This window comes from Plutella xylostella, chromosome 31 (genome assembly GCF_932276165.1).
Source record: "Plutella xylostella chromosome 31, ilPluXylo3.1, whole genome shotgun sequence".
In the NCBI taxonomy this organism is placed as follows: Eukaryota; Metazoa; Arthropoda; class Insecta; order Lepidoptera; family Plutellidae; genus Plutella; species Plutella xylostella.
In genome coordinates, this window is record NC_064011.1 from 5,326,447 (window position 1) to 5,387,394 (window position 60,948).

General features: G+C 36.5%; 1 protein-coding gene across 1 annotated transcript; it reads left to right on the forward strand.

Annotated features, from left to right (window-relative positions):
- The first annotated feature begins 36,354 nt into the window (after positions 1-36,354).
- LOC119693328 (mucin-2) lies at positions 36,355-60,437 on the forward strand. Its single transcript, XM_048632191.1, has 8 exons — positions 36,355-36,625; positions 36,812-37,033; positions 43,552-43,673; positions 44,404-44,421; positions 47,596-47,795; positions 48,193-48,434; positions 53,869-57,440; positions 59,238-60,437. Exons 1-8 carry the CDS (start codon positions 36,355-36,357, stop codon positions 60,435-60,437), a joined length of 5,847 nt encoding a protein of 1,948 aa, XP_048488148.1.
- Positions 60,438-60,948: the final 511 nt, after the last annotated feature.

The window sequence follows — 60,948 nt, forward strand, 5'->3', positions numbered from 1 at the left end:
TAGTCCCCGTTCCATCGTGACCCACCTTTTGTAGCTCGTCAAGCAGCGGTAAAGATGTAAAAAAGTTGTCAAAGTAAAAACTGTAGCTTCCTTGCGGCAGCTTTGATATCAGATCCAGGACAACTGAGGCACCAACACCTACCTCAGGATGAGTATTTCCTGTACTAGCTCCCTGATAAAGCTCACCATAAATCAAATATCCAAGTCGTGTACAAATTGACCAATTTTTATATCCAAATCTTATTGGTTTTCCATGGATATGCTGCTTTGTGCCATGTTTTCCATAAAAGGGAATCATAGATTCGTCAATGCTCAAATTTTTATCTCCTGGATAGTACTTTACCCATCTTGCATTGAGCAGTTTCCATAGAGGGCGCACTTTAGCAAACTTATCATTAGGATCTAGATTATTATTATCGGCAGCATGGAAAAACTGCAACAAATCTTCGAATCGATTTCTTGACATAAGAGCTGCCACTGTTGGAAAACTGCAGTCAACTCTATGTTCAAAATACATTCGGTATCTCGAAACACTGTTATACCCCGACAGTAATAAAATGGCAATAAAATGTTTGATTTCCGTTGTAGTGACCCGAAATGCATGTTTGCCCTTCTCAATCGCATTTTTTTCAGTTTCTGAGCGCAGTAATTCGATCACCTCTTCATCAAAAAAAAGTTAAAAAAACTGAACTGGGTTTTCCAGGTTTTCCAGGAAATCTGGTTCACGGTACTCCTTCTCAGCTTTTTCTCGAATATCTACAAACTTCCACTTTCTTGCGACTTCAACACGTCTTCTTTTTGGCGGGGGCGTGGCTGAGGGCGGGGGCGGGAGCGGGGGCTGGGCCTGTGTCACCATATACCCCATCCACACGCTCGGCGAACAATGGCAAACAGCAAACAGCAAACAGCAAACACTGACGTGTGGATGGGTGTTTGTCGTTGTTTGCCTGTTTGTGTTTGTGTTCGCCAGTGTTCGGCATCGGTGTCGGTTTTTCTTGCCAGATCAAAGGATGTTCGGCAAACAGTTCGCTACGTATCCACACGTCTGGCAGCGGTCAGTATGCGCGCTAGCATTGCGGGAGGCGGACGTATCAACTTGCTACACTTGTAGGGATATTTTTTTTTTTTTTTATGTATGTTCACCGATTACTCCGCCGTTTATAAACCGATTTTGAAAATTCTTTTTTTGTTGTATTGGGTTGAGCTCCCAGGTGGTTCCATTTTTTTTTCAGAATTTTATCTCACCCCTAAGGGTGGGTAAAGGGGTAAAAACAGGGTATGAATTTACATTTTGGACACATATTAACCGATTCTAATGAAATTAAGAACATAAATATAGTTCTTATAACAAAAAATATGATGGTGACCTTGAGCTGATCTGATGATGGAAACGTAAGGCAGTCAAGGGAACTCCTCAACGGTATATAGCAACTACCTCGTGTTTAGGCTTGAATGATTTGTATTGATTAGTAGGACTTTTTGGTATCATTTGCATCTTACTTTTGATTAAAAATTATTGCAAATAAACTAAAAACTATAAAATAAAATAATAATTAAAAAGAAGAAGTCAGTTTTTTTTTAAATTATTATTATTATCCCACCATCGTCTTTGCTTTCTTCTTATTTTCCTTTTTTCTTTCTCTTGCTTTAATTTATATAATAAAAATATGTCAAGCTGAAAGTAATAGCTCGACGTCCGCCGTGTTTGCCGGTTCGGAATGTTATGAGCGTTCGCCGAGCATGTGGATGGCTGTTTGTGTTCGATGATTGTGGTTGGTGTTTGGGACTTTGTTTGCTGTTTGCCGTGTTTGTGACAAACAGCAAGCGTATGGATGGGGCTATAGACGAGCAAATGGGCTGTGGAGGCTGCGTCACTGACGATGTGGAAGTTGTTGGTTCCACTTGAACTTCATTTTCAACGAGCTCCTTCACTATGCTAGACTCAGATTGAGACGATCTGGTGATCCGGAGTTCAGCTTCTGCCAGTAACTGATTTCTAGATAAGTTATTTATGCTTAGAAACTCTTCGTCACCGCTGTCTTCGTCACTATTTTGCCATTTGTCAGGTGGCGTGATGAAAATATCAGCCGCAAAAAAGTCATCATCTTCTTCCAACTGTGACATTATCTCATTCACATTCAATCTGCAATAAAATATTACAATAATTACGAGGCAATACAGATACACAAAAAATCCTAAGTATAAAGATTACGCCTTGTATGTTCCTACTGTTCCAATAATGGAACGGTACATAAAAGTTACACCAACCCACATATTTTCATATTTTTTTCTAAATATGTATTATGACATGATAGAACAATATTTTAGCATGTGTATAAAACCTAAATTATCACAAGTATAATGTAAACATCATAATTACTTACGTTTTTCTGTTTGCCATAATTTTCACTTAAAACTTCAAAATAAATCTATGTTTTACCGCGTTTTCAACCGCGCGAAGTGAGATGTCAATTATTCAAATGACAGCTAGAAATGACAGTAATACCAACTTAAAAACATAAATTTAAAGATGCGTTCAGAAATTCGAGAAAAAAATTCACAAAGTTACCGTTCCAAAAATGGAACACTGGGAGGATACGGGTTAATCTTAAAATAGCATTATCCTTGTCCGCTTTCTGCTGTTTATGGAGATGATCGCGGTTACGCTTGCATCGAAGGAGTCCGGGAGAGATCCATTACTCTTATTAGAGTTACTGGAGTCTCTAGGACGTTTGGCTCATCATAAAAGTCTCAGGTGAGTGTAGTTGAGTACTTACTTCCTTCTCTAAATTTATTAGGTCACTTTCCGATTAAGATGGAGCTTCCTGATGAGTTGATTTAGACCCAGTTCAGATGACAAGCGCTTAACGCGCGTTTTGATGACGCGCGTTTACAACTACATACATTTTATTCAGGCTGTACACATGCTAACGCGCCTCGCGTGGAATAAAATGTATGTAGTTGTAAACGCGCGTTATCAAAACGCGCGTTGAGCGCTTGTCATGTGAACTGGGTCTTTAGGTGAGTGATACGTAATTGCTGGTCTCATAGCGTGCCAAACAAAAAGTGGGAAATTATTATTAACAGTGCCACAGACGCTGCACTGTAGCGCAGTTGCAATTTATTGATCTGCTATGTCGACAGGCGCTAATACCAGTTTGTATACGTGGGGTAGTGCGCGAATTTAACCAACAAAATATTAATCACAATATTCACAATAAGATTGATATAAAAACACTTAATCGTGCACTATCTTGAGTTCGAGGCACTTATTTGGTTGAAGTTAAGTACACTGGTTTATAGTTTTCGTTAGATTTAGTTATCAGTAGGTAATTGTAAACAGTGTTTTTAACATTAAAATGTAGCAGCAAAAACAAACACGTCCGACTCGATTTGTCGCTTCGCGGGGGGGGGGGATAATGATATTAGTATTCATTAATCTACTGAACTTATCTACAACCTATTAATAATGTTATTGCTCATACAGAACCAATACGGCCGCGACCGCCGCGACTGCCGCGACCGCCGCGACGGCCGCGCCCTAAACCAACGCGCCCCCCCGCCAGGCCCACTCGGCGACCCCAATCGACCACTCTTCGTTCCCAAAAGACCAGGACGACGCCTGGTCGACGCAGCACGACGCCTGGTCGACGCAGCACGAAAGGGGGCAAGGGCAAAGGCAAAGGCAAAGGCAAAGGGAAACGCAAACGGCGACAGCGCCGACGCAGTGAGAAATAGCTTTTATTTTAACGCCATTTGATATTCTTGAAAAGTGTAAAATATCTTTATTTAAATGTTGACGCCACACTAACGAGAAATGCCATCTTGCTTGAAACCAAGTTCAATTAAAGTAAATTGAACGGCGTTTTCATTTTCTTTTGCCAAATAAATGAATGCTCATTAATTTGGCAAAAGAAAATGAAAACGCCGTTTTATGCATAGAACAATGCGGACTCGGGTTATGCTTTGTTTTTGTATGTGACACATCATTCTGTTTCGTATATCGTTACCTAATCTATGCTTCGAGAAGACAGTGCAAGCCTCTTGTAGACTGACAGTACGGTTCTATAAACGCAGGTTTTAGAATAACTGCAATACCTGCCTTAGAAGCCTACTGTTTTATTTACAGAGCGACGCCGCTGTTACAGACACATGGAGTGTATGAAATTTGGTATCACGAGCTACTTAATGGAAGTAATAAGTACACCAGATAAAAATGGTAAGTCGAATACCTCGGTCAAATAAATAAATAAAATAAATATGTGGGGACATCTAACACACATCCATCCGAACCCAAGCTAGGCAGAGCCTGTGTTATGGGTATCGGACAGCTGATATATCTACACAAATATATAGATAGATAGAAGTTAAATATAAATATCAACACCCAAGACCCGAGTACAAATATCTGTCTTTAAACAAATATCCGCCCCAGCCGGGAATCGAACCCTATCGAATGCTATTAAAATAGGAAAATAACCTGTTAGAGTAAGGGACCGTCTCCAGAGGCGAGGATTCGAGGAAATCGCGACGATACTATGGTCCGTCGTGCCACGTATTTCTATTATATGTTCATAGAAGGTCTCCACACGGCGATATTACCGTGAGTGGTTGACACGTGAATCTCTAGCCTATGAAGGAGGCCATAATAAAGATAGGGCTACATAACAATAGGCCTGTGTTTCGTGTTTTCAGGTTATCTGAGTATCCTTAGCCACTACCTTCATTTTAACATTCTTTCTTGAGGTATCAACATTCCTCAAGGGACCAAATTCTTTTATTCTTCATGTGTTTAAATAATAATGATTTGAAATACTATAAAAAAAAGATTTTATGGGGATTTGCAGACGAGGAGGTCAAAGGAGTAACTGTAGCAGGTTTATGGAATAGTGGTAAGTTTCTATTATACATTATCGTACCTTTGCTATACTTATCTTTGTTAAATGAATGGCCTATTTGTGTGTGTTTTCTGTTATGAAATTATTAATCAAGACCTAACATATTTATTTAGTTATGGAAAGTTGTATGCAAGGTAAGTAGAATATATAAATAAATATAAATATAATTATTTGGGGACATCTCACACACGGCCATCCGACCCTAAAATAGGCAGAGCCTGTTATATGGGTATCGGACAGCTGATACATTTACACAAATACATAGATACTTAGATACATATTAAATATAAATTTATATCAACACCCAAGACCCGAGAACTCATAAACAAATATCTGCCCCAGCCGGGAATCGAACCCGCGACCTTCGGCGTAGCAGTCAGGGCCACTAACCACTACATCATTCGATCGTCTGAATATTTTGGTTATAGGTTTTATTTTATTACCTTTATTCAGGAAATATAAAGTTACTTAATATGTTCATTCAGTTATAAGTTTAATGAACAATTCAATTGTTATTTCAGTCGTTTTAGAACAACCGGATAAGTATGTTAAATTATTCCTTAAAATACGTCTATTAATTACTTTGCTTTCAAATATAAATGATATATGAATTTTTTACAGTGGAACTGGTAAGAAACTGACTTTCGTAATGCATTCGATGCAGTAGTTTTTCATATTTTCCTCGGGGTGCTGCGATCTTTTAACTTATCTCCAACGGTAATTGACTGGTTCCGTAGTTACTTGCACGGACGCCGGCAAACAGTTCATATTGAGGAGTTTGAGGACTCTGACTCACAGTGGTGCAATACCAGGGCTGGTGTCCCACAAGGTGGCGTGCTATCGCCCCTTCTTTTTTGCATTGAGATGTTGGGCACTCCAAAATTATTATTTTAAAGGATTTTATTTTAATTTATGTATTCCGACACATAACGCGTACTTTTACGTTCGAGTGCAACCGGCACTGCCGCGAAGAGGCAGGCCGGCCGTCGCGGTCGCCATGAGATGTTGGGCGCTTGGAGTAGTGAAATGAATAACGCGTCGTGTCTTAACTGTATAGAACTCTCTTTATTCAGTAAAATAGAAACATATTTATATGAAGATTCTGGAATGCGCTATGACTCAAAATTTCTTCTCTCTGAGCATATAGACCACATTGCTAACAAAGCATATAGGAATCTCGGGTTTGTACTGCGGTCTTGCAAACCATTTACTAACATAGGAGCTATCAAATCGGTTTATTACGCATATGTACGCAGTACTTTGGAATATGCTAGCACCATATGGTCTCCACATTATACCATCTACAAAGAACGGCTTGAAAAGGTACAGAAAGTCTTCATAAATCACCTTAACTTTCGTCTACGTAACTCCGCTAATTCCTACAAGGATGGTTGCCGTATCAATAACGTAAATACCTTAGAGGAACGACGTACGTTGCTTGACATGTGCTTCCTGCACGACCTCGTCCACGGGCGCGTGGACTGCGCGGAGCTGGTGGGCGGCGTGGCGTACTGCACGCCGCGCCGCCGCACGCGACACACGCCGCTGCTGCAGGTGCCATTCCACCATACCAACTACGCTACCAATGAACCCATCACACGTCTTACACGAACTTATAATAAAACATTTAGCAATATCGACATATTCCTTCATACCAAATTCTCATTCAAATCCAGGATTCTTAATCAGTTGATCGAAAAGCAGTAAGATAAATTATGCCAATTGAACTAGTAAGTACTGCTTATAAATAAGTAGGTAAATTATGTAGTATTAATTGTATATATATGCAAGTATGTGCGTATGTGTGTATGTAGGTATATATGCATATACATATCACAATTATGAATAATAGTATAATAAAAATAAATATGTGTAGTGTAGTAATAAATTGTGATTATTTATATATAATAATTATCTTATACCTAACTATGTATTATATTATATTACATCTTTACATTATAATATTTATAACTTATAATCTCTTTATTCTTCTCATGTGTGCTTTTTATATGTATTTCGAAACAATAAGTTGAATTATGTAGGTATAGCTTTTCAGTTATGCTCATATTTAAATTTAAGATTTTAAATTTGAAATAAAATAAAATTGTTAAATTGCACAGTGTGCACCTTTGTTACTATGCTGTTTATGAAGGAAAATTTGTAATTGGCCTTACTAAATAACGATGTAATAGTTTATAAGACTTTTGTATACGCTGTAAATTTTCTTAATAAATAAATAAATAAATAAATAAATGACGTAGACATGTCAATAGAGTCTAGTTTGGCTATCTATTAAATAGAAGGTATGCGACTTGTGACGTATGTTGTTTAGAGATAGTATTACAAATATTTATGGAATGCATCGTAATACGTCACATGCTACATGCTACATGCATATTCATTGAATACTTTTGACAATGAATTTTACTTCTTGACTATCATCTTCGATCCTTATGTAACCAGTTACCTACTTTAAATCCAAACAAATATTTAATTTATATTTGATTTCATTATTTCTGCAGTCTCAGACGAAGAATGTTGTCCATGCGACGCAAACGGTGCAAATAATAGTAAGTGAGAAGTCAATCATTACCAGCTAAATATTTTAGTCCTCGGTTAGACAATGGATGCTTTTGAAATAGATTGAGAGTCTAAGTAAGAACATAATACGTTTTACAGATGCAACTGAGGCTATTGAAGACTCAGATAAAATTGATGAAATAAACGACCAAAAAGAAAAAATTAAATGTGAGTAGGTATATAATTATTATATAATCTGAATTATACCGTCGTATCTCTACAAAATAAGGCAAAGTACTAATATAAAATCACTTTAATCATCATAGTAAGTTTTTTATCTCATTTCAGTGGCTCCAGGTAAGTAATTTTATATACTTAGGGCCACTTGCACCAACATATTGAATCTAGATTTAGTGTAAGATCTCGATTAAGAGTGTCAAATTTTATACGGACTGACGTTTCTTAAATCGAGATTTGACACTAAATCAAGATTTAATATGTTTTTGCAAGTGCCCCTACTGTTAAAAAAACTCTGGTAACGCTGATTTAAAAATGTTATTGATTTTTTTTGTTAATTCATTTATTTCAGTTAAAAGTCCTATAGGAGCTGGTAATAAGTGTTTTATTTACTCAACATAATATTTCAAATGAATACTTCATCGGTTTCTCGATTAACTACTAAGTAAAAAAAAGTTGTTTTACCGTTGCCGCTGTAATTTAAATAACATTATGTAGGCACTTTTCTAAACTTAGTAAACAGTAAACTTACTCTGGCAACAGTGGCAAAGGCGCATGTATACACAATGCTGTTGCGTAACATGCAATGTCACACGCAATAAAATAATAATATAATATATAAAATACAGTTATCCATAGTAAGTAAGTCACGTGACCGACAAAGTTTCTATACCTAGATACCTAAGCCAATTTTTGTTCGTGAATTTCCAAAAGTCGTAGAAAAAAAGGTGTACAGAACAAAAGTTGATCCCTTGAGTCATCCACTTTGCCTGAGTATACCACTTTTGCTACAACCAGTATATATACATTATATATAATATACATTGTATAATTATGTTGCGTAACACCAGTGTGTGTCAGCCTTACGGATGGTACGCGTGTTGCGTCGATATTTACGAGTATGAAAACATTACATATTACGTTAGTCTATGTTCGGAAAGTAACCGAACACCTTGTAAAATAGCATAAGTAGTAAGCACATACACTTAGATCGCCGCCTGCGCGCGACGCCTTTCTTTATACATCAGTGTGTCATCAACCATCACCGCGATCACTCATTAAATCAGTCTTTAAGTGCAAATCAATCTTTTATTTAACTATCATTAGAGTGTTTTGGCAGCAGCCCGAACAGTCTATACCTGACTTAAATCTGTGTTACAATTTCGCAGTGTTAGATCCACTAGCTGAATGTAAGCATTTTTTTTCCTTTTTGTACAGTAAAATAAATAATTATACTGGTAACATCGTACATTGGCATATATTTTTCTTCTTCTACTTAAATTTTTTAAAATAACAACTTATAGGTCGAAGTTGGAGTATTATTTTTCACTGACACTCCATCTCGTTCTTATATTGTTAATCTATGGCACCATATGATGCAACAAGATAGAGTCGTGGTTCGCGATAAACGCTGTGAAACTTAGTTTTTCTTAACTAGAGTGACCCCTTATCGCGATCTTTCCCTAAAATACTATATACAGGGTGATTGGTAAGTCGATGTATTCCTTTAAATGGGTTATAGTCGAAGGCATTTCCAGTCGATTGAACCCCATATGGCATTATCCGAAAGTCAACCATTTCTGAGTTATTTAAGTTTTAAGTTTTTTTTATAATTTTACCAAAATTTATGATTAACAGCCTAATATTTAAAAAACTAACCATTTTATTAATACTTTTTTGATTGTTTTGCATCAGTGACATCTTAGTCAACTAATTATTATCATTAAATGCGCAATATTCAACTTAATTTAGACACAGTGCTTCAAAATAATTGAAACATTAAGAAAATGTTTCAAAAGGTGAAAACAAAAATGCTTAATTAAAAAAGAATTTTATCTGAAAAAAAATCAGGCACTACAGCTTAAAAACATAGTCAGTTTACAAGCTTTAAAATGACATATTCCAATCTAAAATCAATTAAGGTATGACCAAGATATAGCCAAAACTACTGCATAAGCGGGATAACTCTCAGTAGCGAACTGAAAAACTTTTGTTCCAATTTAAAGGTAAAAAGTCTTATAAATGGACTTTGTAGAGCTCCGAACCGTTTACTAAAAATTATTGCTCTCCTATATCGCGGTTCCTCAAAGTCAGTCAGTATATACAGGATACTGAATGGGACTCAGACTGCCTCTGCGGTCTAGTGGTAGAAGTTTCGCTTCACGACCCAGAGGTCTCGGGTTCGATTCCCGGGTGGGACCATCAATTTGTGTTTCTAAATTGTGGTTCTAAGTTAAGTTAGGACATAGAAGGCTGATCACCTGATGTCCGAAACAGTGAAACGATCCATGCTGTCGGATGGGCATGTAAAGCAGTCGGCCCTGCGCCTAGCTCTCTCCAGTCGTGTCGGTCAATCCGTTCCATTAGGCTATGAGAGTGATGGAACAGAGAGTGCTCATGTGTACTGCGCACACACTTGGGCACTATAATCTACTCCTGCGTAGATGGCTGATCTCAATTGAGATTGACCGCCGTGGTCGAAATTCGGCTAGGAGGACATTATACTGCAATGATATCTAGTAACAAGAGTAACATTTTGCAGTTTTAGTGCCGGGATATGGAGCAGGTAAACCTTATTAATAATTATAATACTTATTAAGAGTGCTCATTATGGTGTGTTGTTCCTTTTGGGCCGGTTTTTTGATCCGTGGTCAACTTTTTGGTCAAGTCACGTGTCAAGCATGACAGCTGCTTACGTTTTTTGGGTTTTTAACTATTTACAATCTCAGACCAACTAAAAATAGACTCGCAATCGCCGTGTCCACTATTCTCCTTCGCACTCAAACCGTAGATGTTGCCGACAAAAAAATAAAACCTAAATATAATGTTACTGGCTACCTTTGATTAAAATGGAATCTAGGAAGAAAAATCCCAAGTACGTACAACAAGTATTCCATAAAGGCTTATTTAATGCTGCCAATCCTCCATCAACCTCGCATGGAAGTGCAATACTCAGTCCAGGTGACTTACCCTCTTGTGATACAGCCGGAGCAAAACCCCCTGCCAGCTCAGACTCTTATTCACTAGACAGTACCACCACAGAAATAGAAGATAACTTTAGCCATCCGAGTCAGTCGAATCCCGAATGGCAAAGGGTTCCCATGATGAGATCCAATAAGCGTCGCAGGACCTCCACCTCGCCGCCTGTTGACGTCAGCCCACAAATGTCAAATAGATTTGATGGCTTGCCCACGGACACACCTGAGCCATCAGAGTCAGTAAAGAAAACGTACAAACCGCCACCTTTTATTCTGTATGGGATTGAGGATGTAAACAAACTGGCCAAAACCATTGAAGAAAAACTAAATCCTACAGATTATAGCTTCAAGATTATTACAAAAAATCAACTAAGAGTCAACTGTGTAAACACTGAATCCTACAAAATTCTAGTCTCCCTGATTAGAGAAAAGGGCCTAATTGGTCATACGAGTACCTTCACCCACAAAGATGAAAAATGCTGCAGGATTGTGATTAAAAACCTTCACCATACAACTCCACATGAAGAGATTATTAAGGAAATAGCAAAATCTGGAAACTTAGTAGTTGGAGAAGTGATAAATGCCCGTTATGGTCCGGAAAAAAAGCCAACTTCGACTTTCTTTGTTAAGTTAGAACCAGGACCTAACAACAAAAAAGCTAAAGATATTAAGTACATATTTCATACTGCAGTAATCATTGAAGACCCCAAAAAACGCCAAACCGTTGTCCAGTGCACTCGCTGCCAACAATACGGTCATACAACAAACAATTGCACCAGACCCTTCCGGTGTGTGAAATGTGCCCTCCCACACAAAACAAGTGACTGTCCTAAGAAGGATCGTAACAGCCCTGCTAAATGCGCCCTTTGTCTTGGCAGTCATCCAGCCAACTACAAAGGCTGCAATGTGTACCAGGAATTAAAGAAACGCAAACTAGAAAAAACTAGAAATCCATTTGTTGCTAAAGCCAACAATAAAACTGAAACTCAGAATAATGAAACCAAGGAAAAAGCTACGGCTGGTCCAAGGACTTTCAGTAGACAATCCAGCACAGAAAAGCCACTATCTTATGCAGATATGCTGAAAAACCACCCCTAAGCCAACCCTCAACACCCCTTAATTGAACAGCTCCTTTACAAACAATCTGAGAAAATTGACTTACTCCTTCAACAAATAAGTTCCCTCATGGGGCTTATAGTATCTCTTGTTGACAAAATCTCAAAGTGACTGGTTTAAAGATTGCTACCTGGAACATAAATGGACTACCTCCAAACAAACACGAACTGTCTCTTCTAATAGAATGTCACAAGCTAGATGTTATTTTAATATCGGAAACACACTTTACAGAAAGGAGTCACGTTACCATTCCAGGCTTCGCAATCTACTCTACAAACCACCCGTACGGGACCGCTCATGGTGGAACCGCAATATTAATCAAAACCTGCATAAAACATCATGAAGAACATGCATTCAGGACTGATCATATTCAAGCTACCACAGTAACTGTCGAGAGTAAGGACGGCAGCTTCTCCATCTCATCGGTATACTGCCCGCCCAAACACAAAATCAAAGATCATCAATTCAGTCAATACTTCTCTTCTCTGGGCAATCGCTTCTTGGTGGGTGGCGATTGGAATTCCAAACATACCGACTGGGGCTCACGTCTTGTCACTACGAGAGGCCGAGAACTAAAGAAGTCCATAGAAGAAAACCATCTTCTTCCAATGTCTACTGACGAACCAACACACTGGCCGACTGATCGCAACAAACAACCTGACCTAATAGACTTCTTCGTGATAAAAGGTATTTCACAATATTACTTTGATATTAAATCGTGCCCAGACAGCTCTTCCGGTCACACTCCAGTCATAGTAACCATGAGCTCTACCTTTATCAATTGTGAAGACTCACACTATTTGCATAATCATAAGACCGACTGGGACGCATTTCGTGAATACATAGACAAAAATATCGAGCTTAAAATTCCTCTCAAATCAGAAGAGGACATCGAGATAGCTACCAAGTACGTAACATGTCTCATTCAAGAAGCTGCTTGGAAAAACACCCCCGAATTGAATGATGTTAAAAGAGAGCGCTTCAACCTTAATGCAGATCTAAGAGAGAAAATAGCGGAGAAAAGAAAGCTGCGAAGAATATGGCACACAAGTAGGCATCCGGATGATAAGAAAACACTCAACAAATCTTGTCTCCAGTTGAAGATGGACATAGCCTCTCTAAAGAACAAAACTTTTCAAAGCTTCGTTGAATCGTTGACTCCAGATAAATCATCAGAATATTCCCTGTGGAAAGCAACGAGGCACCTAAATCAGCCGATGAACTGCAAGCCTCCTCTGAAAAAGACCGATGGTGAATGGGCTAGATCCAGTCAGGAAAAATCGGAAGCTTTTGCTCTACACTTGGCTGATGTCTTCAGCCCTAATGCAGCTGCTGACGGCATTGATGAAAGCTTTATCGAATCTTTACTCGCCCAAGACCTTAAAGATGACTCATCGATAAAACTTGCGACACCACGGGAAGTGTAGTCTCAAATAAGATACCTAAAAACTCACTCGGCTCCTGGCTTCGATCTAATAACGCCAAAAATTCTAAAAGAACTTCCCAAAAAGGCAATCGTTTTCATAACTATATTAATTAACGCAATTCTAAGGATGTCTTACTTCCCCCAACACTGGAAAGTTTCCCAGATCTTAATGATCTACAAACCCGGAAAGCCAGCCAATCTGGTAACATCTTATCGGCCAATAAGTTTGCTGCCCATCATCTCAAAGATTTGTGAGAGGATAATCCTACGCAGATTGTCTCCTGCTCTAACCGAGAATAAAGTAATTCCAGACCATCAATTTGGATTTCAGTCAAGGCACGCTAGTATAGAGCAGGTTCACCGAGTTTGTGGAAAAATCAGAAATGCGCTCGAAAACAAAGAATATTGCTCAGCAGCATTTTTAGACATCCAACAGGCATTTGATAGAGTCTGGCACAAAGGGCTACTATTCAAGGTCAAGAAATATCTTCCTCACGCATTCTTCGGGCTGATCCAATCTTACCTGTGTGATCGAGTTTTTCACGTAAAAGAGAACAGTTCCATGTCAAGATTTTAGATAGAAATGCAGGCGTGCCTCAAGGGTCTGTTCTTGGACCTATGCTCTACTCCCTGTATACATGCGACCTTCCAAAAACTAACTATACTCTGACTGCAACCTACGCTGACGACACTGCGATTTTGGCTAATAATTCAGACCCCTCCATGGCCTCGTTTCTACTGTAATCTGAACTGGACCAAATAAGCAAATGGTTAAGCGTATGGCGAATAAAATCTAGTGCCTCAAAATCAATCCACATCGAAATTTTGCTATCATAATAACAAAAACAAAACTTGAGTTTATCGTCGGTTGATAGGAAAAACACACTAAGGCTTATTATTATATATTAGCACAAATCTAGATATTTTATTTATTATTACACACACACATTGTAACATGACAGGAACACAAAACCCAAATCGCTACAATAATAATTTAACATATAGCACTCACTTTCATACTTCTCTCTAGCATCCCCTTACATACATTAATCAGCGAACTCATTCTATCCACAAATACATCACATTCTGGTGCTTCGGCGAGCAGCGAGCCGAGCAAGTAGTACTATTTGGGTATTTTATGTTTACTTGTTTTTATTTTTTATATAATTTTAAATGTACATGTTAATACTAACACTCACGCCTTGTACTAATGTACTCCCTTGCGGGGTAGGCAGAGGTGCATTGCTGCACCCACTTTTTCGCCAGAGTGTTATGTTAGTCCCAATGTAATAGGGGGTGGGTCTATTGCCATTTTACGGGCACATCCAAGACCCGTGAACAAATATCTGCCCCAGCCGGGAATCGAACCCGGGACCTTCGGCTCAGTAGTCAGGGTCACTAACCTCTACGCCATTTGGTAGTCAAGCTTAGAATAGAATAGAATACATAATATACGTATAATAGTTGAATGGTTGCCATTTTTGACCAATGGTTGAGTTTGACTACGGATCAAAAAACGGGAGGTATGTTATTTCGTTGCTTCAGTCAAGGAGAGGTTGTTGAAGTTTGATTCACCGCATCTCCATTTATTTTATCTAATTGTTTAATAACTGAATTAACTTGAAAAACCTACAGTCAATTTGATAAGGTCAGGTGGGGTAAGAGGGACGCTGGGGGAAGAGAGACAGTGGCTAATAAAACGAAAACTATAATGCGCAGGTCTATGGTCACTAGATCGATGAAACAGTATAAGGCGTAGTTAAAATTTTCTTGGATTGATGGCGCTGGAACACGGCAACTAAGCGAGTTAAAGAGAAAAAAAAATCAGTCGACAAGCTAAAAAAACTACCTACTACCTTGCGCGTTCCTTGTTTAAGTTATTTTTAATATCAAAAACGGTTGTTGTTGCGGTTGATTGCTATGGTAAGTGTAACTATTACGTTTAATCTATATTTTCTACCTATTAAATTGTCTGTAACATGTGTTTTTAGTGCTTTTTCGATGTCAATAAAAACATAGCCTTCAAAATGGCAAGGTGGGAAAGAGGAACGGCTTTACCAGGTTAAGAGAAACATAAAATATGTTCCTCTTTCCCAGTTCCAGAGGTAACAAACATTTTTAAAATCCGCTAAAATATAACACGATCCGTAAATAACCATGATTTGCTTATCTATTTATTTGTTACAGAAAAAGCAAAATGCCTAGAGCTTACGTAAGAAAGACCGATAGCAGTTCTTTACTATTAGCCAAGACTGAATGCAAAGAAAAAGAGACTTATTTTTATGCTTATTTTTATATACCTAAGATATACTGATTTTGAAATTCGTTAAGTATAGTTTACATTTCACTACGAATGTTATTGTTTGTAACAGTATTTTAGTTGTGATACATTGTTGCTTGTTATTACCCGTATAGACCAAAGCGATAAAAGTACAAAAGTGTGAAGAGTTTATGTTTTGTTTCTTTTGAGTTGATTTTTTTAATGATAATTAAAGAAATTTATTAATACCTTATCTGTTTTTAGATTAACATTCATTTAGTTATTAGCACAAAAAGTTTAGCACCCCTGACCTTACCTATATGATCCTCTTACCCCAAATTACGATTTTGTTTGCTGTCATCTCAATAAAGACGTTATTTTAAACGGTGTTAGGTTCAATACCTTCTACTCATTTTTTTTTCAAATATGCTATAATAAACACATAAAAATATGAGTTATTACTTAAAAGTATCGGCGTTCCTCTTACCCCAAATCTCGGGAAAGAGGAACGTTTTTAAGACCTAGCTTTGTTGCTAAATTGTTCCGTAATTACACAAAAAATCTAGTTCTGTGTCAAAAAAAATTAAAGTATATTTTTTTTTAAAACGAAGATTTATTTCTATTAATATCGAAATTAATGCATAATTTTGGTAGCTGTAGGTCAAAATATGCATTTTTCAGTAAAGTATGTTTCTCTTACCCCACCTGACCTTACTCTACATTTTGAAATAACGCTTTTTAATAGAAGTTTTTTAAACTTTATTTTACACAATGTTTCAATCGCAAAATACCTTATAAGTATTTGTTTTTATAGGGAAACTGAGTAAGTACCCTTTCACGAATAAGTAAAATAGTTTTTTTAATCTCAGATACTAAATTGACAGATTCAGAACGGTTCATCAACAGTCGATTGTCCCGCGATTAAGTAACGTATTATCGTTCTATTGGAGGGGAAATATTATTGCGACTATTGATGAACCGTCCAGAATCTGTCAATTTAGTATCTGAGATTAAAAAACAGACTAGCGACGACGTCGAGTCGAGCGGGACTCAGTGATCGTAACTGAGGTTAAGCAACAACTGGCACGATCAGTCATTGGATGGGTGACCAATTTCAAAAAGTTCTTTTCTAGACGCTTCCGTGCTTCGGAGGGCACGTTAAGCCGTGGATCCCGGTTGCTGCATCGGCAGCAGTCATTAAGCCTAGTCAGAGGCCTTCGGGCGGCTTGAAAACATCTGACAGTCGGGTTGCCCACTTACCCGACAACTCTCTCAGCACATAGCTTGTGTTGGGGTCCAGTAACCCGCACTAGGCCAGCGTGGTGGACTAGGCCTAAAACCCTTCCTTCATTGAAAGGAGACCCGTGCCCCAGCAGTGGGGACGTGATGGGTCGTGATATGATGTGATGTAATGTGATGTGACGTCGTTTGAACATGTAAGTACAGCATGGTTGTATAATTCGCGGTCGTATGGTGACCGCGTAAGTAATGACCAATTTTCTAGACTAGACTTACAACGCACTCTTTCATTTCAGTTTATGGACTTAGTAAGTTATAATCAACATCTTTCAGGCGTCTGTAGAGTAAATTAATTGAAAAAAAGAGTTTATCTTTAATAGACAGTTTATCTAGCCTAGCATGTTAAACTATAAAGAAATAAAAACTTTCCAATATTAGTGTAGAATTAATTTATAAAAGAGATCTTTACCTACGAAATAAAAATTATAATTACTCGGTTCGTCTTCGAAAAATAAATTATTCATATTTTTTTTACTATGGCTTATTCAGTAATTTTAAATACTTACAAGCAGTAAGTCGCCTTTTTCATTTCAGTAAAGGGTGCCCGTAAGTTTATCAATTATTGGTCTTTTTTGGTGGTATATAGATACCTACATTTACTTTCATGTAAGAAATATATTATTTAAATAAATTATTGGTATCGATTCTGAAGGGCACATTCTAATTTTAACGCTGTCAAAAAACGCTTACAATCTCTCTAAATTTATTTGGCATTCTGAAGGCACTGTTTATCTCCAAAATTAGAGACGTCACTTTAAATTTTGAATCTGACAGCGTTAAAACTATTCAACTTAGGTTAGATGGTTGAATTGGTATTCTGAAGGTGCCATTTTTAGCGCTGTCAACTTAAAATTAGCCACTTTCTTCCTAAATTTAAAAAGGGTCTGAACAGGTGCCTGTTAAAATTATACTAAAATTTCTAAAAGTAAAACCGTGAGATATATGGGAAATTGTTGTTGTAGGTGCATAAATATGGATTTAACTTAGAGCTGATGTGTTGCTTTAGCATGTAAAGTTAATTGCAACGACGCTAACTTATTGTTTTTTGAGAAACTACGATGTGAAAGTGACTCTGTTTTGTCATATTATTTCTAATATTTTGACAGAAAAATATGTAATGTAGGCATGATCCGGGTTGCTTAAAAACAACTTAAGTTACTGTTTTAGATCTAATAATTAATCAACACACCTACCGATCTACTTCAGGAATTACTCTAGCCCTCACTCTGTCCTCGGCTGTCCTCTTCCAAACAAACCAGCTCTACAGACTACAAGAAAAATACCTGTGTACCTATCCAGCTCACTACTTAGCCCTTTCAACTTGTAAGAATATTTTACTCAAAGTGGTCCTTACATAACTCAAAATATTTAACTGCGTTTACTTACCTATTTTATTACAGTAAAAAACAAGTACTTGCCTATGTTTTCTGAAAAATATGCCTGACTTTACGAAACTAATACTTACGAGGTATACTATTACTCTTTATGAAAGAAGAAAGAAGTTTTGTAGACGTAAAACTTTATTTGGGTGAATAAAATAGCACACACGACACACACTAGTTGTGTTTTTTATAACACCAATAATACACAATTGCTTGATTTCATTTCTGTATTTTATTTCCATTATTCTTCTTCTTCGTAGGTAGGTAGGTGGTCTGATGGCCATTGTAGTATTGTTGTCCTGTATCCAGTATTTCATATTTGGCTTATGGGTAGGGTTGCCAACATTTTTTCACCAAATTATAGTATATTTCAAAATAAGTTATAAAAAATATACTATATTTTTCTTTAGTGTCCACTAAAGAAAAATATAGTACATTTTTTGAAAATCGAATAAAACACTAATTTGTTACTCAGTTATTTTTATTTTTGTAAAAATTGTACTTTTTTGCATCTTTTAAAAGTTTTTTTATCTAATATAAACGTATTAAATGCTTTTTTTTAAAGTTTATGTTGCTTTGTCTCACACACACACACGCACTCACGCCTTGTACTAATGTACTCCCTTGCGGGGTAGGCAGAGGTGCATTGCTGCACCCACTTTTCGCCAGAGTGTTATGTTAGTCCCAATACTCCCAATGTAATAGGGGGCGGGCCTATTGCCATTTTACGGGCACATCCAAGACCTGAGAACAAATATCTGTGTTTAAACAAATATCTGCCCCAGCCGGGAATCGAACCCGGGACCATCGGCTCAGTAGTCAGGGTCACTAACCACTACGCCATTCGGTCGTCATTGCTCTGTCTCACTGTGTTGTTTTATCTGCAATGAGTAAAGAAACAAAGCAAGCACACCAATATTCATGCAATTGAACTATCAAACAACAAACATAAAACAAAGAAGAAAAATTAAGTCACCTGTCCAATACCACTTTTTCCAATAGAAATTGTAATGTTATATAATGTGCATTTTGCGTTAAAAATATTTTCAGAGTCTTTTCTAATCCAAGCGTAAGATTTTTCCCATTCGGGTTTGTATTTTTGTAACCGTTTTTCAGTTTTCCGCTTTTTAGTAGGCGTTACTGCACCTTTACTGTCACTACTACTGTTATTATTTTACTTCTGTTATATTATCAAAACACTAAATAAAAAACTTGAAACTCAAAACAAAACAAAACAACGGCGCGCAACGTGAAAACTTTTTCACAGAAAAAAGGAAGAACTTTGACATTGTCAGTTTGACTTTGACGTTTGACGCTTCACGTTCGGATACATGTATAGTGCCACAAACTTATCTGTTCCGGTGAGAGCAAACTAAATTGGTCCATATAATCTATGTCAATATGAAATTCATTGAGTAAGTAATGAGGTATGGACCAATTTAGTTCGCTCTCACCGGAACAGATAAGTTTGTGGCACTATACAGCCCGCCCGCCTGCATCTTGCGCCGCGCCACGCGCGCACGCGCCCCGTCTCGCAGGTTTTGAGCGCGAATTTTGAATTCATAATAGTTGAATTGTTTGGATAATTACCTCGCGCATCGTTTTATTACTGTGAAAAGTGTACCTACTGAAATATAGTATTTTTGCGTACTATATTTTAGTTCAACAGTATATAGTACGAAGAGCCAAAATATAGTACAATACTATATAATATAGTACGGTTGGCAACCCTACTTATGGGTGTGGTTGATATTTCATTTTCTTTATTTTTGTCACTGAAAAATAAAGTAAGTAGGTATGATGTATGGATAGTTGACAGAATTAAGCTTATCCTTATAAGTAGGTACTCATTTTCACAAAACTTTGGAGTTTAGAAATGAAAGGGCTAGAACACAAACTTTAGTAAATAACTGATGCCTGATTACTGATAAAACATTAAAATATTTCCATTTTACGTAACTCTCTAAACTAATACGTAAACTTCAACACGCAAGCTTACCTTATCTATTTTCCAATTGCATATTGCAAACACAAACATAATAATAGATGTTTGTTTTGTATTGTAAAGAATTAACAAAAATACTTTAAAAAAATAGCGGCAAACTTTTCGGCGGAAAATTGAAAATGGCGGCGCGATGGCTGGTGCGCCGCGCCGCCGCGCCGGTGCGCCTCGCGCGCATGCGCCATAGAGATGTACCAAGTACAATGTTCCTTGCTTCCGACCTATGCTTTAATGAAAAAATAATCGATGATGGATCGATTCCCGAGTAGGCACTTTTATTTTAATCATATTCGTTTTTGGTAAATATATTAGTACTGATAGGGTTTGTGCTTTTGTAAGTAAGTATTCAATACTTTTCATATTTTTGTATGAATATCTTCCCTTATACATTTGCTTATATTACGTATCATCAAGTAATAAACATTTAAGTAGTTACCTAAGTAAGTTTAATTATCGTGGAAAACATTAAGATGTAGAACGTAGCAACTAGGTACAGTATACTTTCCGTAAAAGCTATAGTTAAAAATAAAAATCATTCGAGTTCAATAATCGATTATATTCGATTACTATCACTATTTCATAAACTTACCTCATCTCTACTCTGTTATATTTTTTTAAATCACATGGAAAAGTCCATAGAACATCATAGAAGCAATATGAATATTTTTTCTAGTCAGAGTTACCAGTTGCAATAATGAATTATGAATATGTTACATAAATAATTGAAATTATCACGAAAACCAATATAAATGCCTGGTATTTCATCCTTTTCAGTATTTTCAACTACTATTTATGATAATTAAATGTATTTGGAGTACTTAAAGGATAAAAAAATTAATCGATATTTTCGATTGTAATATACTTACCTACATGGCCACACTCATTTTAAAGACGTCAAACCAGCCTTCTAAATTTAGTTGGCCGCTAAAATCGTTGCCTTCAGAATAGCAAAAATTAGCGCTGTCAGTTAAATTTAGAGATTTTAGCTAATTTTAAAATTAGGAAGTGCGCCCTTCAGAATCGGTACCATTGTATATGTATTTATGAGTAGATTGATTAACTTATTACTCATTGGGCCTCTTGGGACATTATCAATATTTAATAAACTTAATAAATATTTTTGTACCATTTTCTAGAATCGAGTAAGTATTTACTTAAGTATTAGGTAACCGATTTGTAGGAAACGTTTAACTGATGTAAATCTACAATATTTTAAAGATAAAATATAAAATACTCTTTATTACACACAAAAACATTTTGTGAAACTGTTTCAGTTTCACAAACATAGAACAGAAACGGAATAGAACAATCGGCGGCCTTATTACTAAAAGTAATCTCTTCCAGACAATAACATAGGTGATACCAGCGCTGTGGCCTTATTGTCCACAGCACATGCTGAGCTGGGCCTTTTTGCCGCTCTAGACAGCAACCTTACTTTGTTTTATTTGTTTTTGATTGTATAATTCAGTCTGTTTACGAGGGATGGGAAATGTGAGGGGGATATTGAAAGAAGAGTGAAAGCGGGAAATAAAGTAAATGGGGCCTTGCACTCTTTCATGAGGAGTCAAAACGTGTCCCTACACTAATGTATGGAAGTGAAAGCTGGGTTTGGGAGAAAAAGAATGAAAGTACTGTTGGGAGGGTAAATGCTGTTGAGATGCGCTTTCTAAGAAGTATGTGTGGACTGAAACTGAATGATAGGATAAGGAATAGTGTTATAAGAGATCGAGTTGGAGTAAAAGAAGACGTAGTGACCAAAATTGAAAAGGGAATGTTGAGATGGTTTGGTCACATTGAAAGGATGGATGAAAGAAGACTGACGAAAGAAATTTATTGTGCGGAGATGTATGGTTGTGTCGGTAGAGGACGTCCTATGCGAAAGAATGTCGACCATCTCAAGAAGAGCCAAATTAGGAGTTTCCGAAACCGACGTGCGTATATGAAGAGACTTATGAATGTGGAGGAAGCGAAAGAAGTATGTCAGGATCGTGGCACGTGGAGATCCATAGTCTCTGCCTACCCCTCTGGGAGACAGGCGTGAGCATATGTATGTATGTATGTATAATTCTGTATTTTATTAGTGTTTTTTTTTTCTGTTTTTTGTTGTTGTCAGTGTGTCAAATCAATGTTTCTTTCTTTTCTTTCTTACAAATAAACGATTGCTATTTCAGCACCCGTGCCCCCCCCCGCCGAGGGCACGCCCCCCCCTGCTGAGCCCCCAACCGAAGTGATAGTTGAGGCCAGTCTTCTTATGCCACCCCAATTCGGTACGACCTTTTGGCTTTTGGCGTTTTTTTACAGCTAGGTATGCTTTATTATGCCCCAGTTTCATCATACTCGGTTAGATCATAACCAGGGATTCGTTGTTGACTTTTGACACATCTGTCAAGAATTTGTTGACTTTTGACACATCTGTCAAGAATTTCCTCTACGAAAATGTTGCAACGGGTACAAAATGCCTGTATACGTTACTGTCTCACTGTACCACCTAGAACACACGTAACACCTTTCATAAATAAAGCAGGGATCTTGAAGATTGAGGCCAGAATGAAGTTACATCTTTCCGTTCTACTGTTTGGTGTCGTAAAAACGCATAAACCAGCGTACCTCTTCACTGAGCTTTCCTGGCGCAACTCGCTGCGTCGGTGTACAGCACCTTTGTTAACTCCCCCTTACCGTACAACAAAATTTCGAGGCTGTTTCAAGTATATGGCGACCAAATGCTGGAACAATATACCCCCTCCCATCAGAGATCTTATCAATAAACACACTTTTAAACTGCGCTTCCGACTTTACTTGATAGCTGTACAAAAGCAGGCTGCGTAGCTTACGTTCTAGCATTCTCTTCGCCATATACTTTTTCTAGGTGTCACCCAGCAAATTAACTACCACATCACTTGCTATCATTTTCACACATATCACTTAAACTCACATCACAATATATTCGTTTACACATACTACATAGCATACACCCATAATCATTTAACACAATTTATTGTTACATATTATTATATACATACATTCATAACATAATATATAAATATCTATTTTATTTTAGTATAAATATAATTATAACGTACCACAACACACTTTTACATATTTACTACACACATATTTATGTTTAGTTGAGGCTCCACTCCCACTCACTAAAATTGGTCCTGGCAGAATACCAGCGCTGTGATTATTTAATTATAATCATAGTATTATGCTGAGTCAGAACCCCTTTTGCTAACATGATAAATACACATGTTGCTTTTCTATCTGCATGTCTTTTAATAGTGTTTTGTGTTTATGTAATCTTAAACTTTATGTTAAAAATCTTGCTGTGTAACCTGTGTATATGTTGTGTTAAGTAAATAAATAATTTATCTATCTATCTATCTATCTATCAAAAATGTGAAAAGTGTTAGTTAAATACCGTTGTTTTTCGTTTGTATAAGTATAGGTTTTAAGGAAAAGTATGTGAGCCACGATGATTTATTAGCAAGTAACTTCATATAGACTGAATTTGATGTTTCAAAATAAGTAAATGTCTAGTATGGCCGCACAAGAAAGCTAGGCACAAATAGATGAGTAGGTAAATGGTACATAATCACAACACAAGATATGATATACCTAATATATACCCTGATTACACCTCAAATTCAAATGGTTTAATCGACGTAAAATTTTACAATTAGGTATTTGTCGATAGTCATCTACCACCATTTCACAAAGGCCCCGTCATTGAGAAGGAAAGAAATGGCGAAAGAAACTCCTCGAGCATCTTTTCAACTTTTTCCTTATATATCTATTACAATTTTTACTTATATCTAGTACCTACAATTTTACTTAAGTACCTATATCCATTTCATTTTTTCAATAGCCTTAGCTGAGGTGGACAAGACCACGCGATTTTGTCGTTTAAATAATCATACCGAGTAGAGTGGCGAGACAACTGTATAGGTATATATGTGGGGACATATTATGTGTATGTGTGGGGACATCTCACACACGGCCATCCGACCCCAAGCTAGGCAGAGCCTGTGTTATGGGTATCGGAAAGCTGATATATCTACACAAATACTTAAAATGCTGAAAACATTAATTGGCTTTTTTTTTACTTTTTACTATATTTATAATTAATGTGTTAGCTGTAAGTTTTCTTAAATAAATAAATACATAGATATATATATATCCTCCTAGCCGTATTCGGCCATGGCGACTGCGTTCAAACTCCGTGTTTTATAGTTGCTGAGGGTTCCGCTGGTATACATAGATAGATACATATTAAATATAAATATCAACACCCAAGACCCGAGTAGGTACAAATATCTGTCTTTAAACAAATATCTGCTCCAGCCGGGAATCGAACCCGGGACCTTCGGCATAGCAGTCAGGGCCACTAACTACTACGCCATTCGACCGTCGAACACTTGTTCAATAGGGAATATGCATAAATTTTTTTTTATTACTTTTATTAGATAGTTTTACATCACTTTATTATAGTAAAAAAAATTCAACGCCAAAATAAGTAATTTAAGGTATTTTAAAGAAAGTTAAAAAATTACAACCATCACGACCACTTTGAAATTCCCGTCAGGATGGCGGGCTGGTGTGACGTCATAAACTTTTAATTTCACGGCTCAGAATAATGAGTCCCGTCGGTCGGCATAGATTTTTTACCTAATCAAGTAATCACAGAGTACTTTTGTATTTTCAACAAACCGATGTTGTCATGGTAACAAAAGAAAAAGGAAGTGTATAAAGTGTGATCAGTGGCTGTTTTGTAATGGTAATAAAGTGTGACCAGTGGCTGTTTTGTAATGGGAGCTCGTAAATAGCTACTAGTAGCTGTTTTGTAATGGGAGCTCGTAAATAGCTACTAGTAGCTATTTTGAAATGGGAGCGCGCAAACCAGAGGACCTTTGTACACAATATTACGCTATTATGGCAATATGAATATAAATTAATATTTGTATTGTATGTAAGTACTTACTGTAACTTTGGTTCTCAGTAAGAGAGACTAGGGTTAGTGGGTCATTCTATTCTATTATCTGTGGGGGTGTAAGAACCTGCACCTGGCTCTCTTGAATGGAACCATTGTGCATATCTCATAGGTATCTAAACCCCCTTCCTAAGCTTGGACCATTTCCCACCACGCTGGTCCACTGCGGATTGATGGGTTCACATATCTAAATGTGCTTAATCTAAATATTGAGGTTTCCTCACGATGTTTTCTTTCACATGCTACATGATTATCCCCGAATTTAATTCTACAAAATAACAACGTATAACATACATATTATCTTTTATTTATAATAAAAACTACTATTACTAATCAGTGTAATCATATCACAATCTATCATATATCTCTATGGCTGTTTATGCCTTATTACAATTGAACAACTAGTGGCAGCCCATACACTACCAACAAAAAATATAAAAAGTCCTAAACTTTGCAAACAAACAAGCATATCAAACAAGAAGTGGAGAGGTTATAGGAGGCTAGGATCTATTGGAAGAATCCATCGTATCTGATCACAACGAGCATCACTCGGTGACATTAACATTTCTTTGTTTACACTTGACATTTATTTAACTTCCGCCGTAAACGCAAAGAAGTTATTATTCTGAGATTGATATATAAAGAATTTTGACGTCACATCCGCCCTAAGAAAATGGGTGACTAATCTCTGAAGTTAGAATTTACCGAAGTTTTTTTGTACTTTTCAACTGCATTTACTTGCTCAAAAATAAATTATAATCAAAAATATTGATGGAGGCGTAGTTATGAAATAACAAAGTTTATTATAAATAATATTTGACCTTTATTTGAACCACTTGCATATTCCCTATTGCTAGCCGTTCATTGGTCGAGGATCGGCCAAGGATACTGTCTCGCCACTCTACTCGGTAGGTGTAATCAGGGTATTAAGTGCTAAATAGTATAAAGCTGCGTACAGACCGACCCAACGAACGCCTACGAACGGGTTTCGTTGACCTTCGTTGCTGCAATCTGTATGAATGATAAAAAATATCCATCGTTGGGATAACCGTTGGCGTTCGTTGGGCGTTCGTTGCTTGGCCCGGTCTGTACGCAGCTTTAGTTCACTCGTTTTACTACCAGCATTCGTATGGGAACCTCCTTTAACATAAAACACTGCTTTATTTCAGGAAGAAGATGTAGGAAACAACTTGGCTGCGTTCAAGAAACTATTCTGAACTACGTATTAGACGTTTTGACTGCCCCGATAGATAATAATAGTAAGTCAAACATGCGAAGTCTACTAACTGCCAGTTTCTATAACTCTATTTATCCATAACTGGTAGTTAGTTACTTTCATACGATTTTGACAGATTGTTACTTTTGATTATATCAAAATCGTATGAAAGTAGTAACCAGTTATGGATAGATAGAGATATAGAAACAGGCAGTTAGTCGTTTTTCATACATAGCTATCCAATATATATTATGTACTAGCTGTTCCCGCGAGCTTCGCTTCGCCTTAAAAAGTTTTCCCGTGGGATTTCCGGGATAAAAAGTAGCCTATGTTCTTTCTCAGGGTCTAGACCATATGTATACCAAATTTCATTCAAATCCGTTCAGTAGTTTTGGCGTGAAAGAGTAACAGACAGACAGACAGACAGACAGACACAGTTACTTTCGCATTTATAATATTAGTTAGGATAGGTAGGTAAGTAGTTATTAAGTGTAACAGTCATTTGTGATTCGCCGACGGCGGAAAAACACACGATATAATTATATTCTCATTTCTATTCTTGGACCAACAGAGCGCCTATCTCAGCTATTGCAACACCCAGGCTTGCTGCTCCAGTTTACTCGGGAGCTAGGCTGGCTGAGCTGAAATCAAGGGGATATGTACAAAGGTTCCACTCGAGAGAGCCACGTACAGGAACTTCGCCCCTCTCGGAATAGAATAGAATAGAATATATTCTCATTCTATTCATGATTTGTTAAGTGGTTTGGGTTTTGTGAAAGGGATAGTACGAAAATTAATGTTATAAACAAAGATGGGTTTTTGCAGACAACGGCACTAACGACACAGCGGTGCTGAATCTAGAAAATATATGGGATAATAGTAAGTACCTATCTCCAACCTATCCTAACCTATACTAAGTAAGTACTTATGTTTATTTTCGTTACCTTAACTATTTTGGCTATATTACAAAAGACAAAGAATGTTTGTAGTTAGTGACTCATAGCAGCTACCTCGCTGTGAAACATTAATTTCAGCTTGTAAAACATTAGAAATTAAAATAAATATAACGTAATAAAAGTATTAATCGAGGCCTAACATGGTTATATTTAAGTAGTTTTTAGTTCTTCCATCTTTTTTTTTTTGCACACCTTTGTACTAGTTTTCCTTTACCTCCTGTAGGTTGGCTGGTAGAAAATGCTCTTAGCATTAAGCCCACCCTTTTGTACATGTATTTTTAATATTTGTGCAATAAGAATTAAATAAATAAATAACTATTTTATTTAGTTACGAGAGAATGTGGTTATGGTAAGTGCAAGTACAATAATTTACATACATTTACTGACAATATTTTACACGTATTAAAGTTGAAATAACCAGAAATTGAGCATAGAATGCAGCTCTGTGGTTGGCTAGTGTAACGTAGCGTTACGAAACGCCTCAATCTTAGCACCTTATTACCTATACCTATTCTAACTTATAATAAATAAAACCTAAAACCTAATTTTAATAAACCTAATAAATAAACATACTTTAATTAAGTAATCTAGTTCTATTACGATAAGTGATAATAAAAGTGTAGGTTCTAAAGTACGTTGTCACCGACAAACCGTTTCCAATTTATAAGTAGCGAATATATTCGTCCACTCGCGACGTCATCCTTTGTTCACCTTAGATCTAGCGATAAGCGATCGGCCGACTACGGGAGGGGCGCATTGATTTGCACGGCGATCAGTCTCTGCTCACCGCTCTGGCAACTAGCCGCTCATATAATTCTCATACTTGTCTGCGAGTACCTAAATCGACAAACCTAGACTTTAATAATTCTTATTGTACTAATAAAGTGTTTATACGTTGTTCCCACCTGGGAACAACTACCGGACCGATTAAATCGGCCAACCTAGTTCCGGACCACGGAAGACTCACCCTGGGCGACTGTCCCGGGCTTCCCCTCCCGCTACCTGAGTAGCTGACCTCGTCGGATCCCTCGACCCCGACGTGGACCTGGACCTGTACCTGGACCTGGAACTGGACCTGCACTTCGACAGGAAGCCAAGGAGAGTGTGGTATTTCTGGACCGAACCAGTGCGCGTGTGACACCCTTGACCTTGGCCTAACCGAGGACCTAACTTAACTACCTACCTAGGTACCTAAAATAAATCCTTGTTTTAAACTTATGTTCGTCCTTTTTATTTCCTCACCTGTAGGATTTATTTAGGCGACACTAGATAAAGAATATGCGTAGTCAAAAAAAATCGCCAAAAAAATATTCTAGTATTTAAAAAAAATTAAAACCAGAAGGTATATAACTTATATGTATAATAAGCAGCGGCGGTGGCGGTCTTATTTATTTATCTCAAAGAGTAAAGTAATAAATGATTTATCTTCACGACAACTGGTTGAGCTGGTGGAAGGATATTTTCGATCAAGTAGGTACTTTAGGATTGCTTACAAATGAAACAAAGTTTAATAAAATATTATATTTCAGGAAATCCTGAAGTTGCAGAAAGATCACCTAAGTACGTACCTTCTACTTCTACGGTGTTATTCATAAAAAAACCTTGAAGTAGGTTTACTGAACTCAATAGCTACGGAGCACTTTAAGCCTATTTGAGGTTTCATAAAAATCTCTATTCATAATCGTTCCCTAAACCTTCAATAACTATAGTGATGCTAATAGATTTCACAGACCAAACATTTTGACATTTACCCTATTAAGTTGCCGGTCTGACGAAACCATAAACAAAAATAGCGAAAACTTTCATTCATTTATCAATCTCTATTATCTATGTTAGCCACGGCGCGGCACTTAAAAAAGTTTACGTTGGCTTAAAGACGCAGTGGCCAAGCCAAAACCCACAAAAAAATAATTAAATTTTTACGTTACCATGGCAACTTATTTTCAGCAAATATTAACTCACAACAAATGTCAAATCTTCAATAAAGCAGAACAGCTGTTGACCGGCCGCCATGTTTTTGTACAATTGGAGGTTTACGGAAGGTGTATAGTAGGGTCCAGCCAACTTTAGCATATCAAGGTTTTACGAATCAGTTGGAGAGTTCTTTAGCGCTATTGATCGTTTATGAATAAAGTTTTTTTGAAATTTGCTTATAGCAGGCCTATAGGTCTCCCGTAACTTTTTATGAATAAGACCGCTAGACTACACTCACGAGGTCACACGCAAAAAGTTCCACTTACAAAATGTTGACACTAAATTTAATGAACCCATTTTATAAAATATTTATTTTCATTTAGAATTAGATAAATTAATACATTATACTAAGTATCACAAAAATTTACAGCGAAACAGGTAATTGTGTGGTTATAATAACATTAATGGCATTAATAACTAAGCTGTATATGTATAGCGTAAGGGGTATAAAATGAAAGGGACCGTCCACGTATATCGGTATCGCACGTATCGGACCAAACGGATAGTCATATAGGTACCTACTTTCTATTATATTCTCTGTGGGGGTGTAAGTACCTGCACCTGGCTCTCTCAAATGGAACCGTTGTGCATATCCCCAAGGTCTAAACTGCCTTCCTAAGCTTGGACCATTTCCCACCACGCTGGTCCACTGCGGGTTGGTGGGTTATTATGTCCAATTCATGTGCATTTAGAATATGCGTCAGCCTATGTAAAATACATGCCAATACAACAACAAAGGTATCTTTTGCCTAGTTTCACCATAGTCTGTTTAGATCATTAACACCCCTGTTACATTGTAATTTCATCAATTATACGTCATCTCCATATTAAATTCTTGACAGATGTTTCAAAAGTCAACAATCCCTTGTTATGATCTAACAGTGTATGATGCAACTGGGGCCAGTATTGTTATTAAAATCATAATATATGTTATAGATACCCTAAACTTTAATAAAATCATTTATACATTTATTAAGATTTTCTTTGATAATGATGATAGTAAATTATAGTTTATTATATCAGGTATTATTAGTATTATATTATATATAATGTTTATATATGTAGGTATATTAAAATAAACACCCACTCACGCCTTGTACTAATGTACTCCCTTGCGGGGTAGGCAGAGGTGCATTGATGCACCCACTTTTCGCCAGAGTGTATGTTAGTCCCAATGTAATAGGGGCGGGCCTATTGCCATTATATATATATAGGTATATATTTTTTAATAGTTATTATTTATAAGTAAGTATGTAGGTATATCTCTGTGTCTTGATTTTAATATTTATAAACTTCTCTCCTCTCAGCCTAACGCACTTCCAATCACTTTCTCGACATCACCAAAGGTTAACTGGTAGACAATGCTACTAGCATTAGGTTCGTCTTTGTAAATATTTTTTTATGTGCTATAAATAATTTATAATAATAAAATAAATGTGATTCACAGATTCGTCTACGGAAGAGTGTTGTTCTTGCGAGGAACAAGAAGATAACGATTACGGTAGGCATCCGGTTGAATCTCCTTTTTGATTGCATCACTAGGTCGTTCATTGAATCGCGCTATTCAATTGTATTACTAACGGACAACTCGTCAAGTCATTGAATTTAACGTTCGACTTCTTGTCTTGACTGAACGTCATTCAGCGAAGTCTTTGAATGGAATATAGTATAGCCGACTTTGTAATGTCTGGTTAGGGTGAACATGACCAGACAAAAGTCAACAAAAAGACTATGTTACAAAGTTCATAATGTGACAAATTAACTAAACAATAAAATTCAACGTACCTTGATATTGCTGTTCATATCAATACAGGTTGCGTGATCAATGCTGTTGAGACAACTATCTCCGTCGCTATCTGACAACTAAATTTGGTTTCACAGACGACGAAAGAGGAGTCACAGACGGAGAAGAGAAGGAAGAAGAAGATGATCAAATCATCACGACCGAATACGTCCCCACTACTGAGATATGGGTCTCCAACCAACGAAGGAAGGGTTTTAGCCCTAGTCCTAGAAGAAGAAGACTGGGTTGACTCTGTCTGCATAGGTCTAATAAAATTTAAACAATATAATATATTCAAAATACAGTTTATGTTTTCATTTATGCAACAAACCAATAATGACGACCGAATGGCGTAGTGGTTAGTGACCCTGACTACTGAGCCGATGGTCCCGGGTTCGATTCCCGGCTGGGGCAGATATTTGTTTAAACACAGATATTTGTTCTCGGGTCTTGGATGTGCCCGTAAAATGGCAATAGGCTCGCCCCCTATTACATTGGGACTAACATAACACTCTGGCGAAAAGTGGGTGCAGCAATGCACCTCTGCCTACCCCGCAAGGGAGTACAAGGCGTGAGTGCGTGTGTGTATTTACTTATTTAATACAAAATGCTTGGGGTTTCTCTGATGGATCGTATCAGAAATGAGGTTATCCGTCGGAGGAATAAGGTTACCGACATCGCTGTCAAAATATGCAAGCTGACGTGGCAGTGGGCTGGTCATATCTGCCGAAGAACCGATAACCGTTGGGGAAGACGAGTTCTCGAGTGGAGACCACGAACAGGCAAACGCAGCGTGGGACGCCCTTCTGCCCGCTGGACTGATGGCCTTAGGCGGGTAGCCGGTAGTGGTTGGATGAGGAAGGCCGAGGACCGAATGTTGTGGCGCTCCTTGGGAGAGGCCTATGTCCAGCAGTGGATGATTATTGGCTGATGATGATGATGATGAGTAATTTGATGCTATGTCAATGGAAATTTTTCATTGCTTGTGATTGTACATAGGTCCTAAAATTTTAATTTACACAAAATATAGTTCTTTAATTAGGGACATATTTTATTCTTAGTTAGCAGGTACAATTACTAAGGGTCTGTTTCACAATATCTGGTTAGTGGCTACCTGACGGATAAAATACATGCTGTCACTCTCTGTTATTATTTTTTAGACAGTGACAGCATGTATTTTATCCGACAGGTAGCGACTAACCAGACATTGTGGAACAGGGGCTAAGTGTCATACCTAATCAGAATTTAGTTCGGGTATTGCGCCCGATAAGGTTTCTTTGGAATTGTTATCGTAAGTTTCCGAAGATGGTCTGTTGATAAAAAATACAATTTGAAACTATGTCATCACGACCCATCACGTCCCCACTGCTGGGGCACGGGTCTCCTTCCAATGAAGGAAGGATAGGTATTTATTAAAATATTAGAAGGTAATTAACTATACGTTGCAAAAATCAAGTAGGAACTCACGTGGAAGCTATTAAGATAATAATCATATACCTACACAATTATATAATTATGTATTAAATTTAATGGTCCGCTCGTATGTATTTGTCACTAGTTGTCGATAGGTAATTCGATATGTGGTTTGACGGAATTTAAGGTACTTACCTGACGGGCTATCACGCGGCGCAATTAAGACGTGACAAAAGTTATGCATCACGCTTACTCACATCGCGCAGCCCCAAGAGCGAGCGCGACGGAGAACTTTTGTCACGTCTGAATTGGGAAGTATTTTGAGCAACTGGCCATTGTTGAACTATAAATACTGAAATTACTACGATTTCTTACTTGTTCTTGTCAAAAAATCGACTATGAATGGCAACATTGGCAACACTGCAACTGAAATGAGGAAATGGGAGATTTTCGTTGACAGTTTAAAAGTTCCAAAATCGTCCGATAGATGGCATCCGGCTTGTCGTTTTTTTAAGAGCTGCATTCTTCTGAGGGGACGGAATATGTCATAAATGGTACAAAGCTGTCTTAAACTAGTTAACACTTAATATTATGCATTTTATAACAGCTAGTTAACTTTAGCTGGTTGAATTAACATCCATTGGTTTTTTTTAAAGGACAGGAATCCATGCCGGCTAGAAAAAAATGCAGTGCTGTTGAGTATGAAGTTTTTAACGCCATGGTGGAAAATCTCCCATTGAAATAAAAAAGAAGCAACTTGTCAGGGCATCGAGTGTGAGTTATTTTACCGTGCGAGAAGTTGTGAGTAAACGTGAATTTGTATAATACACGCCACCTAGCGGTAAGTAGCTGTACTAGCTCCGCGCCATACAAATTCGCGTTAACAATCGTTTTTAAGAATAACCTATACTTGGTCCTCAGACAAAGAAGAAGTTCTTCGTCAGTAGCCATGGATAGTGCAACTAAACTTAGAACATTGAACAATCTTTCTACTATACCAACTCCTGACTTTTCCGAATTCAACTTTAGCCATTTTACTGATTGTGACATTGAGAGAAGTATACTTGCCATCACTTCTAACGCTGTCGGTAGTGACAGCATAAGTCGGAACATGGTACTCCCTATCCTGGACATAATCCTTCCCATCATATCCCACATATTAAATTTTTCCATATCCTCTAATACGTTCCCATCCTCTTGGAAAGACGCCCAAGTAACTCCTTTGCCCAAAAAATCCAACCCATCCTTTTCAGACTATCGCCCTATCTCCATACTTCCTTTCCTTTCCAAAGTCCTCGAACGTCTCGTCCATCACCAGCTGAACAGGTTCTTAGTGCAGAATAATCTCATGAATCCTTACCAATCTGGATTCCGCCCAGGACACAGCACGGTAACGGCATTAGTAAAAATCACGGACGACGTTCGCCAGGGTATGGAGAACGGAGAGCTGACTGTGCTGTCGCTACTTGACTTCAGCAATGCTTTCAACACAGTGGATTTCGATATCCTCTTGGGGGTATTACGTTCTCTTAATGTATCTCCAACGGTAATTGACTGGTTTCATACTTACTTGCACGGACGCCGGCAGCGAATCCGTATTGAAGAGTCCTACTCTGTTTGGTGTAGTACTACGGCTGGTGTCCCGCAAGGTGGCGTGTTGTCTCCTCTTCTCTTCGCAATGTTCATAAATAGTATATCAACATCTCTTCTTCCTACCACCTTTATGCAGATGATCTACAAATTTATAACCATGCTCCAATTTCCGACCTCCCAGTTGCCATACATAAAACCAACACTGACTTGGATTATATACTGGCGTGGAGTCAAAATCACGGTTTGAAAGTCAATCCAACCAAAACACAAGTCATTATATTAGGCAGCCCCAGATTCAGCTCATTTGTTGACTACAATGCCCTCCCTCCAATAGTTTTTGATGGTGTCCACATACCTTGGAGTAAACAGGTGAAAAACTTGGGGGTCTACATGGACAATGCTATGACCTGGAAGACGCAGCTTGATGAGGTCAGTCGGAAGGTGTTCGCTTCTGCAGGATCACTCCGCAGACTGCGAAATTTCTTGCCCACAGCCACCAAAATTGTGCTTTCTCAATCCCTACTTCTTCCTATTCTAGATTATGCCGACTCATGTTATCCCGATCTTACCGAAGAGCAACTTAACAAACTTGAGCGCCTCCAGAAAGTCTGTATACGGTTTATATTTGGTTTACGCAAGTATGACCATGTTTCAGAGTATCGCGCTAAGCTCAAGTGGCTCCCCATTCGCCTTCGCCGGAATACTCACATTCTTTCACTTCTTTACTCAATACTGTTTAACCCAGCGTACCCCGATTATCTCAAAGAGCGATTTCACTTTCGACATGAATCCCACAGCCGGGGATTACGTTCTTCAGAGAACCTACGGCTGAATATTCCACCTCATACCACAAAATTCTTTAGTGACTCTTTCACCATACAAGCAATCACCCTATGGAACGATCTCCCACTTAGTATACGGAAAGCACCGTCATTGGCCTCATTCAAAAGGATGTTAAAAGACCATTTCCTCGGCTCTTGATTGAAGATCACTATATCCTCTTTAATATGCTTATTATTATATATAAGTAACATGGTATGTAGTTTATTATATATTAATATATATTTTAATATATTATTTATTATGATGCTAGGTATATAAATTATGTATGTAAATATATTGTAGGTAGTATGTTTTGATATATTAAATATTTATGGTATATTCTTTATTCCTGCTACACTTTACCCTTTACATCTAAATATCCTTCCACCCAAAGGTTGTCTGGAAGAAATCGCTTTTAGCGATAAGACCGCCATTTGTACATATGTGTTAGATTAAGTTTTGTATTGTTGTCCATATTTTTGTGTGCAAATAAAGAATATCTTATCTTATCTTATCTTCCACTCTCAAAATTCCGACACCAAACGACCTAAATTTGAATAAAATATTGCCGTTTTTAGTTGGTAATATCCTCATGCTCTGTTAAATGTACTAAAATTTTGTAGAAGACGCCATTAAGCTAGCCTTTTCCGTTTAGAAGTAATTTGGTGCTTTTCTCAGCTCAGATTAGTGACGGAACGTCAAAAACGTAAACAAGGCTTTTGTGTACCTCTTATTCAATTAAATAGAAAATACCAATTTAAATTCATCGTTTAGCAACAAAACTATTGTGAAAACATCCAACTAACCGGCGCAACGGGATTCCAGACATTCGTAACTGGTGAGCTCGCCTGTATCATCACTATTTATCACAAATATTTCAACTTGAAATCAATCTAAACGGTTAAATTTTTGAAACACATACGTATTTTTGAAAATTATAACCAATTAACGACCAAAATTCGGCGCATGCGCAAGCACAACAACTCTGACATTGACATTTGAGAAAGCAGAAGAATGACATTCACAGAGTAATTTGTTATGACAAGTCGTTTCAAGTGTTGCCATATCAAAAAAACTTGTATGATTGCGTTCCATTACACGAAAATACTGCAAGATGCCTCCTAACATCTATTGTTGTGCGGGATGCCAGAGTAATTGTCGAAGAAACGACTATTTAAAGTGCGTTACCTGTAAACAAATATTATGCCTAGAAAATGAATGCTCAGGCGTACCAAGGAAACGATACCAAATCATGGAAACAGGGAAGAAAGCGACCTGGAAATGTATAAAATGTAGTAAAAAATCAAGTACTCCATTACCAAAAAAGCCTACACCAACGGCTACTATAATTGATAGTAAGTCAAAGATGCAGTCAAATAAAACCGGAAATTCTTCTACATACAATGATATTAATAATCTATCAACAATATGCACAAACGTCACACCTTTGGAAGAACCATCCCCTATTAAAAAAACTACTCACTCTCCTACGATGATCAACCAAAACATCACACAGCGGAGGAAAGAAATCGTGGTGAATATTCCGACAAACAATTCTTTTGAGTCACTATCAGAAGGTCTGGACTCTGAAAGTGAAGTAGATTACAGTGCACCTAATTCTGACACACCTAATAAAAATAGTACGAGTAACTTACCCCGAAGTAGTAGCAGTTCAGAGATCCGCAATGCTAAGATGACAAATGAACTAGAGCATGTCAAAGAAAAAATTACAAATTTAGAAATGCAGCTAAAGTCAGCTGAAAGTGAGATAGAAGCCATGTTAACGGAAAATTATTGTTTAAAAAATGAATTAACAAAATATAAGAAGAAGGTTGACCAGTTAACAAAATTATGTCTTACACCGAACGCTAACATCAAAAAAATAAAAAAACAGAAGAAGAGTAATAATATAAACAACAAAACTATGCCTAACCTACTTTTTGAATCAGAGACAGATGAACCAGAATCAGAATCACCACAGGAACAAATCAAACAGTCAGCGACCTTAGGAGAAGAACCAAGACTTCTAGGTCACAAAAATGTAAACGGCACTAAAATGAAGACTGAGAATATAGCACCTTCCGTCGATAAAGACATGAAACCTAAACAGCTGGAATCACAGAAAGAACAGAAAAACAAAGTTGTTATAATTGGTGATGAGCAAATTGCCGGTATAACTCCTAATCTAATGGCCCTTCGAAAAAAACACTGGAATGATCGTTTTAAATGTATTTCTTTTGTAAAGCCAAATGCAGAATCATCTAGTATACTTTCAGAAAGTGATTTCTTTGCCACTTTGGAACATGATCTAGGAATTGATGATAGGGTAATAATAAGTGTAGGCGCAAACGATAAAAGCAGTTCTAAACTAATAGATGAACTATCGACTGCACTACCTAAGCTACACAAAACCAAAGTTTTCCTACTAGAAATACTTAAATCTAGATACCTAAATAATAACATCGTAAATTCGAAATTTGAAATAATATGTAACAATAATCCGCATGTAAAATTCGTAAGATTTAATTCAAATCAGTCAATAAACAAGCATACTATATGCAATAAAATAAACATAGAAATTGACTCTCTAGAGTACGAAAACAAATTTATAAAAAACATTAAAGAACGAATATCAGAACAAACAAAAAAAAATATGATACACAAAAAAGGAACGATACCGTGGTTTTTTCAAAAATATCAGAATAGTAAAAGAATAAGTCAGCATCAGGACAAAAAAGGTACGATACCGTGGTTTTTTAAGAAAAAATTAAATAATAAAATAATAAGCGAAACAAATAAATTGCCAGAAATGCATCAAGAGTCAATATTTTTTCGTGCCCAATACAGATAACGAAAATAAACTTACTATTTATCATCAAAACATAGCCAGTGCAATAAGTAAGCAAGATGAATTAAATGTACTTATTGAAGATTTGGCCGATTGCAATGTGGAGTTGGACGTAATATGTCTAAGTGAAACTTTTATAAAATCAGGAGAAGAATTTAATTTTCGTTTGAAAAACTTCCAAAAAGCCGCCTTTTATTCTCGTAAATCAGAAAAAAGAGGGGGAACAGCTATACTTGTCAAAAATTCACTAAGATACAAAGAAATAGATATACCAAAAGAGCTAAAGATAAACCTGATATTTGAGAGCTGTGGCATTGAGTTGACTGACTATAATATAGTTATTATCTGTATATATAGGACACCAACGTCAAACCCTCAAACCTTTCTGGATACTTTAGAAAAACTACTACACTACTTTACTGAAAGATCAAGGAAAAGGTTAATTCTTTGTGGAGATTGGAATATCAACACACTAGTAGTAAATAAAAACTCTCAAGAATTAATTAGTCTACTGAATAACTACCATTTAAAAATTCATATAAACGAACCTACTAGGAAAAAAGCCTGCCTCGATTTGTTTGCCAGTAACGTCCAAAAAGTGGCTGGTTTTGTAAAAAAAACCGGACTGTCTGATCATAACACAGGACAATTCCTTAGTTTTCCCCTAAAAAGAAATCGAGATATTTGTTATTGGTTCGAAAATAAACGCGATTTCAGTCAACAAAATATGGTAAAATTTCAAGATGCCATGAAGTCATTGACCTTTTCTGAAGTTTAAGCCTTTAATTCATTTCAGGAATTGGTCATGCTCTTCTTTGAACTATGTTTTCCAATAATTAAAATAAAAATATAAAATAGAAACAAACGTATTAACTGGATATCTAATGGTATTAAGATAAGTTGTAAGACCAAACGAAACTATTATTATAAATATCAAAGTACACAAACAAAAAAAGCCTACTTGAAAAAAAAGTTCAAAGATTATAGCCGAATTCTGAAACAAACAATAAAATGCGCACAAAAAAAATGCAATAATGAATTTATTGCAAAGGCAACGAACAAGTGCAAAGCATCATGGGACATTATAAATAGTAACAATATTCTAAATAATAATATGAAAAGTGACATTAAAAAAGTAACACATGGAACTATAACTTATAATAATCCTCATGACATTTGTACAATATTTAATAATTTTTTTATAGATACAATTGAAAATAATATAAATATAGACAATAATAATTTCCAGAATAAATATGAATTTAAATCAAATTATAATACAATATTTTTGAATCCAATTAGTGAAGATAAGATGATTAAAATAATTGCTCAACTGAAGAATACAAATGCAGTAGGGTATGATAGTATATGTACAAAAATTGTTAAGTTGTGCCGCCATGAATTAGTCGCACCCCTTACTTTTATAATGAATCTATCATTATTGCAGGGTATCTTTCCACAAAATCTAAAAAAAACCATTGTCAAACCAAAACACAAATCAGGAGATGAAACAGACTTAAATAAATATCGCCCAGTAGCACTTATTCCAATCATGTCAAAAATTCTCGAAAAAGTAATGTATGAAAAATTAAATTCATTTATTAATAAATATCAAATTTTGTCCCCCCAGCAGTTTGGATTTCGGAAAAAATTCTCAACCACTTTTGCCTGTTTTTCTTTAGTTAAAGAAATAATGGAAAGCCTTAATAGAAGTCAACCTATCGCGGGACTTTTTCTGGATATGAGTAAGGCTTTCGATTTTGTATCTCACCAAAAACTTCTTCAAAAACTATATAAGTATGGAATTAGGGGTAACGCATATAAATGGATAGAGAGTTACTTATCAGATAGAGTACAATGCGTTGAAATTAATAACACGGAAAATAATATAAGAAAATCTTTCAGATCAGAATATAGAGAAATAAAACATGGTGTGCCCCAAGGAAGCATTCTTGGACCCCTGCTATTTCTTCTATATATTAATGATCTACCTTTAAATATTGAACATACAAGCATACTGTACGCTGATGATACTACAGTAGCAATTGAGTGCACTAACAAGGAAACTTTTCACATCGAAATAAACAAGGTCCTAAAACAAGTCATTAGATGGTTAGAATATAATAATTTAAATGTAAATATAAATAAAACACAATTAATTCAATTTAGTACTTATAATGCAAGAATCGAACCATTAAAAATTAAATACAAAAACGAAACTCTAGAAGAAGTAAAATCTACAAAATTTTTAGGTATAATCTTTGATAAGAACTGTAGTTGGAAGGAGCACATACAAATGGTATGTACTAAAATAGACAAATTTTTATATGCATTGAAAAATATTAGGCAAACAGTTTCAAAGAAGGCCGCCCTTAGTGCTTATCATGGCTATATAGGCTCAGTACTTCGATACGGAATCATTATATGGGGAAACTCAGTAGACGTAGACCGCACTTTTAAAGCACAAAAGAAGTGTATTAGATCGTTGTGCTTGGCTAACTATAGGGATTCCTGTAAACCATTATTTAAGAAGCTAAATATTTTGCCACTTCCATGTATTTACATCCAAGAGATCTGTATATTTGTTAAACAGCACCCGGAAATATTTAAAACAAAAAAGGAAATGAACAGTCGTACTGGTGAACGATATAAACATAAATTATACTTTCCTACCTCTAAATTAGAATTGTATAAAAACAATGTGTACTGTATGTGCATACGAGTGTATAATAAGTTGCCTGATGAATTTAAAACTTTAAAAATAGAAATATTCAAAAGTAAAGTAGAAAAATATTTAATGTCCAATTGTTTTTACTCAATTAATGAATTTTTTAATGAATAATTAATGATTTGATATTTTTGTATATATTATTCTTGTCATAATTACCTACTGTAATAGTTTTTTTAATAGATTAAGATAATTATTGTAAATATTTGTACGCCCATAGGGCTGAATTTGATGGATCCAACTATGTATATAACACCGTTTCATGTACCCAAATTCTAGAACAAATAAATGATTTTACTTACTTTACTTTTACTTCAGTGGAACCTTTTCATTGCCCGTGAGTGTACATTGCCCCCAACATGCTTACACGCACATGATGATTGTTTTTTATACAAACTGAGATAAAATTATCACATTTTCTTACATGGTGCCACTGAAATAAATAAAATTTATTCTTGATGTTAAAGAAACATTCGTAATACAGGTGCATTTTCATTAGTTGATATGGCCTGCACAGTGCTGAAGATCTCTGTATTGTTTATTTATTTATTTTTATTTTGTTTTAAATATAGTTAAATAGAATTGAACCGATATAAATTAATATACTCTATAAATTTTATTATACTAATTAATTTTAATTATGATTTATTGTGATGTAATTTTAATTTTTAATTTGATTGACATTGCATGTACTATGGATCTTGTTATCTGAAAATAAATGTATTATTATTATTACATGTTTTCTTATATTTTCACTCCTTTTGGAGGTTTATTCCCTATCTCACGGGCGTAAGCCAAGTGAGGAGGGCCTAATTTTGGGATGAAATGACGGATGTTGTGAGGAATTTTCTGGTGATGCGGCATGTGTTTAATATGGTGGCTTTTTGTAGGGTGTAAATAATAGATTTTGGGACGTTAATGGTTTCCAGGCTATTTTTAAGGGTTTTTGGGATGATTCCAGTCGATGATAAAACTATGGGGACGATGTGAATTGTTTGGGCACTCCACTGGGTTTTAATTTCTATTGCCAGGTCTTGGTATTTTGATAACTTTTCTGTGAGTGTAGATTGGATGTTGTGGGTATTTGGAATAGCTATGTCGATGATGTAGGCTGTCCTGTTTGATTTATCTAAAAGGGTAATATCGGGTCTATTAAAATGTACAGTTTTATCAGTTAGTATGGTGCGGTCCCAGTAGAGTTTGTAGTGGTTATTTTCGTGAACGGTTTCAGGAAAATAACCACTACAAACTCTACTGGGACTTCTTCTTCTTCTTTCTTTTTTCTCTATGAAATGTGCTGAATGTGCTAGATGTTGGTGAATTATGGAGGCTACTTGGTCATGGCGGTGCTTGTAGTCAGTTTGGACCAGACTCTTGCATGCCCCGGTTATGTGCTGTATTGTTTCCGATGCACTTCTACATCTCCTGCATAGGTCAGTCGGTTGGTTGAGGTCTTTAATTATTATTATTATTATTGTATGCTGCAGGGACCGTATTCAGGGAATCGTTTTAATTTTTTTATATGTGAGAACATCTTTTTTTTAATAATAAATTATCAAATGAAACATATTAAGAATTTTGTATAAGCTACATTATGTATTAAATTATTATAAAGTAGTACTTATAAATGATTATTTTAACGACAAAAACGCGTGGTCTTATTAGTAACATGAAATCAACTGTAGGTACGTATAAAATACTTTAGCCAATTTTAATTATTTCAACAATATCCATAAAATTTCACGGTGTGACAGTCTTCTAGATAATGGTTTTATACCATCGAAGTCGTTTGCATTCAGCCTTTTGACATCCATGTCGTAACTATGCATTACATAGAACACGATAAATCATCAACGGTTATCGGTTCTTCGACAGATGTGGTCGGCTTATTGCCATATTTGTGTGAGTATAGAGGTTTCAGTGTCACAGGGCGCAATGTGAAAGTGATGTGTACAGATTTGCTTGGGCTTGCTTTGATGCGCCATTTGTGTAGCCATTAATCTATTTTATTCAGGTGAGTTTTTAAAATGCTATTACAGGATTTGGGCTGCTGGCTAGACATACGGTAACGTCCGCGACAGTTTGTCCGACTTGAAAAAAAGTTAACACAGTAACTGAGTTGTTCGATTCTTCAACAAGAATGGTTAAGTTTGGTGTACCACAGGGAAGTGTTCTTGGGCCACTCCTGTTTCTATTATACATCAATGACTTGCCAGATATATCTCCCTACCAACATCTTTATTTGCAGACGATATATCCATAACTGCCTCGAATAATATATAATATAGGTATAAACTGTTGCTTCAGTGGTAGATTGGCTCGCAATAAATAACCTAAATATAAATATTGATAAAACCACATACGTGCAGTTCCAGAACCAAGCACCAAGGTGTGACAATTAAAGAGTCAGAACAAGTGAAATTTCTGTGTATCAATATCGATAGACACTGTAACTGGAAATATCATATAGAAAGTGTCTGCAAAAAAATTCATAGGTTTGTGTATGTAGTTATGTACTTTATAGACTAAATAAGATCTCCGGTCTACAAGTAGAGTATCACTCTAGAATTTCACTGAAATATTGTGATTTGCACTGAGATAACACTATGATGCAATATCCTAGGCGTTATAGGCGTTATAGGCGGCTATGACGACCGCATGGCGTAGTGGTTAGTGACCCTAACTGCTGAGCCGAAGGTCCCGGGTTCGATTCCCGGCTGGAGCTGATATTTGTTTAAAGACATAATTATATTTTGTACTCGGGTCTTGGGTCTAGGGTGGTGATATTTATATTTAATATGTATCTACCTATGTATTTGTGTAGATATATCAGCTTTCCGATACCCATAACACAGGCTCTGCCTAGCTTGGGGTTGGATGGCTGTGTGTGAGATGTCCCTACATATTTATTATTATTATTATATAATGTTTTAGATGATTTTAGTCACAAAACACTTGTATTTAGTAAATAAAGAAAAACAATTAAAAAATTAATTAATTTATAGTTCTAAAAAAATATATTTTATTTAAGTAGTTTGAAAACATTTTAAAACAGTTCTATAGTAGCCTTGTAATTCTGTATTTCTTTAATTTAATAATCGTAATCTCTTAAGGCCCCCATTCACGGGCGTACCAATCCGGTGGATTTGTCGCTGGCGACAAGTCCGCGGAAAAATCAGCGTGTGAATGGATAGGTGGGTGCGACTCGCGGTACCGCGCGGCGCTCGCCGTCTGGGTTAAAATAGGTTATGTGCCTTGTGCAAGGCTCAATAAAGTTGACAATCGAATGGAGTGCAACTCGTGCTCGTGTAGTGTGTGGGCGATGACGGATTTGTCCGCTCGCGGTGCGTCGAGTGAATGGGCTGCTTTATTCCCTTATCCAAAGGTTGTCTAGCAGTTATAGCTTTTAGTGATATACCTTCTGTACCCTAATTAAGTTACAATCTTTTTTTTATGATAAATTTTTGGTGTACAAATAAAGTGCATTCTATCTATTGGTTCCTTTTCAGTTCCTATTATGGATTTGTCCAATGTACAGCCATGGATATTCAAGTAAGTCCATTTTAAAATACACTCTCAAGCAATGAAATAGTTCCAGTGGCATAGCACCAAAATTACTCCTAAATGGAAAGGGCTATAATATTAAATTTTTCATATTTTTTTACTTAAATTGTTTACAGATTATGGGCACAATCGAGAGGGTAGGTACGATATATACGGTTAGGTTTAAGTAGGAATATAGTATCACCAGCATCAATATTATTATTATTATTATTAGCTACAACAATTATTTGAATTGTTTTACACATTTTTGACGAATTGCGCAGAACGTTTAGTTTAGGATATAAGTATGGCTTTTGTTACCGGTAGCAAATTATGTAGAATAAAATCCTGCATATTATGTAAATAAATTTAAAATGCATCGATATAACAAACATTTACCTATAATTTTATTTTTATTCCAGGTATGGTTCAACATTGGGGTAAGATAATTTTGTAGTCTTACCAAATTAACTGGTATGGGTAATTCTACCATACCTCGATTTTTATGTTCGCGTGAAATAACTCTTAAGACTTAAGACTTAAGATATCATAGATAGAAAAAAAAAACTATTGTACTGTCACAATAGACGGTGCGGTGTTCTATGTTATAAACAGTGATTCATAATTTGAAATATTTCATAATTTATTGAAAAAACCATATCGACACTATGTGATTTGTCACGTAGTGTCGACTGTTCGCGAGCATGGTTGCCTGGTTTGAATGAGAATAAAAAATATTGCTTAGTGATATGATTATAACTTTAGATATAAACCGTCTTACTTGTGACAGTAAAATAGTTTTGTTTATCTATGATATCTTAAGAGTTATTTCGCGCGAACATAAAAATCGATGTATGGTAAAATTATCCACCCAGTTGGCAAGCGCTGCGTCGCCGTACCGTACCCACTAACATAACACGCACTCACGCCTTGTACTAATGTACTCCCTTGCGGGGTAGGCAGAGGTGCATTGCTGCACCCACTTTTCGCCAGAGTGTTATGTTAGTCCCAATGTAATAGGGGGCGGGCCTATTGCCATTTTACGGGCACATCCAAGACCTGAGAACAAATATCTGTGTTTAAACAAATATCTGCCCCAGCCGGGAATCGAACCCGGGACCATCGGCTCAGTAGTCAGGGCCACTAACCACTACGCCATTCGGTCGTCCACCCACTAACATATTCACATTCACACGCTGATTTGTCCGCGGTCTGTCCGCGGACTTTGGTGCGCCCGTGAATGCTGGCCTTAAGTGTTCCACTTACAAAATGTTGACTCTAAAGCTCTACACACCAAAGCCGCTGACCCGGCTCAACCCGCCGGCCTCATTTTGTACAATCATGCCTGATTTTGTACTATGTTAACCCGCCGGCACTAGGCCGCCGGGCTATGCCGCCGGGTCAGCGGCTTTGGTGTGTAGAGGCCTTAACACCCGTATTATTTATTAACAAGTAAAAGTGATTAAGTATTTGAGTAAAAGTAAAAACTCAAGTAACAATTTTTATTCTATTGTTTAGTAATTGCTTGAAGTTGGCCTGTCAAAATTCTCAGTCAAGTATAGTGCCACAAACTTATCTGTTCCGGTGACAGCTCACGTAAATGTTTAATATTTCTTCATTCTATAAGATTTTTAGTTTTCCAGTAGTGGTAATTCGCTCTTGTGGTTTCAATAAACCCATTTAGTCTATATCAATATATAATTCATTAGTAAATAATGAGATATGGATCAATTTAGTTCGCTCTCACCGGAACAGATAAGTTTGTGACACTTTAATTTGGTCCTATTGCGACTGGAACTTTTTCATTGCTCGTGAGTGTATAAGTAAATATAAGTAGGTACCTATTATTAAAATTAATTACTTAATTTATGTGTTTACAGATCCTAGAACAATCGAAATAAATTATTTAAATATTGGTAAGCTCGTAATATACCTGCACTTGCACCCAAAGGTTGTCTGGGTAAATATACTTTAAGCGATAAGACCTCCATTTGTTCCTATACTTAATTGAGTTCTATTGACATGTGACTTTAGGGATCTGTACTTCAAAAGAGATTAGTAGTAATAAATAAACTCATAATGTATGAATAACAGGTGTTAAGTACAATATTGAGATCTATATGTTCTATCTGGTCACAGATGTACAAATCATGCACACATGCTTTTTTCATCATTTAAATGTTAGGTACAATTTTTTTTTATTACTTAATGATTTTTTAAATGCAAGTACAGTTCTCCCATATTAATAATGCGCATGCAAATCTTCGCAAACTGTCGTATTCCCGGAAACACCCGAATCATTGAATCTTAGAGCCTTAAACAAAGCACTTGCATTTTGAACCTTGTTCGTAAGATATTGTAGTCAATATCATGTGACACATAATCGAAAACCATTTGGGCGGTCGGTGGCTGTCACCGATCAGTCAAAGGTCTCAAGGTCAAGATCAGTATTACTTTTGTGGAATTATAAAGAGCTGCAATTACACATCGTTCTTGTTATTTTTTTCAAATGTGAATTTAATTTCAACTTCAATTATTTTTGACGACGCCATATTATGAGGCACATTTAAGAATAAAATATACGTCACATTGATAGACTTCACTTAGCCAATAAAGCCACACCCAAAAGACCAAGTTTGTAATTGTAATATTATTGTGAATGATCAGCGCTGTAAATACTTTTGAACTGAGATTTTAATGTAAACCTGTGTTTTAAATCCATATTTCTTCTTCTAACATAAACCTTGTGTTATTCAAACCTTATTTCATCCATATTAACACCAGCTTGAGCAAGGCATTTGAAAAGTACTGTAACATTTTCGAAGTAAATTTTAATATTACTTATGACAATATTATGAATTATCGACTCAAATTTCGTTACTGATAAATCAATATCTCTTTTAGCACCAAACACATAAATAAATAAAAAATGCATGAAGAAAATGCACTTAACCACTCTAAATACATAATCGTTTTCGGGCGCTCGGAAATACGACCGTTGCCGAACAATGGCGAAGATTTCTATGCGCATTATCAATTTTGGGGAACTGTACAATAATGTCTCAATTAATAAATGTCAATATTGAATAAATTTATTAATATATTTTCCCGCATCAGCGCTGTTTTTGACGACGGAAAACTTACGTAATTCATATATTGTGACCTAATTGATCTGTGACGAGTCTGCGAGACTTTGACAAACAGATTTGGGTTGGTTTTTACAAACACCGCAACTTCATATACTCGTAAAGGGTTCACATGTTCGTATGTATAGAGATGGGAAAGTAAGTATTTTGAGAGACTTAAAGTGTGGCTCATCTGGTTTTAATCTGCAAATAGATCGTACACACCTTTTTTGGGCCTTAAATACAGTTTCTCTCTCGGTACAATTTCCCCAGAAAATTACGCCATAGCGTAACGTTGACACTACCTAACTGAAGAATTGTCAAAAATTGTAAGCCGGAACTGTGCTTACAATTTTTCATAATTTGTATAAAAGATACGCTGATTTACTTAGCTTCTTACAAACATTTTCCGCTTGAAATTTCCATGTCAGCTTATTATCATGCCTATTACAAAAGAACACAGTGCTAAAGAATGAAATGTGCGAACAGGATATCCTGTACCAATACCTGCAAGGCAAGTGTGATGAGCTCAATGGTCTACTGAGGTCATATCATCAGTGCCAGAACATCCATGAAGCTGCTTTGTCTCAAATCCACAGCCTAGAACAACAGCTGGCTGAAGCCAACGGAGAGCTCCAAAGACGGAATGAGGAGAAAGTGCGGGATGAAAATGATAAAACCATCGCTTTGTATGAGGAACTGGTCGACTCACAATGTAAAGCAGTACCTACCATAGAACTCACTACACCTTGCAAAGAGCCCTGCGAACACAAAGTGACAACTAAGATTATTGGTGCGAATAAACGGAAAAAAATACTGTAAAATCAACAGATTTATAAAGAGAAGCCAACATACAGTGAGAAAGATCCAAAAAAGCTCACATCACCATATGAAGTCCATAAATGAAGAAAATGTTAGACTTGGACTACTGGTCCATAAGTACGAAAATGAAGTCCATAGGCAGGAGCTTTCAGAATGCAACACTTATTATGAGATGAACATGGCAATGTTGCAGCGCAGACTAGTCAACTTAGAGTCTGCCCTTAACAGTACCCGGGTGCCATATTCTGGGGATATAACCACCAGTCCCCAGATGTCAGCATCACCTGAGCAGCCAGCAGACAGTGTCCTACCAACTGACGCTCAGCTGCCACCAGCCTGCAATCTTCATGAGAACCAGCCTACTACAGTCTGCAACGACGAGACAGACGTCCAAACGACCAGCCCGTCACCGTGCGACCAGCCCGAGATTGCCCTATCTTCAACACCGTGTACCGGCCTGCTTCGAGAAGCTCCTTATGAGACAATTGTTTTCTCTGATAAGCTAGGTAGCAAGATGGGACATATGCTGAATGACTATCTCAGGCATAATGTAGTTAACATAAATATGTATGCCAGGCGCCACATTTAAGCAAATTGTGGATAGGTTAGTATCAGGGCAATACAGCTTGAACACTACAATAGTAGTACTAGTAGGAAATAGCAAAGATGTAAAGAAGGAGGACCTAATTCAGTGTTATGACGCACTTTCTGACATGAATGTTACGAAAACCATAATTTGTGCGTTCCCCTACTCCGCTTCACGGACCACAAAGCAGAACAGCTATATTCATGATTTAAATATGTTATTATTTAACATGACCTTTGGTGACCGAGAGAAAACGATGTATTTGGATACAAATAAATTTATTAATAATTTTATTTTGACCAGGACATTATTTGTACCTAATTTTTATAAGCGACAGCTAGCTAAGTTGTTAGCTTACAATATTTTTATCACCCTGTTATAAGAAGTAGGACCAACTGATACGATAGTTAGTAGTAATACTAATGTAAATTTAAACTGCCAGGTACGACAAGAGATGAGCAACTGAGAGTTGTACACCAGAACATTCAGGGGCTTTCTCGCAAACTTCTAATGTTAGAATTATTTTTAATAATAATTGACATAATTTGTATTACTGAACATCACCTAAAAAATTATGAAATGAATTTTAATGTAAAAAATTACAATGTTATTAGCTCATTTAATAGGAAATCGTTAGACAAAGGAGGATCATTAATATTTGTAAAGAACAATTTAAAATGTAAGGAAAGGAAAGATATTGTAAAATTATCAGTCGAAAGAATAGCTGCACTAGCCTGTGTTGAGGTGGACAAGTATATAATTGTAAGCGTGTACAGGCCCCCATCTACTGACTATAAAGTATTTGAGAAAGTGATGGAGGATGATAGTCTTACCATCTTATCTAGGAGCTCAAAACAAGTGGTCGTGGTGGGAGATTTTAATATTGATTTATTAGTTGAGACTTCTATGGAATGTTCTATAGTTAACTTGTTGTAAGTCATTTAATTTAAGTAATGTTTTCGTGGAACCAACCAGAATTACTCCCACCTCAGCGTCTTGTATTGATAATATTTACTGTAATTGTAATTTTACTAATAATTCTGTAATCAATTGTTTACCATCCGACCACAGTGGGCAAATTATTACTTTTCCTTGTACTTCTGAACGCAAGGTAGCCACTTTTGAGTTCAGACCAGTAACATGAAACAGAATTGATAAGTTTAAATCTCGATTTAACAGTAAACTTGACAACTGTAGAAGCTCTGAAAAAAATCCCAATGATGCCTTTAAGGAAATATTTCAAGGTTTGTCTCAAGAATTTGAAAACGTGTTCACTAAGAAAAAAGTAGATGTTAATTGTAAACTAAGTTTTAATGACTGGGCAACATCGGGAATTTATAAGAGCAGACGTAAATTATATGATCTCTATGAACAACGTACATTTACTCATGACGATAACTTTAGAGATTATGTAAAGAAATATACAAAGATATTCAATGCCGTTTGCCACCAAGCTAAATCAGATTATATAAATAGAAATATTAAAACCTCTAATAACAAGATTAAAACCGTATGGAATATAATTAATACTGAAACCGGGAAGAATAAACCACGTGATTTTGAACTTAAAATTAATGATAAAATTGTTTCATCTAGTGAAGAAGTGGCTTCCGTCTTTGAAGATTTTTTCCGTAGTATACCGAAAGCTACAACTGAGAACTTGAATTCATCTTGTATTGAAGCTGAACGTTTACTAAGAGGGAATGCACCGCCGTGCGAACTCAACTTTAAATTTCATGGTATAAATACACATACCATAATTACCACATATAAAGAAATAAATTTAAAAATGACAGAAGATTTATGGGGCATGTCCTTTAAAGTTATTAGTCATGTTATTGATATCCTAGCACCCCACTTGGCTAATCTTTTTAACAGATGCATAGATGTCGGTGTATTCCCCGACTTGATGAAACTTAGTAAACTAATACCGCTTTTTATATCTGGTGAGAAACATGATCCCAATAATTTTAGGCCTGTATCAGTTTTGCCAGTACTGAGTAAAATATTTGAAAAAAAATATGCTGCATCAAATGCTTTCGCACTTTAGTATTCACGGCCTTCTCCATAACCAACAGTTCGGTTTCACCAAAGGTCGATCTACAACTGACGCTGGTGTCGCGTTGGTCAAACACATATTTAGTGCTTGGGAGGAGCGTCTTGATGCTGTGGGTGTATTTTGCGATCTATCGAAAGCGTTTGATTGTGTGGATCATGCCACTCTACTTATGAAACTTAAATATTATGGGCTAACTGGCAAAGCTCTTACATTGTTGGAATCATACTTGACAAACAGAACTCAACTAGTCGACATAAATGGAGTGCGTAGAACAGTTTGGTAGATTTTTTTTCTATTTGATCCACAAAAAAATCGTTAAAAGCATCAGCAATTTTAGTGGGATCGGTAAGAGTACCATTTTCTGTGGTAATTTTTGTTATTGTCTCATTTGGAAATCTAGATTTTGCCCCGTTTATAATGTTCCAACTCGCTTTTGTTTTACTGTCTGCCGTATTAATATAATTATTATTTTTTGGTTTCTGCGTCAAAGATTATAATTATTTTTAAGTAGTCGCTGTGAGTAGGTTTTCAGTAGCGTTTTATTAAGAGGCGTCGAATTTCTTCTATAATTCCAAAGTAGATCTCTTCTCTTGAGTATATTATGTATGTATGTATTTAAGTATTTATTATTAAAACTGAATGTTTACTACATCATTTGTACACCTTCCTCATTTATTCTTTTAGTCTCTCCTCCACCCAAAGGTTGCCTGGAAGAGATCGCTTTTAGCGATAAGGCCGCCTATTGCGTTGTATTCACTGTATTATAAATTGTTATTTGTGTTCTGTTTAGTCAATAAAGTAGTATTCTATTCTATTCTATTCTATCTCTTTGTTGATCTATAATATATTATAAAATATTAGTATGTATTGTGGTATTTTTTTCTGTAGTGGTGTCAGGAGTATATTAATTTATAATTTTTTTTTTCAAACAATGATCTATAGTCTTAGTTTTTTATAATCAGCTATAAATTTGAATGAACCCCTATTCTCCAATTATTGACATGGGTTTTTCAATTTATGACACCTCCTGTAAAAATTATTGGCACGCTTGATATTAGGTACGAGTAATAAAATCAGTTTTAAGAAGGAATAAGCCTTTGGGAGGGCCTTATAGGGCCGGTTTTCTATTCGGTATAATATATCACGGTGATAAATTAATAAATATTGAAACACCATAAGTGTTATCAGCCATTTATCTGACATGCCATAATTATTAACTACTTGAAAAAATGTACTACTGCGATGAATAGAACCATTTTTTTTTCTAAATTAGGTGGTCATCGTCGACGTTTCAGATTGCTTAAGCGGCTGCCAAAACCAAAACCCAAAATACCTACCATACCAAAAAAACCCATACCACCAATAACTATAAAACCACCACTATCAGTACTTCCAATAATAACAAGAAAACCAATAATAACCAGAAGAACAATACTCACAAAAAAAACAAGGCCTACTAGAGGAACTACAAAACAAACTACCAAAGGGTCTACGAAAGCGCATACTAAAGCAAGTACTAAACAGCCAACTAAAGAAACAACTAAACGGCCTACGAAAGAAACTACTAAACGGCTTACAAAAAAAACTACTAAAAGACCTACTAGAGGAACTACAAAACAAACTACCAAAAGGTTTACGAAAGAGCATACGACAGCGCAAACTGAAAGGTCTACCGAACCACTTCTGACAATTGAACGTCCTCCTCCTCCGTCAGGTAAATATTCCTCTAACCATCATCATCCATCTGCTGTATAAGTAAGTATATTATTTATCCATACTATACAGGGTTATTTACAATTAGACCGGATCCTTTCAGGAAGTGATAGTAGGGGTGGTTTGGTTTACGTACTATTTTGACTATGATGTATCGTGGTCCAAAGTTGACCCGTTTCGAGATATTCAACTTTTAAGTTTTTTTCAAAAAAGTCTTTTTGACTTTGATTTTTTTCAATTATTTCTTTATGTGTGGCACTTTTGGCACATTTTGCATTATTTTGCTAACGTTAAGTTGTTTAATGAAAAAACTTTTAAAACTGCACAGAAGCCCTACAATATTGGTGCAGAGTATTTATCTGTTTTTTTTTTGTTTAATTTTTAAAAAGCTATTTTATATATCAGTCATTATTTTAAAAAATCATCCAACAATATTTTGTGAAGATGAATAATAAAACATGTACGTCTTTCTAGCTATCCAAAAAGGTACAATAATCCGTTAAAATCTAAGGCATTCATAGAAAAGTAATGGTAATTCAGGGTTAGAATTATAAAAGCCGTAAATCAAACTAAAATCGTATTTATTTAGATAAAGATAAAGATAAAAGATAAAAAGTATTTATTCGGTGTCTAGCACTTCATTTTTAAGTGAAAATCGTGTTTATTTATTTAGTGGTGCACGAAAATTTCTGTACCAATCGTTCGGAAGACCACCCCTACTAACACCTCCTCAAAGGATCCGGTCTACTTACCAATAACCCTGTATCTATATAATTATGTATATACATATTATAGTATAAACAATGTGTTGTTCTTCGAACCCGACAAACTTTAAGGGTGTATTCTACAAGTGATTTCATTGATAAATTGTACCTACTTATGTTAATTCTTGTGCTCGTTGTTATTTGTATTGTTTTTTGTTTATTGAATTTTATGACATGTACTGAATATGGATCATCAAGTTATCTGAAATAAATGAATTTAATTAATTGAGAAAACACCCCCAAATGAGGGGTCAAATCTCAACATTCTAGAACTGGCGGCCATTTTAAAGTATTAGATACTTAGTTTTCATAAAAAAAACATATCTCGAGATTTAAACGCCTTACGGACATGAAATAAAATGCTTTTATCCACAAAAAGACATCTCTATCAAAAAAAAAATCCACAACTGTTTAAAAGTTACATAAAAAAAATTCAAAGCAACTTTAAAATGGCCGCCATTTCTGGAATATTGAGATTTGACCCCACATATGGGGTTATTTTCTCAATGAAATTACTCGTAGAATCCACCCCCAAAGTTTGTCGGGTCCGAAAAACAACACACTGTATAAATGTGATAAATCAATAAATAAACATTTAAACACCATAAGTGTTATCAGCCAGTTATCTGGCATGCCATAATTATTAACTACTTGAAAAAATGTACTACTGCGATGAATAAAAAAATTTTTTTTTTCTAAATAAGGTGGTCATCGGCGACGTTTCAGATGGCCTAAACGGCTGCCAAAACCAAAACCCAAAATACCTACCATACCAAAAAAACCCATACCACCAATAACTATAAAACCACCACTATCAGTACTTCCAATAAAAACTAGACCACCACTATCAGTTCTACCAATAAAAACTAAACCACCTCTATCAGTTCTACCAATAAAAACTAGACCACCACTATCAGTTTTACCAATAAAAACTACTCCACCACTATCAATAATACCAATAAAAACTAACCCACCACTAACATTTAAAACTAGACCACCAAAAATAACCACAATAACAATACCCACAAAAAAAACAAGGCCTACTAGTGGAACTACAAAACAAACTACCAAAGGAACTACGAAAGCGCATACTAAAGAGAGTACTAAACAGCCAACTAAAGGAACAACTAAAAGGCCAACGAAAGTAACTACAAAAGAAACTACTACTAAACGGCATATAGAAGAAACTACTAAAAGGCCTACTAAAGAACCTACAAAACAAACTACCAAAGGGTCTACGAAAGCGCATACTAAAGAAACAACTAAAAACCCTACGAAAAAAACTACTACTAAACTATCACCACTACCATATAAAACTAGACCACCAAAAATAACCAGAAGAACAATACCCACAAAAAAAACAAGGCCTACTAGAGGAACTACAAAACAAAATACCAAAGGAACTACGAAATCGCATACTAAAGGGAGTACTAAACAACCAATTAAAGAAACTACTAAAAGGCCTACTAAAGAACCTACAAAACAAACTACCAAAGGAACTACGAAAGCGCATACTAAGGGGAGTACTAAACAACCAATTAAAGAAACTACTAAAAGGCCTACTAAAGAACCTACAAAGCAAACTACCAAAGGAACTACGAAAGCGCATACTAAGGGGAGTACTAAACAACCAATTAAAGAAACTACTAAAAGGCCTACTAAAGAACCTACAAAACAAACTACCAAAGGAACTACGAAAGCGCATACTAAAAGGAGTACTAAACAGCCAACTAAAGGAACAACTAAAAGGCCTACGAAAGAAACTACTAAAGGAACTACTACTAAACGGTTTACAAAAGAAACTACTAAAAGGCCTACTAAAGGACCTACAAAACAAACTACCAAAGGAACTACGAAAGCGCATACTAAGGGGAGTACTAAACAGCCAATTAAAGAAACTACTAAAAGGCCTACGAAAGAAACTACTAAAGGAACTACTACTAAACGGTTTACAAAAGAAACTACTAAAAGGCCTACTAAAGGACCTACAAAACAAACTACCAAAGGAACTACGAAAGCGCATACTAAGGGGAGTACTAAACAGCCAATTAAAGAAACTACTAAAAGGCCTACTAAAGAACCTACAAAACAAACTACCAAAGGAACTACGAAAGCGCATACTAAAGGGAGTACTAAACAGCCAACTAAAGGAACAACTAAAAGGCCTACGAAAGAAACTACTAAAGGAACTACTACTAAACGGTTTACAAAAGAAACTACTAAAAGGCCTACTAAAGGACCTACAAAACAAACTACCAAAGGAACTACGAAAGCGCATACTAAAGAAACAACTAAAAGGCCTACGAAAGTAACTACTCAAGAAACTACTACTAAACGGTTTACAAAAGAAACTACTAAAAGACCTACTAAAGAACCTACAAAACAAACTACCAAAGGAACTACGAAAGCGCATACTAAAGGGAGTACTAAACAGCCAACTAAAGCAACAACTAAAAGGCCTACGAAAGAAACTACTAAAGGAACTACTACTAAACGGTTTACAAAAAAAACTACTAAAAGGCCTACTAAAGGACCTACAAAACAAACTACCAAAGGAACTACGAAAGCGCATACTAAAGGGAGTACTAAACAGCCAACTAAAGCAACAACTAAAAGGCCTACGAAAGAAACTACTAAAGGAACTACTACTAAACGGTTTACAAAAGAAACTACTAAAAGGCCTACTAAAGGACCTACAAAACAAACTACCAAAGGAACTACGAAAGCGCATACTAAGGGGAGTACTAAACAACCAATTAAAGAAACTACTAAAAGGCCTACTAAAGAACCTACAAAGCAAACTACCAAAGGAACTACGAAAGCGCATACTAAAGGGAGTACTAAACAGCCAACTAAAGGAACAACTAAAAGGCCTACGAAAGAAACTACTAAAGGAACTACTACTAAACGGTTTACAAAAGAAACTACTAAAAGACCTACTAAAGAACCTACAAAACAAACTACCAAAGGAACTACGAAAGCGCATACTAAAGGGAGTACTAAACAGCCAACTAAAGGAACAACTAAAAGGCCTACGAAAGAAACTACTAAAGGAACTACTACTAAACGGTTTACAAAAGAAACTACTAAAAGGCCTACTAAAGGACCTACAAAACAAACTACCAAAGGAACTACGAAAGCGCATACTAAAGAAACAACTAAAAGGCCTACGAAAGTAACTACTCAAGAAACTACTACTAAACGGTTTACAAAAGAAACTACTAAAAGACCTACTAAAGAACCTACAAAACAAACTACCAAAGGAACTACGAAAGCGCATACTAAAGGGAGTACTAAACAGCCAACTAAAGGAACAACTAAAAGGCCTACGAAAGAAACTACTAAAGGAACTACTACTAAACGGTTTACAAAAGAAACTACTAAAAGGCCTACTAAAGAACCTACAAAACAAACTATCAAAGGAACTACGAAAGCGCATACTAAAGGGAGTACTAAACAGCCAACAAAAGGACCTACAAAACAAACTACCAAAGGGTCTACGAAAGCGCATACTAAAGAAACAACTAAAAGGCCAACAAAAGAAACTACTACTAAACTATCACCACTACCATATAAAACTAGACCAACAAAAATGACCAGAAGATCAATACCCACAAAAAAAACAAGGCCTACTAGTGGAACTACAAAACAAACTACCAAAGAGTCTACGAAAGCGCATACTAAGGGAAGTACTAAGCAGCCAACTAAAGAAACAATCAAAAGGCCTACTAAAGAACCTACAAAACAAACTACCAAAGGAACTACGAAAGCGCATACTAAAGGGAGTACTAAACAGCCAACTAAAGGAACAACTAAAAGGCCTACGAAAGAAACTACTAAAGGAACTACTACTAAACGGTTTACAAAAGAAACTACTAAAAGGCCTACTAAAGAACCTACAAAACAAACTACCAAAGGAACTACGAAAGCGCATACTAAAGGGAGTACTAAACAGCCAACTAAAGGACCTACAAAACAAACTACCAAAGGGTCTACGAAAGCGCATACTAAAGAAACAACTAAAAGGCCAACGAAAGAAACTACTACTAAACTATCACCACTACCATATAAAACTAGACCAACAAAAATAACCAGAAGATCAATACCCACAAAAAAAACAAGGCCTACTAGTGGAACTACAAAACAAACTACCAAAGAGTCTACGAAAGCGCATACTAAGGGAAGTACTAAGCAGCCAACTAAAGAAACAATCAAAAGGCCTACTAAAGAACCTACAAAACAAACTACCAAAGGAACTACGAAAGCGCATACTAAAGGGAGTACTAAACAGCCAACTAAAGGAACAACTAAAAGGCCTACTAGAGGAACTACAAAACAAACTACTAAAATGCCTTCTAGAGGAACAACAAAACAAACTACTACTAAACGGGTACCAAAAAAAACTACTAAAAGGCCTTCTAGAGGAACTACAAAACAAACTACTACTAAACGGCTACCAAAAAAAACTACTAAAAGGCCTTCTAGAGGAACTACAAAACAAACTACTACTAAACGGCTACCAAAAAAAACTACTAAAAGGCCTTCTAGAGGAACTACAAAACAAACTACTACTAAACGGCTACCAAAAAAAACTACTAAAAGGCCTACTAGAGGAACAACAAAACAAACTACTACTAAATGGCTACCAAAAAAAACTACTAAAAGGCCTTCTAGAGGAACTACAAAACAAACTACTACTAAACGGCTACCAAAAAAAACTACTAAAAGACCTTCTAGAGGAACTACAAAACAAACTACTACTAAACGGCCAACAAAAGAAACTACTAAAAGGCCTACAAGAAGAACTACAAAACAAACTACCAAAGGGTCCACGAAAGAGCGTACGACAGCGCAAACTGAAAGGATTACGGAACCACTTCCTCCGTCAGGTAAATATTCCTCTTACCATCATCATCCATCTGCTCCATAGGTATATTATTTATCCATACTATACAGGGTTATTTATAAGTATACCGGATCTTTTCAGGAAGTGATAGTAGGTTGGTTTAGGTAGGTTTGGTTTACGTTATATTTTGACCACGATGTACTACCCTGGTAAAGTTCCAAAAAAGTCTTTTTGACTTCGATTTTTTCATTTTTTTTTTATGTGTGGCGTATTTTGATAACGTTAGGTTGTTTAATGAAAAAAAAAATTAAAACTGCACAGAAGCCCTACAATATTGGTGCAGAGTATTTATCTGTTTATTTTTACGGGAATACGATGAACGTCTATGGTTTTGGTAAGGGGGCGTTGATAGAAAATGGGCATCACCGTTTTCGTTATATCTTTTGAAATATCGTAAGCATCTTAAAATAATTTATACCACTGGAGAGCTGAGATTGCAAAAAACTGATTTAATTAAGTAAGAACAGTATGGCATTGCGAGGGGTGGGGGTAAATATATTTAAAGTATGGAAAAACAAGTGCGTTCGCCGAGTCGTCGGTTTTATTTAGTATTCTAATAATGATAATAATATAATAATATGTGGGGACATCTCACACACGGCCATCTGTTCTCAAGCTAGGCAGAGCCTGTGTTATGGATATAAACAAATATATAGATAGATACATATTAAATATAAATATCAACACCCAAGACCCGAGTACAAATATCTGTCTTAAAACAAATATCTGCCCCAGCCGGGAATCGAACCCGGGACCTTCGGCATAGCAGTCAGGGCCACTAACCACTACGCCATTCGACCGTCATTCTGTTATAAAATAGCTAAATAATTGAAATAAATACCTATGTTTTAATAATTTGGTGACTTGCAGATTCACCAGAAATTGATATTCAGACGGAGCCACCAGATACCGACTCTATTTCCTCAATGGAAAATATTCAGACGAATCCACCTGATAAAGATCCTTGTATGTATTTAGCCTGGCAATACTTAAATAAAATAAAATTTTCTCTTCACTGAACTCGCCGTTAAATGTATTTTACTTAGATGACGGCACAATTGGAGGAAGCCAGTTAGTATTGTATTATAAAATAGCTAAATAATTAAAATAAATAAATATGTTTTAATAATTTGGTGACTTGCAGATCCACCAGGAATTAATATTCAGACGGAGCCACCAGATACTGACCCTATTTCCTCAATCGAAAATATTCAGACGACGCCACGAGATAAATACACTATTTCCTCAATTGAAAATGAGACAACCGATCCACCGTCCCAGAGAGAAACAGAGGAATCATCGGCCGAAAGTGAAACAGAGGAATCATCGGCCGAAAGTGAAACAGAGGAACCAGCGGGCGAGAATGAAACAGAGGAACCAGCGGGCGAGAATGAAACAGAGGCACCAGCGGCCGAGAGCGAAACAGAGGAACCAGCGGCCGAGAATGAAACAGAGGAACCAGCGGGCGAGAATGAAACAGAGGAACCAGCGGGCGAGAATGAAACAGAGGAACCAGCGGGTGAGAATGAAACAGAGGAACCAGCGGCCGAGAATGAAACAGAGGAACCAGCGGGCGAGAATGAAACAGAGGAACCAGCGGGTGAATATGAAACAGAGCAACCAGCGGCCGAGAATGAAACAGAGGAACCAGCGGCCGAGAGTGAAACTGATAACCCAGCAGCTGAAAATGAAACTGATAACCCAGCAGCTGAAAATGAAACTGATAACCCAGCATCTGAAAATGAAACTGATAACCCAGCAGCTGAAAATGAAACTGATAACCCAGCAGCTGAAAATGAAACTGATAACCCTGCAGCTGAAAGTGAAACAGATAACCCTGCAGCTGAAATTGAACCAGATGTCCCAGAAGGTGAAAATGAACCAGATGTCCCAGCAGCTGAAATTGAACCAGATGTCCCAGAAGGTGAAATAGAACCAGATGTCCCAGAAGGTGAAAATGAACCAGATGTCCCAGCAGCTGAAAATGAACCAGATGTCCCAGCAGCTGAAAATGGACCAGATGGCCCAGAAGGTGAAAATGTACCAGATGTCCCAGCAGCTGAAATTGAACCAGATGTCCCAACACCTGACATGGAACCAGATGTCCCAGCACCTGTTATTGAACCAGTTGGCCCAGCACCTGATATTGAACCAGATGTCCCAGTAGCTGAAATTGAACCAGATGTCCCAGCAGCTGAAAATGAAGCAGTTGTCCCAGCACCTGATATTGAACCAGATGTCCCAGCAGCTGAAATTGAACCAGATGTCCCAGCACCTGATATTGATGTAGATGTCCCAGCACCTGATATTGAACCAGTTGTCCCAACACCTGATATTGAACCAGTTGTCCCAACACCTGATATTGAACCAGTTGTCCCAGCATCAAATATTGAAGTAGATGTCTCAGTAGCTGGAATTGAACCAGATGTCCCAGCATCTTATATTTCAGTATATCGTTTGCGTGGTAAAAGTAAGTCATAATTAAATATTATGTAGTCTGAGCCGGTCTGGAACCTATGTAAACATTGTGAGATATGGCGTTTCGACTTTCTCCGTGTTCGGCATCATAAGGGTCACAGTTACAGTTAAATAAAGTCCATTTTTCTCTCCACCTTTTAGTGCAAGGTGCGGGAGAGCCTATATAAATAGAGTAAGTTGCCCGCGCGCCACAGTTGGTTTTTGATTTTTGAAGTGAACACTTCGGCAAAATGGCTCAATGTAGCCACGGTTCTCGTCGGCTACGCTCCGACGGGGAAAAATATAATATTGAATTTGCGGAGTCCTCGCTGCCGGGAGCTGTAGCGTGATGCGGACCAGGCGGCGCGGGGCCTGCCGGCTGCTGCGCACGCAGCCATTGCGGAGGATTTCGCAACGAAGGTTTGAGCTGATAAGCCGTGAGTAAAATGCTATTAATTACTGTTTTTAAAAGCTCAGCCACTGGTCATAATGCTCCGGCGCTTGGGGTTTTTATCTCACGTAGTAGGGTTCGATT

Bases quoted from the DNA above. Each gene is read 5' to 3' on its own strand.
- LOC119693328 (XM_048632191.1), top strand. From the start codon at position 36,355: ATGATCAACCAAAACATCACACAGCGGAGGAAAGAAATCGTGGTGAAT. The intron at 47,796-48,192 runs GTATGAGGAACT...TATAACCACCAG, and splicing joins AATGATAAAACCATCGCTTT to TCCCCAGATGTCAGCATCAC. The intron at 57,441-59,237 runs GTACCAAAAAAA...CCACCGTCCCAG, and splicing joins AACAAACTACTACTAAACGG to AGAGAAACAGAGGAATCATC.